The sequence below is a fragment of the Acomys minous genome, assembly GCF_964271855.1.
Source record: "Acomys minous genome assembly, chromosome: 9".
In the NCBI taxonomy this organism is placed as follows: Eukaryota; Metazoa; Chordata; class Mammalia; order Rodentia; family Muridae; genus Acomys; species Acomys minous.
In genome coordinates this window covers 16,869,557-16,925,968 of record NC_140490.1, presented here as the reverse complement: position 1 = coordinate 16,925,968, position 56,412 = coordinate 16,869,557, and the positions used below count along the sequence as shown (strand labels likewise).

The 56,412-nt window shown below is 47.5% G+C and overlaps 1 protein-coding gene across 1 annotated transcript; it reads left to right on the top strand.

Annotated features, from left to right (window-relative positions):
• The first annotated feature begins 7,002 nt into the window (after positions 1 to 7,002).
• Positions 7,003 to 38,569, top strand: DRGX (dorsal root ganglia homeobox). Its single transcript, XM_084795693.1, has 7 exons — positions 7,003 to 7,115; positions 7,524 to 7,642; positions 11,345 to 11,442; positions 12,593 to 12,694; positions 15,525 to 15,703; positions 15,805 to 15,917; positions 36,334 to 38,569. Exons 2-7 carry the CDS (start codon positions 7,609 to 7,611, stop codon positions 36,603 to 36,605), a joined length of 798 nt encoding a protein of 265 aa, XP_084651819.1. The 5' UTR covers positions 7,003 to 7,115; positions 7,524 to 7,608; the 3' UTR covers positions 36,606 to 38,569.
• The last annotated feature ends 17,843 nt before the right edge of the window (positions 38,570 to 56,412 follow it).

Genomic DNA, 56,412 nt, shown 5'->3' with positions numbered 1-56,412 from the left:
AGAGAGAGAGAGAGACGAGAGAGAGAGAGAGAGAGAGAGAGAGAGAGAGAGAGAGACAGAGAGAGAGAGAGACAGAGAGAGAGAGAGAGAGAGAGAGAGAGAGAGACAGAGAGAGAGAGAGAGAGACAGAGAGAGAGAGAGAGAGAGAGAGAGAGTGCAGTGGGGGTGGGGATGTGAGAGAAATGCTGAGTCAGATACAGACCAGCAAGCACTTCCAATAAAGGAGGGTTAAGAAGTCAGACTTGACCCTAAGTCGGCCTGACTGGAAATCTGCCCCCTTCCACCACCACAGTTTACATAATTCAAGCCTCTTAGAAACGGGGAAGGCTTCGTTGTGTTTACTAATCATTCATGTAGTAAACTCACTTCATTTGTTCAATAGTCATTTCAATTAAATGCTGCACATTTACTGAGCACTTTGCATGGGCAATTGACCGCGCTTATGTTTTAGGAGAAACATGTCTTATTTAAGAGGTGTGGCGGGGAGCGTGGGCCTCAGCTCGGGGGAACCCAGCTCCCACCTGCCTAGGTTGCTTTCTAGTTCTGAAAGCCATGGCAGTTCCCACATCTCACCAGGCTGCTCTTCAGGTCTTATGGAGGACAGACTGCTTTGTAACAAGAAGCTGATGGTAACGTTATTGGTTTTAGAAGGTAAGCGGCTTTCTATACCTGGCTGGGATAGATTTGAGGTTTCCCTGGATTGATTTAATTTCCTACTAGCATTTTTGACTATGTTTTAATAACACTTAAGACTGACCAACTACATGCTTATGGAAAGGCAGTGTTCTAAATTCAGTGACTCCAGCAGATCAGGAGTGAAGCCCCAAATGTTTGAACTACCTTTGGCTGTAGTTGAAGTCCCCAGGACATGGCCCAGAAGGAGGCAGGTCCAAACCCCAACCTTCACTGTGGCCAGGAGGTAGGAGACTGACAGATGTCCTATCAAGCGCTCTTGACTTCCCAGAAAGACTGGGTGATCTCCATGAAGAGCGTCAGAGCTGGCTGGAGAGATGGCTCAGAGGTTAAGAGCACTGGCTGCTCTTCCAAAAGTCCTGAGTTCAATTCCTAGCAACCACATGGTGGCTCACAACCATCTATAATGATGTCTGGTGCCCTCATCTGGCATTCAAGTCTGCAGGCAGGCAAAACTCTGTATATATAATAAATAAATAAATATATATTAAAAAAAAGAGTTCCAGGAGCTCATGTGGTGATGGGAGAACCTCCCAGAAGAGGCAGGTTGCTTTCTGAGAGTTGTCCTTTCAGAAGGCCAGCTTGCACAGTGGACAGAAAGCCAAGAGGATCCATTGATTTTCTGGTGATATAAACCCCTTCTTCTCCATTCTTATCTTTTTTCAGAGCCAGAGCCTCCAGGAGAGGGCCCGGAACCAGAGACCAACATGAGATCAGATGTTCCCAGATAGACCTTAAAACACTAGAAGCTGTAGATTTAGTCTCCCTCAACACACTCTGTCCCTATCCTAACACTTGACAAGAGGTGCGGAAAGCATGAGAGTCCCATTGTTTGTAAAGAGGTCATCTGCTAGAGCAAAGACATTCATAATAGTGAACTCTGTAGCCAAGCAGAGGTGCCACACTTAGGTCAAAGGCATAGGACCATACTTCTATTGGCCAAGTAGAATACATTTAACACAATACAAAGGGCCAGGTTTTGATTTTCTAGCCAAACAAATGTGCCAAGTAAAGTTGAACAAATGTAATTAAGTGTGAAAAGTATAAAATATAAGGGAACCAGCATGACAGGGCAAGCAAAGGGCTAGGGTGAAAGCCATAGCAGTGCTCTCCCAGGGAGACTGTTACCCATGGGAAACTTATCTTGGAGATCACAGAAGACTCAGGTGCCATTTTAACCACCCAAAGCCACTCATGTAGCTCTTTCTAGAAATATGGACCCAGGCAAATGCCAGGAAAGCCTGGAAAGTTAGACACCATCATTGTAGTACGGTGGTGGTGGTGGTGGTGGTGGTGCAATTACAGCTGGTGTTCACTGAGTGAGTGCTGGGTGCCGGGCATTACAGATAGTCTGTGCTTTTGAAACTTTAAAAGGGGCTGCAGAGATGGCTCAGTGGTTAAGAGCACTGACTGCTCTTCCAAAGGACCCGGGTTCAATTTCCAGCACCCACATGGAAGCTCACAACTGTCTGTAGTTCCAGGCTCTGACACCCTCACACAGACATGCATGCAGGCAAAACATCAATGCACATGAATTGAAAACATATCAATTATTTTTAAAAATAATCAAAACTTTAAAAATGTCCTAGTGCGGCCTTTTGGTCTTCTCATCAGCACTGGATGTAGGCACTGCTGTCCCACCCACAGATGATGTCAGGAAGTTTATCCAGCTTCTGCAGTCTAGGGATCACTACAGGGAGCTAGCCGTGCACCTGCTTCATTCCATTGGAGGACCTTGGTCCACCCTGTGAGCTCAGCAGCAAGACCAAGGCCAAGAGCTGAAGCTGAGCTGTGAAATTCCTGAGAACCACATAACATCTATGTGGCCCTGTGGCCCTGGACCACGGCAAGTGAGGCTGTGAAAACCTGGTTTGCTTGTGAACAGCTTCTCTCATTCTCATATGACAACTGTGGATTATAGTTAATAAAAAAAAAAGCACAGTTATCCTTCCCTTTACATACACATTCTGTTCACAAGTTAACTGTTCATTCACAATTTCAATTAGCTTCTATTAAAAAAAAAAAGGTATATTCTACATGGGCAACTGACCCAGGTCTTATTATTGGCCATTTCCAAGACTATGAAATGACCCTCTCCTTGCCTATAAGTGGAAAGAGTGTCACATTCACCCTAAACACACAACTAAGCATATCCTGGGCTTTCCGTCCCTTTCGAGAGGAACACACACTCAAGATAGCACTGAAAATGCAGATTCTTAAACCGTCATTCAAACAACAGTACAAATAGCCGAGACTCTCCAAGAATAAGGAGTTAGGAGTTGAATATGTTTTCTCTCCTTCTGATTGTTTAATTGGAGTATTTTATCTGCCCCTGTTGTTATAGATTTAAGTGGTGTTTACAGGAGCTGGTTTTGCTGCAGATAAATTTTAAAAGAGAGGCTGGGAAAAAAAATCCTCTCCTGAGCACAGTTGAGTTATCAAGTCCTGTATATACTTGTGGGTTGGGGTTCACAAGATGTGCACAGAAGTGCTTTCCTGAATTTCCTTAAACAGGGCAAATGGGAGGCAGCCCAGCTGTGCATGGCATTGGAGATCTCAGCCCAGCATCTCAAACTCCTCCATTTTCTAGGGATATAGGATTCTTTCCAGGAATCAATTTAAAATGACTCACAACATAATTGCAAACAATCGAGGGCTTGCATGTAAGATGTTCTTATTTCCAGCTTGTTATTGCTGTTCTCAGTGTTTTTTTTTTTTTTTTTTTTTTTTTTGCCATGACAGTTTTCCCTTCATAGAACCAGTTTAAAATTAGAAAAATCAAACACGCATTAGAGAAAGCAGGTTTACTCTGCTATTAATTGATAGGGAGGTAAAGGTCCCACCACCTGGGTTGGGGCTCAGCACGTTCCCCCCCTCCCCCCCCCCCCGTAAAGCCCAGGTCATAGGCAGCCCCCTCCTCTAATCTGGGAACTGTCTGCTTTTTGGAGTTTAGCCACCTCTGCAACACATCTGCATACAAGTGTGTGTGTGTGTGTGTGTTACTCTCTTCTGCCTCTATTTAAAACCATGAGCAACCTCGAAAGTAAACTCCCCACTCTGTTCTGGCTTCTCTGTGCCCTGCTGGACAAGAGGTAAGTTACCATGCCCTGTGCAATAATCAGAAAATGATTCTTATAGGGAATACAAAGCTTGAAGCTGATGGAGTTAAATATTACGAGGACCGTCCAGGAGCACAGAAGTGTCTCCTTGTAGAGAAGGGAAGCAACCCAGGTAGGTGGGGGTGAGGAAGGCCCCCACCAAAGACAAATGCGAAAATATGACCCTGTGCTTCAACTTTAACTAAGCATTTCTGTCCTAATAGAAGTCCCATCTAATGTCTCCTGCAGCTTTGATTTTGGAACACGTCACATTCCTCATTAAAGCAATCACTGTTAAAACATAAAGCAACACAGGATTTATTTCTTCATTAAACTGATGATCCGTATATGAAGCCAATTAACATTATGAGTCTGGTGAACATCAAGTGTAAAGAGGTTAGAGAAAATTAAAAGCAGTCACCTTGGTCTTTAGATAAAGAAAGTACACTTTTAGGTTGTAAATTATCAGAGTGTCCAAGCGGGACAGATCGGCAAATTTGGTTAATTGGGAAATACATTTTACTGCACAAGAATTAAGGAAAAAAATGAGAGTTTCCTTGCTAACGCCCCCACCCCCTTTTGGTGAGGGGGAGATCATAACGAATATCTGTTAGTCACCTTCTCCGGGTCCCCGAGTATCAGAGACAATTGGGGAAAAGGGGGTTCAACGTCATCAAAGTTTACTGTAGCTTTTCGTTTCTGCGGTTGTTTGGTTCGTTGTTTATTCGCTATTTTGCCATAGGAATGAGCCCAACTTAGTAGCTATGGGGACGGGACATCGGTCGAATTGAGGCTGAGGGTCCTGAGCTGGTTTGGACCCCCTCGCAAGGTGGGTGTTTTCTTAGAGCTGGGCTGGTTGTGCAGCTAAGGAAGTGGCCAAGTTCCCATCCAGCGGTTCTGGGAGGGCCGGGGCGCAAAAGCAAGGGGATGGTGGGTTATTTCTCAGCTGTAGCCGCCGAGTAGGAACTATGCATTTGAGACTGCAGAGTTGGGAGTTCGCTTCTTGCTCCTAGCGCTTAGGACGCATCCCAATTGACTTCCGAAGGTTTGGGCCAGGAGAAGATTAGGATCGCCGGGAATTGGTTGCGCGGGCCTTGATGCAGCGGCGGCGCACTGCAGGACCCCAAAGGGGCCCTTGGGACTAGTGGCTTCTTTGGCCAGCAAAACGCCCTGTAGGGTGAGGACGCTTGCTGCTGTCCAAGGTACTGATCAATCGGTTAGTTCCGGGAGAGACTCAGACTGCGGGGAACAGTCTGCTCAGACTCTGGGACAGATCGGGGCTTCGCAGAAATCCTCCTTGTTCGATATCAGCGACAAGGAAGCTTGGATGTCACTGTTTTCTGGGGCCAACGCGGCAGTTGGCGCTAGGTTGCTGGGGCCGAGGCTCTCGCGGATAACGCAAGTGCGCGCTGAGCGGAACTGGCGGGGAACCCTTTCTCACCTCTCTTCCTGGGCGCTCGACTCCTGGAGCGCATTGGGTCTGGGGGAAGCTGCACGCCAGGGCAGGAGGGCATCCGAGAGGGCTCTCGGCAGACTCTGGGGCACGGGGGGCCCTCGGCTCCTGGAACGGGTTGGAGCCGGACCTTGAGGGAAGCCGGCGCCTGCGGACCAGTTGTGGCCTGGGCCCAAGAAAAGGTCTTCTCCGGGCCTCTAAGCTGCGCACTACCCCGAAGCCGCGCCATCCACCGCCCGGGCCCACCGACTTGCCGGCGCTCTCCACCCGGGCCCGCCGCCTGGACTCACGGAGTCTGTGGCCCTGGAAGAGAACTGGCGCAGCAGGGTCTGTCCGATCGCTTTGAGCAGGAATTTCCAGCTTTTCCTTGCTCCCAGCAGGGTGGATTAGGGCCAGGGGCGGTTGAGTCTAGAAAAGGCCGCCCACTTCAGTGAAGGAGGCCCAGACTTGCGGTGCCGCGGCTCTTCCTGGCTGTTTTCCCAGGGGTGTCCACTCCGGCCAGGGCCTCAGCACTCAGTTCTCCAGCTCAGCTCGGCGCTTCTTGCCTCGGGCGCTTGTCCACGAGTGGGCCCGCCAGGCCTTTTGTTTCCAAAGCTCTGTATCTTTAAGATCAAGGCTGGATCCCAGGCCGGGCAGAGACCCGACCCACCGCTTCGCCAAGGCTCTCAAATGCAGCATTAGAATGTTTATAAAATATTCAATTTATGCAGTCTGTCCAAGAAGCCATCGTCCCAAAATAAAATCGGCAGTCTAGACGGAACACAGACACCAGAACTTATCAACAGTTGTCTGATTCGCATCTTCTGATGCATCTTGAGTGGGTCATAATACCAACTTTATTTTCAGTGGTGCATAAATTAATTACACGCATTTAATAACCAAAATATCATTATATTCCCCCTTTAATATCATAAAGGCTTTCCGCCAGGGAAGCACTTAATAGTGCAGGGGGCCGTAACGGGCTATTATCCTGGTGTAATGCTATTACAGAACCAATTATGCGCCATTAGACTTGCTTTTTTTGCAGTTTATGTGATTTGATCCAATCCCGCGCCCCTGACTTGAAAATTTCAACCCGGTACTTTAGAGTTTAATTTTCACCCAGGCAGAGAGAAGGGCGGTCTCTCTCCGCTGAGTGTCTGCCTCGGATGCATTTTAAAAGTAATTGCGAAGGGTCCCACCGCATCTCACTTGCAGGGAGAAGCGAACATAAATTCAGGGACCCCTTGCTGAGAACAAAATCAAACTTTCCTTTTGTACGATCGCTTGGAAAGAGAAGCCGTGTGCAAAGAGTACCCCCAAAACCCATCCGGCGGCGACAATTAGCAGCGCTTTGGTAATTTTGCAGTCCAGGAGTCGCCAGGCCTCTGACAAGGGCGAGCCCAAATCCAATCTCACTCAGAGAAAGAAGGTTTGAGTCTGAGGGGACCCAAAGGGGTGTGGTCGGGGCAAGTATTTAGGATATAATCTCTTTTGGGCGGGGGATGATATTGGTTTGGTAGCAGTTGTTTCTATCTTCTTTTAAAAGAAAAAAAAGGAAAAAAAAAGATCCCTGATGTTTGCTGAGAAGTGACGGATTTTTTTTTACACCACGTGGGCCATTTGTAAGGCCCAATAGACCTATCCAAGTTACTCGCTGTAGACAGCGCTGGAAATAATCAGATTAAGGCCAATTATGCGTGAGATTATAAAGGCGAGTGCTGAGCGGCGGCGCGCGCTGTAGACAGACAGCAAGACATCTGGCCACTTCCCCAGTCACTTCTCTGGTCCTGCGGGCGCCAGCAGCGCCAAGCCCCGCCCGCCGCCAGCCGAGCCCCGCGTGCGGACTAGAGGCGAGCACACTCCGGCCTTCTCGCCAGCCTCCCGCAGAGGTAGGCAGGGTTCCCGACCGGTTCCCCTAGCTCCCTGCGCTGGGCCTTGGGGCTCCACCGGTTTCCTGGCCGAGCTGCTGCGCGTGCAGATGGCCTTGCGCGATCGCTGGACCCCGCTGCGGTGGCCAAGTGCAGGGCTTACGGCTGGGACCCCTGAGAGCCAGGAGCCAGACTGTGCCCAGCTTAGTGAGAGCGCGGTTGTCCAGCAGCCGGACCTACGCGAAAGGCTGACCATAGGGTCACAGCTTGGGGCTGGAGGTGCAGCCACTTCCCCTGCAACCCCTGCGCGGTGGCCCCAGGGGGCCAAGGGCTTCGGGAAAAGGCTTTGTAGGAGGGCACTCCCCATGCTCCTCGGGGCGTGCGATGTGCGGGCAGGAGACTCAGGCTCTACTACTGTTTGCTTTGCAGCCAGGCCGGAGCCACACACAGGCACAGGTCAGCCAGGCCGCCACCAGCCCTAGTCCAGCCGTCAGGGCCTATTCGACAGTCGGCGATGTTTTATTTCCACTGTCCGCCTCAGCTAGAGGGTGAGTAAGCGCTGCTTTCCGGGGTGTTTGGCCAGGCCAAGCCAACCAAAAGATCCGGGCCTTGGCAGGGCTGATGGGTGTTGGGGTCTTAGCCCCATGAGGTGGCAGCCGCACGGCAGTGCTTATTGGCGCCTTTAACCCCCTCCCTACACCCAGCTCCGTCCTTCTGCCCGGGTGCCACCTGCCTCCCACCTCCCTCTCCGCCTGGGTCGTGCTGCCTGGGGCTATGGGTGCCTCAGGGACGCCTGGTCCTCCCAGCACAGATGCTGGTGTTACGCCTCTAATCGGGCCTCCTCCGCCCAAGGGGGCCCGCATCAATCTTTCACGGTGTTTTGCTAACATCCCAGAAAGCCAAAGCAAGTTGAACTGCCCGCTGAGTCCTGGGCTCCAGGAAGGGCCTGATTGCTGGTCTGCCCCTCACCCTGGGCGTTGACGAGAGTGCTCCGCGATCGCATGCGTTGATTCTGGACAACTTAATGTCAGTTCCTAGTGGCAAAGATGTCCCTGGAGGCAAGCTCCCTGCTAGTTACCTGGCCAGAGTGTCCAGGGATAGCTTCATCTCAGCGATCCACTGAATTTCTGACCACAAATGCCTTCGTTCGCCAGCCCCCAGGACCAGGGTTTGGTTGTTTAAGGTCTTTACAACTTAGGAGGAAAACACCTTTTCCTGTTTCTGGTGTGGTCTCTGGTCCTAGTCGTTGCATGGGGCATCTCTGGGTTTGCATCTCTGGGTGTCCCTAATCAGGGCTTGGGGGACCAGTGATTTGTAGCCATCAGGTGAACATGCTGCCCCACACTCGGGCTTGTGAGCCATGGCCCTGAGTCACTGGGACTTTTATAACCCCGGGACACTTGTCCATCTTGCTGTAGGTTTTCTTGAACACTTCCAGTCTCAGCCAGGATCTGAGAAGGTTTGTTTTCATTTCCCCTATAAAAGTCCTTAAGAGTCCAGCAGAATTTGCTAAAGAAAGCTGGTGGGCTTTCTGTATGCCTACATTTCAACATCAGGAAGACCCGGGCAGGGGAGGCGTTTGGGCAGCCAGAAAGGAGCAATCCGTGACAGCTCTACCCCAGGCCTGGAGGAGACTCTGCTGGTTTGGGTTGGGTAGTTTTTATGCGCTGTGGACTCCAGCCTCAGCGCCAATTGCCAGTCCTTAGCCCAGATTTTTGCCAAGTGGAAAAGAAGGAGATTTGGGCATTTAGCGAGCTGTGCATATTCTGGGTGATCTAAGGGGAAGCCCCTGTTTGTAAGGGTGGGTACAGAAGCGACTTAGAGACTGCCCTATCCCAGGCTCTCTCTGAATTGTTTTACTGCTCTTAGCTTATTTGGAGGGGAGGGGGTGTCACATTTGCTACGCATGTTCTGTGCAAGCCCCACCTTGACTCTGATTTCGGTGACTAGAAAGGGAGGAATGCTTCAAGCACCTTTTGTGCTTTTATAGATACATATCTGTGCCAGTTTTTTTTTTTTAGGAGTGGAATTTACGTCTAGGTCAGTGTTGCTGAGACATGATGCTGCTCTGTAGATGGGAAAGTAGAGAGAACAGCCAAGGACAGACCTCAGACTCTAGGGAGGTACAGAGGGGAAAGCAAAGTGTGGCTGCAACCTTACTTCTCAGATACTTTGTCCAGATTAAATTAGAGAGCACTGGCTATGTGGGTCTCAGAGTTTGTTAGAACAAGAACCTACACTCTGGCTAGCAACACCCTCCTCTCCTCTCTTAAAGTCTCGCACTGCTGTCTGTTTCTTGTGGGGCCGTCGCCCAAGCCTTTTATTCAGGGTCTGTTATTTGTACTGAGACTATGCAATCACCTTGTCTTGGACTTCATTTTTTAAACATCACAATACATCTCTGAGAAATTTTTCTGTGCCTGTGTATGTGGATCTATTTATTTTCTTTTAGACTGCTGTGTAGTATTCCAGTATTTGGTCTGCAGAGTATGTTTGCCAATGGGTGCTTTGCCATTTCCTATTTTATTTCTTAATTACAACATCATCAAGAACACTCTTCTCTTTCAGAGAAGACTATATTCATAGGTTAAAAACCCATGCACTTATATTTTTGATGGCTATGTTCAATTGCCTTCTAATACAGTTTCACTAGTTGATACTCATATGAATAATAAATGAACATGCACAATTTATTACAGTTTTCTGGGTATCATGTGAACTTTTTTTTTTTCAGACAAAGCAATGAACATATTACTTCATTGTCCTTTATGGTCTGTTTAGGGAGCTATGCACAACTATTTCAAGTATTCTATTTATTTTTAAGAAACCCTACTTTTGTCTCTCTCTCTCTCTTTACTCTTGGTAGGTTGTCAGTCTTCTTTTTACTAGCTTGGTGAAGTCAGCTATTGTAGGATTCAGCTGGAGAGCATTGTAGAGATTGTGCAAATGAAGCGTTAAGTGAGAAGGTTTTGGGAGACAGAAAGCTTGCAAGTGGGCACTCCATGCTGACTGGTCACCCTTTACTTCAAAAACAGATGGTGGGACCTTTTTACAAAGTAGTGGAAATAAGGCTGCTTTGAGCCAGTCCCTTTTGGTTTCTACTGAAAAGAAAGAGGCATATTTGTTTCTAGGGTTTTGAGGAAGAATGCACTTTGGGCAGGAAGATGGTGGGAGAAAGCTCTAGTAGAGGCGGGGGGGGGTGGCGGGGAAGCGGGAAGTATAGCGACAAGGCATGTGGTCTTTTAGGGTTACCTTCTGTAGTAGATGTGATGTGGAAAAGCCCGGGACTTGGCCTCCTATGGCTGAGAAGGTGCTGTTGGGATGGTTCTGGCAGCAGTGCCCACGGCAGGTGAAACGCACACTAGTTAATGGAAACTTACTCATTTGTTTTCTTAAGAAGCCATTGTGGACTATCAAGTAAATAGTGCACATTTGGAAAATGATCCAAACGTACATTTGGGGCCAGGCTCTGTTCTGGCTTTATCACAAGCACTGGAGGCTGCTGGTGAGAGCAATGTCTTTCTTTTTCTAGGGAGGTGGGCACAGCGGGGTGTTGTGTAAGGCCTGGCTACCTAGTGGAGTGCCCTTGGAGAGTGGCCTTTGGGATTCTATTGGTGCAGGCCTTTTGTTAATTGGCAGCATCTATATAATAGATCTACTATGGTGCTGATGAGCTGTGACCAGCGGTAATTAATAACCATTTATAAACTTCTTACCTCCTTGCATTTTGCACTTTTAGGAGGTAAAGGGTGTGAAAAGCTCTCAGTGCCTTCTTTCTTTCCCATCCTTTAGTCCTTGATAGCTATAGTAACAAGGGGAATGAACTAACAGGTGCGCAGAAGGACCAGTCAGTCTTCTGTTGGGGGGTCCACGGAAGGGGGTGAGCAAACAGGGGGCAGGCAGACAGTAGGAAGGCAGATGAGAGCCAGAGTTTCTCTCAAGCCACTGACCCCTCCTGACAGAGAGGCCACAATTTCACAGGGAGTAGACTTGACCAGCTTGAGTATGAAGGTCACCATTGCCCTGTGAAATAGGGCGACCTGCTCCTACAGCCAAAGGTTTTGTGGTGACACAGAGTGAGGGATAGAGAAAGAAGGACCTCACTAAGAACACAGAGAAGAACTTTGGAAGGACAAGCTCCTGTGATGGAGCATGCGGGGGGGGGGGGGGTGGAGCTCCTGTGTGTGGGTGAGAGTCTGAATGAAAACCAGGGTCCCTCAGCTCAGACTGATCCCTTCTATTCCATGCAGGCACTGCACCTTTCGGCAACCACTCTTCAGGGGATTTTGATGATGGGTTTCTTAGAAGAAAACAGCGAAGGAACCGGACGACTTTCACCCTTCAGCAGGTAAGGACAGATCTCATGTGAGGACCGGTTTCTTCCTACCTCCCCAAAGTCATGGATGACCCTCTTTCCCTTGGCTTTTAAGACAAGACCAACTGTTGAGTTAACCAAGTCCTTGTTTTCCTGAATAACTTATATGTCTACCTGTAGAAGAAGCAGGTAACTCAGACCCATAGCCTGAATTACATTTTTTTGTAGGTAGAATGCAGGCTGGGCATTCTTTTTTTGTTTTTTTTGTTTTTGAGACAGGTTTCTCTTGTAGTCCGGGCTGTCCTGGACTCCCTTTGTACACCAGGCTGGCCTTGAACTCACAGCGATCAGGCTGCCTCTGCCTCTTCAGTGCTAGGATTAAAGGCGTGCGCCACCATGCCTGGCTAGGTTGGTCATTCCTATCCCCAGAAAGACACATGGGAAAACTGACCCACAGTGTTGTCTCATGAGAAGACAGTGTTGCTGGCCACAGACGCAACTTTTCTACCAGGCTTCCCAGAGCTGAGTGTCCCAGGCTCAGCTTTGGAGGTGCCCCCCACCCCCACTTCTGTAAGGCTGTCTGATCAAGGGTTTCATTGGCGGCAGCCTTTTCTGTTCCCGTAGTGTCACCCTGGGAATGATTCATGAGGCTACCTGCAGACTTTTTAATTCCCATGACAAAATTTAAATGTAAACACACAGCAACATCTATTACTTGTCTATTTTGATGTCTTGGGGGAGGGCACACTGTGGCTGTTAGTAGCTTTGGCTACAAAATCCACCGAGATTTAAACTGTCATTCTGTGGGATTTTTCTTATCTTAAAAAATTTATTTATTTATTTATTGTGTATGTGTACATGCACCTATGTGCACACCCATGCCACTGTATACACGAGGAGGTGAGAGACCATATTGTAGGAGTCAGTTCACTCCTTTTACCATGTGTGTCTCTGGGCTCAGACTCCGTTCATCAGGCCTGGGTGCAAGCGCTTTTACTAGCTGACACTTCTTCCAGGCCTCTGTGGAATCTTTTCAGACAGCTTTTTCTCCATTTCCTTCCTGGATTTGATCTTCAAAACTGCTTCCTCACCACTCCTGGCAACTCTGAAATATGTATCCTTCCTCTTACCTAGCCGCAGCCTCTCACTAGCTTTTTTTTTTCCCTTTTCTCCTTTTAACCAGCTGGAAGCTCTGGAGGCAGTCTTTGCCCAAACACACTACCCAGATGTCTTCACTAGAGAAGAGCTAGCCATGAAAATAAACCTCACAGAAGCCAGAGTGCAGGTAAACCTTCTTTTAAATTATTTAACTCTCTAATATTAAAACTGGCAAACTTTTTTTTTTTTGACATCATGACTGCAGAGTGCACATTTGGCCAAAGAAAGCAAATGAAGACTATCTGTCATTTTCATGATGCACTTTAATAACATCAACATAATGTGGAATATTAGATTAGGTTGATTAATCGGTCATTCATAATTAACTAGTGATAATGTTCTACACTAATTTGTCCGCGTCTCTAAGGTACTAAATTACATCAATGCACATCCATTTCCTTGCTTTGGAAAAAAAAAAAGCTGAGATGCTATTCGCAAAGCAAATCTGACCGCTCTAGGGTGAGGCCGGTCAATTGCAGAGAACCGCGTTTTCAGATGAGAGAGGCAGAGCAGGGTCTGCTTTCCAGAAATTGCATCATGTCCAACTTTTCCCTTGCACGTGGACTCTTTGAGCAAAGTGGACCTAAAAACACGTGCAATTTAAAAATCTTTAAGCAGCAGCAGCAAAAGGGCTGAGCAGATATGGGTTGGCCGGCGTGGCTGCCACTAAACTGCATTGCTTTTCCGGAAGCTGCTTTTAAGTGCCTGAGCCCAGCAGCCTTGCCCGAGCGAGCGAGCACGGGAGGCAGAGACTCGCAGTGCTGCCTCACCAGGCGAGTTATTCTTTGAGCACAATTATATATTCATTTTATTTATGGGGTTCCCTCCATGCTGTTTCTGTTCTGTTCCTTTTTTTTTTTTTAATGTAGGAGCTTGGGGTTAAGACTATGCAAAGATCTAATTGTAGGAAATATAATAGTTTGCTTTCTGTTCCCCTGGGTCATGTTAGTATCTCTTAAAAACCAATGGCTGAAGAGAGATAATGGAATTCTGAGCAGTAAATTGGGGGTTGTAAACAAATTATTTCCCCTATAATCAGATTATGTGATCCTGATTATTAAATCTGAACATGAATCATTGGTCATATGCGGGCAAATTAAACTGATTATTATTTGGGAATGAAAATGTTCTTTGGCCCGGACCCCGTCTATAGTTTCTTTTTTTAATGCCAGCTTGCCAATAGCTGCCTAAAGACTGACCTGCAAATTGAGATAAATGACACAATTATTGAGCATTCAGAAGTAGGAGATCATAACTTCTCCCTGAAAGGTGCAAGGGTAAGATACGGGTGGTGGCAATTAAAGCCGAGAATTGTTGTCCAGGCTGTTGTTGGCTATTATGCAGACAGACAATGGCAGCCAAGCGAATGCTTAGCCAGCTTCCATGTGGGGACAGGAGCCACAGTGGCGGGAAGGGAGATGTGTTTACACTTCTACCACTTGCTCATTCAAATATGATTAATGTTCTATAGAGCAGGGTCTTAATCGAAGCTGATGTTGTCAAACAATAACTAAATAGGGAAATAAACGACTCCATCACGCTCTTTCCTCAGAAGCAGGCGAACTGTCAGTGCAAAGTCATTAAAATATGATAATGAAAAATAGCTCAATTAAATGTTGTTATAGCTGTGACCTTCATTCAATTAAGACACAAGAAAGTGTCTGCATTTTGCTTTGCATTTAACCGCCCTAAATTTAGAATATAGATAAAATCATTATTCAATGCTTGCTGATATGTGCAATTAAAAGCCAACACAATTTTAAAAAAAGAAAGAAAGAAACCCAGTTAAAGGAGAAAGAAAATGAAGAGATAGGGTGGGCTGGCAGAAAGCTCAGCATCAAGGACCCAGGCTTACTCTCTCCCCATCAGTGTGCCACAGCCAGAGGAGGTAGGAGGGTGCCTTGGGGCTCTATCCGAACCTGGCTTTTAGGTGGAAATTATCTCTGAGAAGAGAAGAGGCGAGGAGAGGGCAGGTTTTTCTGGATGATGTAAAGCTCTGTGGGCTTTTGTTGCCTTCTGTAAACAAGACAATCCTTGAGCTGCCAGGACTCTATCAGCTAAATGCAATTTTTTTTTCTTCCCAAGACTTAAGGATTACCTGACACCAGCTTCTAAGGAGGCACCAAGGTCAAGGTCAGACACAAATGTTCTCCTGACCTGATGATGAGGTAGACAAGACAGTGGTCATTCCTCACTCAGTGTCCAGTTGCCCTATGCCAGGCATTTTTGCGTGTATGTCAGTCTTTCTAACAATGCTTCGGGTGGTAACACTGCCCTCTCCCACCCCACCCCTCCCAAAGTGTGGATCTGGGTCCTGAGCCAAGCCACTTTATAGCCTTTAATTTACCATTTGAATGAACCTCAGCAGGTTAGTGAACCTCCCTGTCTATGATATGAGGACAACAGGACTGCTTATTCCTTAGGGTTGCTGAGGACCCTAAGCCACATTTTTAAATCAAGATTCAGAATTTCTAAGCCACACTGACTCGAGAGAGAGAGAGAGAGAGAGAGAGAGAGAGAGAGAGAGAGAGAGAGAGAGAGAGAGAGTCTCCCCTGGGTGCTGTGGGTGGCTGGTCAGGAACAGTCCTTCAGAGCAGAGAACAGGTGTGAGCTTGCTGGAAGGTGGAGTATGTCTTTTTTTTTTTTGACAAGAAGCCCCGACAGCATTTTGCAAATTGTTTTCACCATGATCCCTGTAGAGAAAACTTTTCACATCAAATTTGCATCCTCACAGGCAGCTCAGCATTGCAAAAACGCCTACAGGACCGTGCGTTTCCTTCCTGTGGGCTTTCTGCCTGGCAGCGCAGCCGATCCATGTGTGGCCTGAAGCTCTGGGGCAGCTGGGAACTGAGCGTGGTGTTCGCACGGGCCTCCTGGGGTCCCGCGCTTGGGTCGTGGCTGGCTCCTCCTGTCTGACTCTGTCTCCCTTGGGCGTGTTTCCTATGGGATTCATTCAGGTTTGGTTCCAGAACAGACGAGCCAAGTGGAGAAAGACAGAGAGAGGGACCTCTGACCAAGAGGGAGGGGCCAAAGAACCCATGGCAGAGGTGACACCACCGCCAGTGAGGAACATCAATTCTCCACCCCCGGGGGACCAGGCGAGGAGCAAGAAGGAGGTCCTGGAGGCCCAGCAGAGGTAAGATTAGCTGGCCCTGCATCTAGGGGTGGGGGGGTCCCCTCTGGGGTAGCTCTGAAGACAGCAGGCTGGACCTCAATGGAATGTTCTGTTTTCACCAGCCTGGGACGAACAGTGGGCCCTGCTGGGCCTTTCTTCCCCTCCTGCTTACCAGGGACCCTCCTGAACACAGCCACTTATGCCCAGGCCCTGTCACACGTGGCGTCTCTGAAAGGTAAGATTTGCTGGGCTGGCTGGTGCAGAGGGTGGGGATGATGGTGGAGTGGGTGGAGACTGGCCTCCCTGCTGTCTCTGCTGGGACAGCCTTCTCTTTCTGCCAAGTCACAGGCAGGGTCACAGGCACTACGTGTTTCCACACTTGCTGTCCTGTTTGGCGTGAACAGCCTGAGAATCCAGGATGATGTCACTAAGCTTCACTGTACCTGTGTGAGGGCTTTGCTTAGAGGTGGCCCTTTCAGAAGCCACCACGCAACAGCTTCCTACCTCACCTGGACGGTCACAGTTTAAGGTGCAGCTCACAGGGAGGTCTGGAAGGGGTCGCTATGTCTGCTTCTGACCTTTCATCTGTGCATTTTGCTTATTTGTGCTTCTCAGAGATTTCTGGGGATAGGGATCTGACCCCATAGGACTTTTGATGTCTTGTCAGTGGCTAGTCTTATGGGAGGTAAGAAAATTACTAGAGTTGTTCGGTCAGACTCAGAGGGAAGGCCTTTGCAGGGCTGCTTTCTTTGCGGGGTGGGGGGAGCGGAGGAAGGGGGCTCTGTCCCTAGAGGTAAAGGCTCATCTGGTGTCTTTCAATTCCAGGCCATAGAACAAACCAAACACTACTGGAGATGTTTAGTCATTCCGGCAGCTGTGTTGGCCAAGAATAAGGAAGGGTCCTCAGAGTGGATCTGGGAGACTGCTTTGAGTGTTGTCCCCAAGGCTTGTTTGTCACAGGAAATCTGGGGGATGGAAATGTGGGGGTGGGCTTGTAGGTTTTTCTCTGAGAAGCAAAGGCAATAGGGAAGCCTCCTAGGACACCTACTGCTTGTTCTGTGCTATGGTCATTGGCTTCCAAGGGGTTCCTCTACTGCAGATGTGTTGAAGTAAACACACACACACACACACACACACACACACACACACACACACACACACCCAGACACTCTGAGGAACCTCCAGCCATATTCACAGGACACAACAGGCTGGGATACTACAGAAGATAGAGGTGATGTAACACATGGAAAATTCCATACTGACCTCACATGACAGGAGGTTGTCAAAAGGCAGAGGTGCTGCAGTTATTGTGTAAAATTACCTGCCTGTCTAGTGTGTAAATGTGCATGAAACCTGAACAAACTTTGTGTCTAGACTTCTGGCCCAGCCCCAAGGTGCCTTATGTATATTCAAATAGTTCCCACACTAACGGAAAAAAAAAATCTCATGTCAGAAAACTCTCTGGTCTCAGGCATTTCAGATAAGGGCCATGCAACCTGCACAGAAACGACAGCTTAGCCAGCCTAGGGTCCCAGAGGAGCTTGGCATTATTCCAAGGGGCTGATCCTGACAAAGGATCGAGCCACATCCATCAGTCTGCGAAGTGCTGTCAGCTGCAGTGAGGGTAAAGTCAGCAGCGAACTTCTAATAGACATGTCCCAGTCCTGTAAAGTGGGGGTGATTTGCATGTTTCTCTTTCCTTGCAGTTCTTGGGTGAGAGCTACCCTGTGCCCACCCCAAATTCCTTTGATACTGCATTGCTTTGGGGGGACCTGGGACGGGCAGGGCCCTGCAGAGGCGGCAGGAATCACAGTGTGTTTACTAGACATGGGCGTATCTCTGTGTGTTGCAGAAGCCGGCCTGCCAGTCTACCGTGTCCTTAGGTACCTACACTCTTCCCGGCAGGTCGGGGTTAGGTAGGGAGAGGGGGGACAAGAAGACCTGGTGGGACCCACAGCAGGCTGGGATGCTTCCAGAGCAGTGTTCTCAACCTCCCTAATGCTGCGACCCTTTAATGCAGTTCCTCATGTTATGCTGGTCTCAGCCATAGAATTATTTTTATTTCTACTTCATAAACTAGTTTTGCTATTATTATAAATAGTAATGTGAAGACTTCTGGAGACGGAGGTTTGCTGAAGGAGTCGTGACCCACAGGTTATCCTAGAGGCAGGCTAAAGTGAGAGAACTGGGCTGCATACTCACTCTGTCTCCCTAGGTCCAAGTGATCGCTTGCCCACTTTTCTGGAGGCATGGAGCCCTTTTGACTTGTCCTTTTCCTGCTTCTACACAGGCCTGGCTAAAAGGCAGAATTCTCTATTACTAGAGACAGCGACGGCAGGAATGATGGGGATGAACCTCAGATCTGGATTGGGCAGAGGTGTGGGTGGAGTCAGAAAGATTAGAAGGCTTTGCCCACAAAGGGCCAGTGGCCTATCAAGCCAGCTGATGGTGGCAAGTGGGAGAGTGGACGGTTTTGCTAGAATTTCTGAATTTTCTATAGAAGTTGGAAATGTGTTTTTATTTGGGCTATTCCTGCCTTACTCTATTTTGGGCAATTATAAAGAAGCACACAGACTGTGATGTATGAAGCATTTTATTCTTGTACCTCTAGGAGCTTGGAAGTCAGGGTGCCAGCAGCATGCGCGCCCGCTGAGGTCTGGGTGCCGGCAGCATGGGCGTCCACTGAGGTCTGGCTCTGGGCTGCCTCCACAGGAGAAAGAGCAAGTAAGCTAGTTCTCAGGCCTCCATCAAGGGGGCACCAGTCCCCTCAGGAGGGTTCTGCTCATGTCTTTGTCCCTCCCAGAGGCTCTACCTCCTAACACTGTCAGCTTACGATGTCAACAAATTCATTTGATGGAATATAATCACTCAGTTTACAATAGCTTCAATGTTTCAAAGGTTGCCTCCAAAGTCTTTGGGTCAAGACAGAACATCCGTGAAAAGTACTGGTGCCCTGCCCTGCCCTTTTGTGGTCCCACTGAGCCAAGGAGGATTTTTCTTCTTCTGTGTCTGTGTTCTGAGTTCTTCTCCTTGTGCGTCTGTTCCTCTCACCTCTGCACGTCCCTCTCCAGCAAAGCCCTTTCTTGGGGCCCTTCCTGGCCATCCTCTGTGGCCCTATACCCTTAGGTCTCTCTGAGCGTCTGGCCTTTTCGCCTCCTACAGACTAAGCCACAGGGAAAAGGGAGGGAAATGAACAAATATCGAAAGTCTCCTCTCTGTTGGCCAGGCAGTCTCAGGTCTTAGTCCAGCTGAGCTCTTGTAGTGACACCATCGGTATCCGACAAGGAAGGATTCAGATAGATTACTGGCCTGCAGGTGCTGGGATGCTAAAACATGTAAATTTGTCATTCCCTGTTGTGACAGCTCTTCAGCAAAGGACATGTTCTGAGCTGGAAATCCCTGGGGCTGTACCACAGTGGGCTGTAAATTCAGGTGGGCTTTGTAGCTTCTGAAGTGTGTTCTGAGCCAGGATACAGGGTATAAGTTGGTTTCCGGAACACTCTTGAGATTTAACACTCAGTTGTTAAATGTGGGGAATGTGTTAAATGCTTTGGAGATGGGTCGGATTCCTGACCCTCAAAGACTATCCCCTTTCTTCCCAGGCTCCCCGCAAGTCAACTGAAGTTTCTGCACTCAGGATAGGTGGAGGGAGTCCAATTTGCTAGGGCCTGGTTGCCTTCCAGGAGCCCGGTTCTGTGACTCAGTTTTCATCACTTTCCTTGCACCCCCAGATCTTGGAAATACCTTGCTGGCTCTCCTAATCTTCTCTTGGGCTTGAAATCAGTGCCCAAGAGCCTGACCAGTAAGGGGGCTGCATCAGGCAGTTGGGAAGACCAGTGCATATATGTATGCTCAAAGAACCGGTCCAGGCTTTCTATAAATGAAAAATTGAGGTTCAGGGTAGGAAAGTCATTTGTTCATATCTGGCAGTTTTGGGGCCCCTGTGTTGGGTGCTAGGAGAGGAGGATGGAGGACACTGTTAAGGCAAAGCCATTACCAAGCACCCCTGGGCTGTGAGTGGGGAAGCCAGGCTGATCCCCAGAGGCTTAGTGCCGGTAGTCCTGAGTTCTCCCTTTGATTCTGTGCAAACTTCCAAGGGACCATCTTCCCTTGCTTTCAGAATGTTAAGGTAACTGAGGGAGGGATGATGCAGAAAGTATGCAGGAGAGGGACCCTTGGCCATCCTCTGGCCTACGTAGAGTCTAAGCAGTCAGTAACAGGTTACTCTAGAGGGTGGCTTCCTTAGGAAAGAAGAGGACCAATTTTCCCTCCTTGGAAATTCATGTTCGTGGAAGGGCCTGGGACTCGGCTAGAAGGCAGGAGAAGCCAAGATTGGCCACTGAAAAAATCACTACATCCAGTCATTTCTGAGCATGCCTTGAAAGGCTGGACTTGGATCTGTCTCAGGCCTGGACTGTGAGGGCAGAAACCCATCCCATACCTCCCACTCTGTCCTCTGGTGCTGGCAGCACTGTGCTGTCGCAAGCCAGGCTTGTGGGCTACAGTGCTTACATGGGAGGCTCGGTGTTGAGGCACGGGGGAATGGAAAAGTGTGCACCAGAAGGGGGCAGCTGTGCTGGTCTGCTGGGGGACCCTGGTGATGGAAACAGAAGGCATATGGGGAGTGGGCAGTGGCAGCCGTGATAGGAGGGGGTTGTGGGTCGTCTAGTGTGGCCATTCTGAGCAATGTGCAGAGGGAGGTGCTGAGCGGCTCCCAGGCTCACTGGGGCAGTGGGCTCCGCTGGCTAGGAAACTGCTCACCAGGGGCAGGGTCAAGTAACCGATTCCCGGGCACATACATTCTTCTTTAGTCAGTGTGCACAGGCTAGCACGGGTTCCAAGTAAGGGCTCTGGAATGCACTGCTGCTGTAGCCTGAGTTTCCCCTTTCTCTAGTCTTTTTAAGTCTTAAAATTAAAACACACACACACATGTGCACACACACATGTGCATACACACATACAAGTGTGTGTGTGTGTGTGTGTGTGTGTGTGTGTGTGTTAGTAGAGTAAGGGAGTGTGTGAGAAGGCCTTGTGTGAGGACAGCTGATGGCACATGGGAGCTACTCATTAAATACTGACACAAGTGCTCTGAGTCCTTTGTTCTCATCCTGCGGCAGTGCCTGGTCACCTCTCACGGACCCACAGGAAGTCTGCTCCCCGAGAGACTTCCATCTCCTGGAGCTTTGTCACTCTTGGGATGCCCCTCCCACAGACCCTTTCCTCGTATCTTCCATGATTTGGCAATGTCGAACACCCTCCCCCCCCCCCCCCCCACTTGTAAGATGTCACGGAGCTTCCCAGGTGGAGTGCTTTGCTTGTGGGATGCTTAGCGGGAATTCGCACCGGGCAGATAGGCTGGCCTGGCTCACATTCAGCCTGGTTCGTGATTGACTCCTTTGTGCCAACTGTCATCTTAGAATGTCACAGGACCCTGCTTGGACAGGGAAGTAATGGGCATCCAGAGGACAACACCAAAACCTTTTCCTCTGTTGTCTTAATGGACAGCCCGGCGATCGTGACCCATTAATGTAGAAGAAGTCATTAATGGCCACGGAGAAATATGGGTTTATTCTGGGGCAGAGCTGGCTGCAGGTGAGCAGGGGCTGTTGGGGCCCAGAGAGCCTCAGACAGCTGAGGAAGGTGACCTCTGGAGTGCTGAGTCGCTTCGCTCCCTGCCCCTAACCTGTGATTCACTGAGCTGAGTGTGCCAGGAGGGAGCTTTCACTGTTCTTAGCATCGGCCCATGCTGTCTGAGCCACAGCAAACTTGCTCTGGGCTGGGCCGTGGCATCACAGCAGACCTTCCCAAAGGGAGCACCTCTTTCCCCAGGGCTGGGCTCACGATGGAGACTCTACATGCAGGATGCAGGTGGGCTTGAGGTAGCAGCAAAACAGCATAGTGAGGTCTGGGCCCTTCTTTCCTCTTGTCAACTCTTCCTGGGGAGATGACCTGGGCCTGGCAGACACAGCTGAGGCCTGGCCAGGAAGAATCAAGAGCAGGCAGATCTGCTGCTGATCTAATCCTGGCTACACTTGCCTGAGGCCTTGGGGGCTGTGAAGTCTGAAGAGGATGCTCCATCGATCATCACACTGAGGCACAACGGCCCTCACCTGTCCTAATCCTGCACCAGGCATGCATGAGGCTGCAGGAAGCAGTGGGTGGTGCTGGGAGAGAGCCCTGCCATGCCTCTTCTGAGGCAGGCTCCTCAGTGAGCCACCAAGTGTCCTCTTACATTTGGTATCTAGGCCAAGCCACAACACCTAGTCTCCGAAATGAGTAAGGCTGGGTTAGCCAGTCAGAGTTTGCCCATGGGACTAAACTCAGAGCCAGAGGGGGACCATTTCCTCTTCAGGGCTCCACAAAAGCATTCCCTAGCCCTTCTATGATTATATTTTTCTTTTTTAAAATGGCAGTTTTTACAAGTAAATTTTAAGGCAGTAGTGGTGGACCATGTCCACCAGCCCAGCACCTGAGACACGGAAGCAAGGAAATGTCAAGTCTGATGACAGCCTGCGTTCCACTGTAAGACTGACTGGCTTCAAAACAACCAAACAAATGAAAACGCATTTAAAGAATATTCATTAGAAATATTCATAGCGCACGTAGCTGGGCCTTCAGGAGTGATGTGAGCACAGTGTCGCCATCTTGGTTGTCCCCCGAGAGGCCTGACTCTCTGGGCCCTGTTCTAGCCGCATCACCTTGCTTCACACCAAATGCAATCAGCCTGCTGAGTTTTAGAATGAGATAGCTTTCCCATGGAAGTAGGCATTCTAGAACACTGTAGTCTTGACCAACTGAGCTTGACCAAACACACACACACACACACACACACACACACACACACACACACACACACACACACTACATCACATGACGTTTCAGTCAAAGCCTACTTATGTCTTACAAGATTCTTTTTTTTTTCTTTTTCTTTTTCTTTTTCTTTTTTTTTTTTTCAAGACAGGGTCTCTCTGTGTATCCCTGGCTGTCCTGGACTCGCTTTGTAGACCAGGCTGGCCTCGAACTCACAGGGATCCGCCTGCCTCTGCCTCCTGAGTGCTGGGATTAAAGGCATGCGCCACCACGCCCGGCTGTCTTACAAGATTCTAACCGCCTATTAGTGCCACAGCAACGACATATATCAATGCATTCCGATATTCATTCACACCATGGTGAAATGGTCTGCGTGTTCTTCAAAGTACACTCCCATCTTTAGATGACACATGGCTGAAGATAAAGAGAATCACTCTGCATTTTGGGGAGTCTGGTTTCTCAGGCTCAGCGCTATGACAGTAAGGTTTAGCCATAATTAGGCTCAGCTATAGATTCCCTGTGACAGCTCATATACTCGAGGAGGTCATCTCTAAGTATAGTTTGTCTCTTTTTGCACAACTGTCTGGCTTTGCTGGTTAGAATTCCTGGTGCAGTAATTTCTTTTAAAAAATATTATTTTATTTTTAGATAGAGTCTTGCTATGTTGCCTTCACCATCCTTGAGCTCCTGGGCTGGTGCTCTCCTCCTGCCTCAGCTTCCTGAGTAGTAGTAGTAGTGATGTTATTGGGCAATCCTGGGCTATTCTGACTTTCAAACCAAGTTTTGTTGAGATACAGTTGACATACTACACAACTCACAGTGCTGCCCAGCCTTCATTGTAGCCATCTTCCCAGCTACATTTCTTTAGATGTAGAGTTTTTGAGATTGCTACTGAAGACTTTTAAAATGAACAGACTCATACGACATTACATCTGTTTCTTGAGACACGGTCTCATTATGCAGCCCAGATGACCCGGAACTCATGACCTACCAGTCTACCCTTGAATTCACAGAGCTCCACCTGCATCTGCCTTCCCAGTGTTGGGATTAAAGGTGTTCACGACAACACCCAAGTCCATTTTCCATTCTTTTTGATGTCGCCTGTCTTGTCCTATTCTTGCTTTCCTGGAAAAGCTCTCATGGCCTCACAACTTTATGATCTTTATTATTCAGTTATTTGTGGTGCTTAAGACCGAGCCCAGGGTCTTATACACTAATCACATGATCAGCCACAAAACGATAGTCTCAGTCCTTGAAGTTTTGAGAAAGAGTTTCACACATGCTCTGACTCAGGTTGGCTTCAGACTCAAGATCCTCCTGCCTCAGCACTCCAAACGCCGGAATTATAATAGTGTGCCACCATGCTTGTCTTGTCTTTATTTTTCAAGGTGCCCTTTATCAAAGGGGGGCTACTCCCTTGTTGTCCTAGTTTATTATTTAAAATTCAGCACTGTGAGTGGATGCAGGATGTCATCAGATATTTTCTTTGCAGCTGCGGAAATGGCTTCATGATTTTTCTTTTTCTTTATGTTAATATGCTGAATTATGTTGATTGGATTTTAAAATGTTAAATCAACTGCACACTCCTGAAGTAAACCCAAGTTAGACGTGACATACTATCCTCTTTATAGATTGCTAGACTTGATTTGCTAATGTTTTCTTTAGGCTTTTTGCATTTATTATCAAGAGATTGATCTGTGATTTTGTTTGTTTATAATTAGCTTACAAAGTAGCAGATTTCCTTTAGGCCAGTGGTTCTCAACCTTCCTAATGCTGTGACCAACTCTTTAATGCAGATCCTTTCATGTTGTGGTGACCCCAGCCATAAAATTATATTTGTTGCTAATTCATAACTGTAATTATTCTACAATTATGAATCATGATATAAATATCTGATATGGAGGATATCTGATATTTACCCTGTGAAATGGTCATTGTATCCTCGAAGGGACTGCCACCCGCAAGTTGGCTACCACTACTTTAGGCAATAGTTTTGATTGATCCTCCCATATGAGAGCTCTATTTTCAGCTTCTTCTAGAAACATCTGTACTGACTCCCACCAGCAGGGAGTATTTGTTCCTCTTTTCCCACATCTTCACCAGCATTTGTTAATTTTAAATTCTTAGAATCTGCAATTGAGGCTTTGGTTTAGCTTTACTTAGCTGTGATTACCCAAATCTTAGCCCACTTGCTCTGTGGTTTCTGGTCTACAGATACTAAGTCCCTTATATAAAAGAGTGTAGTGTCTATTATAATTTATATGCCTTCCTGTCCACTTTAAACCACCACTAGGTTACTTATAATCCTTAATACAATTTAAATGCTTGGCAAACTGTTGTGTGTGGTGTGATTAAAAGGAAAAAAATGTCTGTACACATTCAGCAGAAAGTGTGTTTCTTCTGAGGCTTGCTGAATCTGGGAGCAGCTACAGTGAGCCTGTTACATACGAAACCAGCATGTTTTATTCTCTTATAGTTCTGAAGACTGGCTGGGCTCTGCTGGCCAGTTTTTCTGCAACTTCTGCTTAGGATTTCCCAGGAGATTGTACCCGGATGGCAGCTGGGCCTGACACATGGAGGATGGTCTCACTTATGTGTCTGGTGTTCAGGCAGGAAGCCTGGGGAGTGGGGATAATCCTTTCTCTCTGTGGCTTCTCTCTTCCAGGCTGGGCTTTAGCTGGGTGCTTGTGAGGTTCCCAGAGTGCAAAATCAGGAGATGCCGAGGCCCTCCAGGTCATGCCCACGACAGGTACCATCTTTGCTACATTGTAGTGATTAGAGCCAGTCCCAGGGCCTGCCCAGACTTGAGTGAGGTAATTTCCCAGTGGGAGCTGTTACATCGAAAGCTTTCTTTGGAGACCAACAACCACAGACGTGTTGATTTTATGAGATGGACTGGGACGTTGTTTTTTAAACTCAGCTTACTTCCCAGGCCTTTCTATGCACATGTTAAGGGTATTGGGCATATCTGCCTAAACTCCAGATCCTTCCAAGACACTCACTCTGCCCCAGCACAGTCTTTGTAGAGTGGAAGATAAGTAAGTATGGGAAACGGAAGAGAAAAGGCCATAGTCCCCAGGGGTGGTGGGAGGGCTCTTTAGGAAGGTGTAGGGCTATTGACCCCGGTCTTCACTGTCAGCTGTCTGTGATACCCAGAAACCTTGAGCTTTCTTGCTCACCATCCAGTACCAGTGGAGCATCACAGACCCTGCTCTAGATCTAAGCATCCACCAATGGCTTAGGCATGTTCCTATGCTAAGGGGCCGGAAGGCTGAGGACTGGGCATGGGGAAGGAGTCGAATTGGCCATGAATCCTCGAGTCAGGTGGCAGAGTTAAACAAAAGCAGGCAGAGAGAGCCATGCACTCATTTTGCAGAGGAGTAAGGAAAGTTTGAAAGAGGTGTAGAAGATTCTAAGGGGCGAGGGCTTCCTGGGCCGAAAGAAGGCAGGCACAAGACACACGGACTAACAGCACAGGCTCCTTCTTGTTTCTGGGTCACCTGGGAATGGAAGGTCGTCGTGGCCACACATAATGGTGGTATGGTAAGTAGGCAAGCCTCAAAGCCTGGCACAGTACCTCCAGCAAGCAGTAGCAATTGCAGTTAGAGTCAAAATGACAAGGAGCAGACGTGACTTTGCGTCTGATAAGGGCTTGGGTTTAGATATTTAGGGCATAGGACCTTATACCCCACAGGTATTTGATCACCCAAGAAATAGCCTCCAGGATGAAGTGATAGAGGTCCGGGGGGACATGGGCAGTGCCCCAGGAAACCAGCACAGTCCTGCAGGGTTCCAGAAAGCAGGCGTGTAGGGGAGCAGGTGTTTAGGAATGACAGAACATGGCCATTCCTTATGAGGCAAGTAATTGGGTCAGGCCTCGATCCCTCTCGGGGCTGTTGTTCATTGTTTGATAGCACTGCTAGCTTCGTGGGATTGAGATCAGCTATCTGGGATACTAAACTTAGACGGAAGAGAAGTTTACTTCAGCTTGCTGTCTCTGAAGTCTCGGGCTTTTTGCTCGGTTGCGTTGAGCCTTTGACTGCATAGATCCTCACAGCCGGAGCATGCGGTGGTGGAGGAGGCCCTTTTGCCTCATTCATGGCAGCTGAGAAGCAAAGACAAGGAAGAGCAGGCATCAGGTTCCAATATCCCCTTTAAAGATATGCCCCCAGCAGCCTAGCTTTTTTTTTTCAATGTCTCACTCCCTAAAGGCACCACCAACTCAACAGTACCCTCAGGCTGGGAACCAACCTTCAATAAGACATGGACATTGGGGCAGGGCAGCATTGAAACTCCAAATTCCAGAGGGGTGGAGAACCTGGCACTCATGATTTGTAAGGAACCATGCATCAGTGGGAGAAACTGAGGCCACCAGAAGCAGTACTACCGCTCAAGGTCACAAAATACATCTGACAGTGGCTGGCCAAGCCAGCGATCTAAGCGTCCCTCTCTGAGACCCCCCAAACCAGGCTCCCGATTGATTCTATTACTTTGACAGGCACCTGCTGTCATCTTCTAGGTTGAAACCTACAGTTCATTTTCTGGAAGTCATTTCCTATGGGTGCTGATGGGTTTGCCCTTCCTGCTAATCAATGGGGCCCTGGAGTGCAGGGAGCTGAGAGGAAGTTGCTCAGCTGGTGCCAGAGGCTGAGAGAGGCAGCCAGAAAACCAGCCTTTACATGGCCCGGCATTTGCTCAGACGGTTGAGACATTGGGTTTATAAGTGTTAAAGGGCATGAAGGGAGTGTGTGAATCAGGGGTAGTAATGCTAAAAAGAACTTACTAAAATAGTGTGATACTCTTGGCACCAAGCAAATGTGTAACAGCCTTGACCGCAGGGGTTTCCTTCCATGAGGAGGCTTGGAATGTGGGCAGTAGAAAGCTCACGAGACTGACTGACATAGGCCAACTCTCCAGGGAGCACAGATTGTCCCTCCCTTTCTCCGTTCCCCCCCAGACAATCCCTGAGCGGTGCATGAAAATGCGACCGTTTGGTTCTGGGATCAGGAGTTAAGAGAAGGCTGCTCAGGGCAAGCTTGGAGGTGTGGTGCACACACAAGCAAATAGTTCATGGTGCAAAGGCTGGGACCCCACAGCGTAGGATCAGGAGCGAGTACTCAGCGTCTACGGTAGAAGATGGTGTCTGAGTATGAGATGACTTGTGGTGCATCTGGTTGCTACAAGCACATCTAGCCACGGCTGCTTAAACCAGGCTGAAAGTGTCATGGCTATCTATCTATCCACAGTCCCACATGGGTTCACCTTAAGAATTTAAGGCATAAGCAAGGGGGCTTGGAAGTACGGTTCCTCATTTATTTATGCAGTTAAGAAGCAAAGGACTACAGTAGTGGGAAGAAGTGTCTCACAAATCTGTGCACCTCTTTTTCTGCTCAGTGTCTACAGTTATCTGGAATGTTCAACAAGGAAACAGTGGACCAGAACACTACCTGCCACCCACATCAGATCACACGGTTCTTTAGGACGACACTGTGCTATTGGCAGAGGCGAGACAGAGCTAACTTAATTTTTCCTGTCAGTCTCCGTAGTAGATCAATTAAGCTGCCAAGGAGATCAAATGTTTCAGACTGTATTTATTACATTAAGTATTTATGTTCAGGCCAAGCCTTTAAAGTATGATGTCATATAGGGATAGAGGCCGATTGGATCAGTTCAGCAGAATTTGCTGTAACTTAATGGAAATCTAGTTGTACGTTTTAATTTAGTGTCCAGGAGGCAGTATGTTTCCCAAACAAAACAATTCTCAGGCTGTGTTTAAGGATCACATAGTTTTTGCATGACGGCAGAAGTTGGTGGGCTGGTTGGAGGGAGGTGGTGGGGTGTGTTGCAGGCTTCGGGGCTGCTTGGGCCTCATGCGAAGGGACTTACTGATGTCAACTCTCACTGAGTGGGCGATGCATGGAGTGTTCCTGTGTGAATCTCCTGGCGCATCCTGTACTCCAGGTCTGTACTAATAATCCTGTGTGGCCAGAGCCCATTAGCCATTCAGAGGCTTCGTTGGGAGCAGAGGACACAGTCTTTGCAGCTTCAGGGGGATCTGAGCAACATCTGTCCCACTGTCTGCATGGGAGCAGACAGGAAAGCACAGGTCACAGAAGTAGCAGACACACTATTGATGAAAGCAATACCCGGTGAGTTTAGCAAACGTGGGAAATACAATACAGTGTAACTAAAAGATGGTTCATAACCAGCAACCAGAACTAACCACTCTGTTTTGGTATTGGTGCAACCTTTTTCCCCCTCTGTAACTTATTTATAAATTTACATTTATTAAGTTAAAATGTTAGTTTTTAAAAATTTTAAGTCTATCTATGTATGTATATTTTTAATACAAAATCAGCATGATATATATGTACACACACACACACACACATATATATATATATGTATATATATATATATATATTTACAAATACTCTATATGCATGCTGTTGGTTTTCTGTAACCAGGAGTTCACACCCACAGATTCAACCAGGCACAGAGAAAGAAATAGAAAATTGTGTTTATACTAGCATGCATAGACATTTTTCTTGTTACTGTACAGCACAATTATTCTCACAGCACTTCTGTTTTGTTAGCTATTTATTACAAGCCATTTAGCAATGATTTAAAGTTTAAGGAAGGAGTGAGGAAACATTATACCATTTTATTTAAAGGGTATGAGCATCCATAGGTTTTAGTATCTTCAGAGATCCTGGTACCAATTCCCCATAGATACTGTGGACAGCTGTGTGTTCTTTCTCTCTTTTTCTTTCCTTTCTTTCTTTTTCTCTCCCTTCTTTCCTTCCTTTATTTCTTTCACGTATGTATTATCTGTCTGTCTATCTGTCTATCTGTCTATCTGTCATCTATCTATCTATCACATATCTATCATCTATCTACTATATATCATCTATCTGTCAATCAATCATCTACCTATCTATCTGTCTATCTATCTATTGATCTTCCTTCCATCTATCGCATGTCCTTTGTCCTCCCAGGCTCTCTGGGCTCCTATAGGGCACTGAGAACACTTCACTTGTGACCTACTTGCCTTTAAAGGCTCTGCTTCCCTGGACCATCACTGTGAGGACTAGGGTTTCTATATGTGAACTTAGGGGGCTCACACACATGTTAAAGTTGCATCACACTAACTTCCTGTCCCTAAACCTGATTTCATGTTAATAATTACCTTGTGCCCTTTTCATGGCACTAGCCATCCTCCTACAGTGAAATTTTAACATAGCAGCAGTATGCTCTGCATATGATATGACTAGTAGGCCCATTGTCATGTGCCACCCCAGGAAACCTACTTTTGTAGAATTTAGTTTTTGGCCCAATATTGATGGTATATTTTGATAAATTAAAAACATAACCAAGATGGAAAGAAGAAACGAAAGACTGAATACTAATCCCTTCTAGCTCTCCAGGTCTAGAAATCAAGAGCTTTGAATATTTGTTTGTCTTACTTCTTGAAATTTTCTCACCAGTAAACACTCTGTTTCTGGGTCAGATGGCAAGTGTGGTGGAGGGATAAACATGGCTGTGAAAGGGTGCAGGAATTGTCCTCGTGGCAGGGTAGGGAGCATCACTGCAAGGAGCATCTTGATGTCCATCTTCTGTTCTCTGGACCATCCTCTAGGACGCCCAGAAAAAACCAGGCTGATTAGAACAGGAAATTAGAGAAGCTCTGAGCTGCGACTTTGAATTGCTCTCTACATTCTGCAGGATTATGGATATTACAATTGTTTGAGGACAGAGAAGCAGTACTTTCTAGACTGGATCTCCATGGTAACTTATGGAGTTAACATGAGTTCAGATGATGATGGAAGGTCTTGGCATTATGGTGGCTTTGCAGCTTAGATTTGGACCTCTGGTGGTCGGTTGAAAGGCACACTGTACACTCATTTTCATTCTCACCTTCTGCACAGTCCTCACAGAGCTGTCTGAGAGATTAAACACTTTCTTATAGAGTAGGCTGTATGCAGAATGGTCTTGCCCAGCTGTGACTAATGTAAGTGTTCTGGGCATGTGCAGGAAGTCAGCCTGAGCTTGGATGTTGGGTAGGCTGGCTCTATCAGGGGCATTTGCAATTTACAATATTTTCAACTGCATTGGTTCATCAGAGTGTGATCCCATCACAGAGAAACATTTGTGGTTCTGCCTGGACCATTGTGTTGGGGTCATACTTCAAAAATAACCTTCCAGTTTGCCTGGTCAAGGAGACAGCCTTTAATCCTATGAGCGTCTGAACTCACTGATGCCTTGACTTTGCTGCATGCATTTTCCAGATGTCTTCGTCGCCTCCCAGACCCCACTAGAGGAGAGTGCTGAGCTTCTCTTCTGGCTACCTCGATGGCACTGTCCCTAATAGTCACAAACATGTGATTTCAAAGCCTCATACAACCTAATTTTGTGTGGCTTGCCAGTCTCTGGTGTGATAGCTTCAAGCCATCTTTTAAAAATAAAAAAAATTGTTTGTTTATAATTATATATTTATGTTTGTTTATAATTATTTATATATTTTTATATATGTATATATTTATTTATAAGTTTTGTCCATATGCATGTGTGTACTCACTTGTTCAAGAGTGGGTGGAAGCCAGAAGTTATCTTCCTCAATCGTGTCACCTTATTTTTGGGGACAGGTTTGCTAGCTGGCAAATGAGCCCCCCAGAATATTCCTCCCTTTGTCTCCCAACACTGAAGTTATAGGCACGCACCACCGAACTCAGGATTTCTGTTGGTTCTGTGGATCTGAATTTAGCTCCCTAGTCCTACTCAGTAAGCGAGCTCCCTGGCCCTCAGATAACCATTTGCATGGGTTTTCCTAGTACTAAATGGCCCTAGGTTACTATGTGTTTTGAGGATTTTTTTTTCTTTTAAGGCTGTTTACGTGATATTTTTTGTCTCCTCTATATTACACACCAACAAGTTTTCTATCAACAGTTACATTTTTTCTTTTCTTTGCAACAGCCTTCTAAACCAGACTTTTTTTTTCCAACAGGAATGTACCTACAAGAACCCCAAAGCACTTGGTAAAGGCTTTGAATGGCCCTTTCCTGGGCTTGCATGGGTCTTGGGCCTGGATTTTTTTTTCCCACCCTAGCTCTTTGTTAACCAACCACTCTATTGTTATTTGGCTGAGGAGCTGTTTGGGATGCTGGCCCGTGGAGACTTCTGGTGGCCTACCAGCATTGAAAATTAGCTGAGAAATTGAGAGTTAGTATTATAGGGATTCTATATATGTAATTCATTGTTTTCTTTGTTTAAAAATGGCTGTGAGACTTTAGGGAGATATTGGCTGATGGCAAGCTAAATAAGTGCACATGCGCTTGCATGCGTGCATTGTGTGTGTGTGTGTGTGTGTGTGTGACACTCACAGCAATCTGGAGTGTCACCCCTGTTCCATAAAGTGGTAGCAGGAATCTGTTGATGAAACATGGTATAGCTACCATAGGCTGGAGGAAGATTTACATTATGGGGCCACAGTTTCCCAGAAAGTAACATTGACAGTTGCTCACTGACAGGCCAGGTTTCATCTTGGACAATTGGATGTTGGGCACAGGGCACAGATTCTACACAGCTCCCTGTGGGATACCATCCTGTTACCATTGTCTCCAGCTTGCTTTTGATGCTGTTATGTAGACAGTCTCTCTCCTCCTGTCTATTTTATATGCAGCTCCATTCTGGATAGTTACATCTTCTGTGCTCTTGTTCAGAGCAGCGTAGGGAAGGACAAGGGGACGACCCTTTTGATATCCCACTGGGCGTCCTTCGCTCTGCCAAGGCTTCATTCCTCAGCTTTCCTCGATAGGCTGTCCAGACATTTGTGACTTCACCTAGATACTTTGACCATTGATGGATGCCTCAGAGCTTTGTGGTCAGTGTTTGTCTCAGAGCAGCGCCCTGCTTCATGGTCTCATGTACAGGCATGTACCAGCATGACAGATGTTTATAACCCTATAAAGTGGCCTTAGTTAAAGACCTACAAAGCCAGCAGGGTTGAGGGAATCACCCAGTACGTGTGAGGCTGCATGGCTAAGCAAGTGTAGGTTAACCCCAAGGACTTTGAAAGTCTTCACTCTGTAGGTTAACCCCAGGGATTTGAAAAGAGTCTTTAAAAAAAAAAGATTTATTTATTTATGTACACCTGTACACCAGAAGAGGGCATCTGATCACATTATAGATGCATGCATATAGACAGCCATGTGGTGACTGGGAATTGAACTTAACCTCTGAGCCATCTCTCCAGCCCTAACAGTTTGATTTTTAAAAAAAATTATGGTAAAGTGCACTTAACATCTTTTATCATCTTACCTACATTAAAATATTTATTTTAGTTAATTTAATTATATATACATGTATATACATGCATGCATATATACATGTGCACACACATACATGCACACACATATGTATGTATATATGGGGGTATATGCATCTGCGTGCTCTTGGAGGGCAGAGGGTGTCAGATCCCTTTGAGTTGGAGTTGCAGGTAGTTGTTAGCCACCTGATGTGGCTTCTGGGAACTGAACTTGTGTCCTCTGTAAGAACAGTTTGTGCTTGTAACTGCTGAGCCAGCTGTCCAACCCCTTAACCACTTTGAAGTGTGCATTTTAATACTGTTAAGTATACAACCATCCCTGGGTATGCATAAGTTCCACATTCCCCAATTCAGCCAGACACAAGTAAAAATTGTTTGGAAAACCTTGGATCTATGCTGACTCAGGCAGACAATTTTTTCTTGTGATTATTGCCTAAGCAATACAGCAGGACAGCTACTTGCTCAGCACTTGCATCCCAGAGATGAGGGAAAGCTGGTGAGAGATGCCCACAGATTCTGTGCAAGCACTAGCACTTCATTATAAGTGACTTGGGCATCCTTGGAGTTTGGTGTTACAGGTAGTCTTAGGTGAATCCTGATGGATGACTCATCACTTCCTGAGATCTTTGAATTCATTTCCTCTCCTAAAACTAAAGCTGTAGCGATTAAACAGCAGCCTTTTGTACCTGCTTGTCCCGGCCCTTGAGAACTTTCTGTCCCTATAGATTTATCTGTTTTCTTGACTACATCCTGTGACTGGGATCCTGTACTACTGTCTTCCTGATACTAATTTCACTTATCAAGTCCGTAGGGTCATTTCTTGTTGGGACATAGGTCAGTGTCCCCTTTCAAAGAAGAATGTTGTTCCATGGTGTGTGACGCTTACAGTTTTTAAAATCACAGGGTCTTCTAGGACCTTCGATTTCATTTGGTCCTCAGTTTCCCTATGTGTCATGGATGGGGGTGGGGTGAGACCCAGGCCACAAACTGAGTTCAGAGTTATTTTTCTTCACCTCTAAATCTGGGTCTTGAGGACCAGGACTGAAGTTATTGATGACTTTTCTTGGGGCTATTGTTGGTGTCACTTAGGGCATGTGGACTGTGGTCTCAGGAAGAGCTTTTTTACATCTGTATTCTACAAAAGGTAAGTGTCACCTGGGTCACAGAGCACTTAACTCATGTGACACACTGGAACATGTCCTATTCTGTGGAAAAAACTAGCCTTTCTTGGGTAGCCCAACACAGTGGCTGCTTAGGACTGAGCCTGCTTAAGACTGAGCCTGCTTAGCTTGAGGCTGTGGCTCCTTCCATGTCCCCAGTGCCCACTCTTTGGGACTTTTAGCTGTGTGGCCCTGGGATCCTGCCACCTGACACTCTCTCTCTCTCTCTCTCTCTCTCTCTCTCTCTCTCTCTCTCTCATTCCTTAACCCCTCCCTCTCTCTCTCATTTATTAATAAAGAAGGTCTCTAGGTTTAAGTGAAGTTTATGATCATTATAGAAAAGTGTAAACATTACGAACGGAGAAAATCTGCAGATTCTTTACTATCCCTCTTCCCAAAGGGATCATAATTTCTAATATTTTGGTCTCTTCACACCTTTGGGTTTTTTTTTTTTTAGACAAGAAGTGCCTTGTTGGGAAGGGGACCTTGAGGGGAGAAGGCTTCCTAGGGAAGGTTAGCAAATCATGGTGCCGGCACACGCACGCACGCACGCACGCACGCGCACACACACGCGCGCGCACACACACACACACACACACACACACACACACACACACACACACACACTTACTCCTTCCCGGCAAAGCTGAGTGTCTGCCATGGTATCTCACTATGACTAGTGCCAGCACATCACTTTGTCTGTGTGAAGCCACTGGGAACAAGGGACACCAGGACTTGGGGCTTGATCAAATGCACCTCATGTTAGATGCCAGCTAGGCAGCCAGGGTTGGGAAAACAGTTCTCTGAATTCCCTTATGCACTTGGCCTTGGTGACAGGTCTCCTCCTCATCTTGGTAGCTGCTGCCTGGGTTTCAGGTCCTCATTTGAAAACCAAGGCAGGAAGCCGGGCGCATTTCAACCATTTTATTAAGGCAGCAGAATGGGCTGCTCCGGCTTTGTATGTCACGGAGCCTCTGTCTCCTTACCAGGCGACCCCTCTGAGGGTCATACTCGTGATGAGAGGGGATGGTAAGTGGGGGGCCCGAAAGGATTTTCTTGTTGCTTTCAAGCAGGATAAGCCAAGGACAAAAGCCTTGAATATGCTGAAGAGGAGGTGGGTTGCTTGGCCCGGGCACTGAGAGGCAACACTTGTCCTAGGGAAGAGAGGGTGGAGGTGTTCAGTTACCTATATAGCTGACACTGCTACACTCACCCCCAGACGCTGGGCTCTGTGAGACGCGGGTCTGCATGGCTTTGAAGACAAAGTAGGCACTGGCGTACTATCTGGATTGTTGCTCTGAGGTGGCCTGATGAGCAGCCTTTGAGCTATGCTCAGACATAGAAAATCCCCAAGATGGCAGGGGAATTCAGGACACAGGGGACTCTGTTCTTTCTGCGGTTCTCAACTCTGGCTTGGGCCCCTCCAGGAATTCCAGTTCAGCATGTCTCATCTTTGTTAGTCAAGAGGAAACAAGTGAGTAAAAATAATAACCCAGGCCACGGGTCTGTGTTCAATGTTTTTCCAACAACTACCTCAGAGCCCCAGACGTCAGTCCTTTCAGCCCTTGGGCCATAAGCAATAGCCAAGAGTTCTTTCCATAAAATGGCCAGATCCAAATGCTTACCTCAGTAAGCAGTGTACCTTCCCAGCAGTTTCATAGGCATTGGAACAGAATTCTTATAACTGGAAAGACAATCAATTTAAATAGCTAAAACCCCTTTGAAAAGAGCTGGGGTACGTGGTGAGCCTTGCTCAGCTTCTTCAACATTTCAGGCAGACCACACCACCACTGGCATCCTATATCTGCTGTCCTCCCCTCCACCCCACCCCCCGCCCCCGCCGATGCCAGGTGGTCCCTGCAAAGTCATGCTTCGCAAAGATGTGATATTCTTGGAGGGAATATATTGTGGTCTCACAGTAAAGCTGGGTGTGACTTTGAGCTAGTAGCTTGCTTGGCACCTGGCAGAGTGGCTGGGTACCCAGCAGAGCCTCTCAGTGAGTTGGCTGTGGTGTGGGATGACTTTATCAGACCCTCATAACAATCCTGTGATGTTATATGTATCATTCCATTGTACCCAAGTAGAGGTCAAGGTTCAAAGGTCAAGGTTCAGAGGACCCAATATCTTGGATTAAGATAACACAGATGGCTGGTGAGAGGGCCAAGACTCACCAGGTCTCCCACTGGGTTACCAACTTGAGCCTTGAGCCATGCATCTCTGGGGACCTGGGGCTTTGTCCTCTGCCTTGTCTCTGGAACCAAAGGGAATCAATGTCCCTCTTTTGGAGCCAAGCACCTCCCCAGCCTTAAGAAACAGGATATGGACATTGATAGAGCTTCTTGTTTTCCTTCCTCTAGGGGGCCCACTGTGCTCCTGCTGTGTCCCAGACCCAATGGGACTCTCCTTCCTCCCTACTTATGGCTGCCAGAGTAACCGCACAGCCAGCGTGGCTGCCCTGCGCATGAAGGCCCGCGAGCATTCGGAAGCGGTCCTGCAGTCCGCTAACCTTCTGCCATCAAGCAGCAGCAGCAGCAGTCCAAGCCCCGCCTCCAAGCACATGCCTCCAGAAGGTAGCCAGGACAAGACCTCCCCAACAAAGGAACAGAGCGAGGGAGAAAAGAGCGTATGAGGGTCCAGAGTCCCCAGCCTGGAGCCCTGCCCCACCCCTGCTTCTCTCAGCTTCAGCCCTGCATCTCTCTGAACCACAAAGGAGTAGCCACCTCCTCATGGATCTTGCAGGGAAAGCGAGACCTGCAGCCCGGTTGACACCTGAGAGTCCTTCTAGAATTCTGCTGGTAGGCTGTGTTCTGGCTTTTTTGGTGACAATTTCCAATGGCACTTGGACACTGATCTGTGGTGAGGCCCTGGATTTTTTTTTTTGTTCGTTTGTTTTTTGTTTGGTTTTGTTTATTTTCTAGGCCAAGCAGCCTTGGAGCAAAGCAGAACTGTTAATCCTACCACCCTTGTTGTTTGGGAAGGTCTTGTCAATTCCAAGGATTGTGGCAAGAATCATCCCTGAAAGATGCCAAGAAGTGACATCTCATGACAAGAAATGAGACAGTCGCTTTCATACTAAGAACCACAGAACTCATGGAATATCTTACCCCCCCCCCCAACCAAGACTGGCAATAACCCCCTTTCTCTTGTTTTAGCTGAAGGTTTGGTTAGGAAGTGACAAAACACAGGGTGATTACACAGTGGTCCTGAGCCTAAGCAGGTTTCCCTGGACTTGTCAGACAGGCTGTCAGTTCTGTGACCCGGGAACTCTTGATTCTGAGTGGAGCAAATGTAGGTCCCCTGCAATTACAGTGTCCACGTGCAGGCCCCGCCTCGCCTCAGAAGAATGACAGACAGTCAGAGCACCAATCGGAAAGTAGCTTTGTGGCCTATGAAGGACAGGAGGCTCTGATGGTGGAAGAAGTCCCCAGGAAGGCCCTGAGATACCTCTGCACAACATGAACTGCTCTTCTTCATGTCCCCCCTATGTGGTGGGAGATCTGCGGGGGCCACGAGACAGGACTGGTGGATGCGCAGACAGGAAAGCCAGGAAGGTGACTTCCCTGTGTGGAAGAGAACGGATCCCAAAGGGCCACATTTCATAGAGATGTCTGCCTCGGTCTAGCTCGGCTGTGTTCTCTCACGTGAATGCTGACCTCGAAGAGATCAAAGGGGAGATGTGCAATAGCATGAGCCCCGCCCCTCGCCTGGTACTGGAAGGGTTGTGGTCCTCAGCGGCTTTTGCTGAGGATGTTTCCACGCCAACAGTTATTGCTTTCATGAAGGCTGTTTTCATTTCAGTTCTGATAATTGAGAGGCCATGCTCCCAGGCCCTCTGCTTTCCCTGACTCTTCAGGATCCCGCCCCCCCCCCCCGTAATACTCCTAAGTGTATTGTGCCTCACTTACAGTTACTGCAATGCATTTGATAGAACACACTGTCTCCTAAAAAAAAAAAAAGCCAGATCCTTGTTCCCGCTGTATTTTGCTTGTTGAGTACAAAGATGAAGTGATTTGCCAAAAAGCGGCCAAGTTGCTTCCATTTCCCTGTAATTACAAAGGTTTGGTTGAGCAATGTATGCTCCAGCCCTTATGCGCACTAACTCTTCAATCTAATTGTTTGATTAAACTCGTATTTCCTCCAGAAAGGTGCATAAATAAGTGAACTGTTGGGCAAATTAAGAATACTTAACAGCATTGCATCCGAAAAGTAGTTATGCTGATTAAATTTTGTGTCCTTGAGGACTTTCAGGAAATTACTTTTGATCGTCAATAACACAATTAAGTAAACTACACACACATTAGCATGAATAATTGATAAGAAATTATGTATTACCACGAAGCACTGATTTAATAATTCATGACGCGACACTCCAGTGACTGTGCAAAACTGGATAACATTGAAAAGTCTGCCTGACGTTCTGGAAAGAAAGGAAGAAAGAAAGAAAGAAAGAAAGAAAGGAAAAAAAAAGCGAGCGCCAAACCTCTGCAGAGATTATCTGAGCACTTAGTTTTGTTGTACAAAGGGAAACAGTAACCGATGCATGACTTTGTTTCTGTTCGTTTAAACACCTGAATAAATTTAGACTTTAAAGACCTCCCTTGACTTCTCTTTTTCCCTTTCTGGTCCCTGATCCCTATGCTTCTGGGCTGAGTGGAGTCTGTGCTCTCTAATACTCCATCTAGGCCAGCTTGCAGATGGAAACACTCTGGAAGCTTGCAGGAGGAGAACTTGGAAGCCTCCGGCACAGGAACCTTTTAGCAGATGCTGGGGCAGCTTGGAGGCCCCTGTGCTAGCTAGAGTTCTCCCTAGCTTCAGGACTTCGGGACTCAGGCCACCTGCCCCACCTTGCCCTCATTAGGGCCATCACTGGTGAAGTGCTCTTTGGGATGTTATAGCTGGAGCCCCTGTGGGCTGCCCTGTCTGCATAAATTCAGAACGTGACTATAAAAAGATAGCCAGCTTTGGTCTGGGAAGGGAGGTTCAGGCCCCAGGGATTGATTGATGATTGATTAATAACTATTATTAATTTATTAGTTGAAACATTCCAAAGAGCGTGCCTTAATGCACTGCTGGTTATGGTGATGGAGTTTAGAAGCCAGTGCAGCCACGATAGGGCCAGTGGCCAGTGTGGGCCAGGGTGATGGTCCTGGGAAGAGGAGCAACAGAGAGGCCAAAGGGAATCACAGTGGGTGGCCTAGAACCAGGACGCTGGGCCATTGCAAGGATTCATTCTCCATCCTTCAGTTTTCATTTTATCTAGGAATATCCAGTGCAGGGGCCTCTTATCTGGGTAGAGAGAGTTTTGGTAGACACCATGTCCCACTGGCTGGGAATGCAGCTGGGGTTAGGGCACTACACCCCCAACTCTCCACCCAAAAGTAAGTATTGCCTGAGTGCATCTCTATCTGGAAATCCTAAGTCCAGAATGTTCCAAAACCCAAAAGCTCTTGAAAGCTGATATTAGAGAAGTAGAACATTCCATTCCCTACTTCACACATGGAATCTTTGAAACAATGGTGTAAAGGCCACGTAACGTGTTTATGAAATACAAACTCTGTTTGGGTTTTGTTTGGATCCTTTCCCCAAAGCATGTCATTGTGCTTATGAAAAAACATTTTCCAATATCTGAAAATGTCCCAAATCTTAAACACTTCTGGCCACAAGCATCTGAGAGAGTCTATTCTTATTCCCACTTAATGGATATGAAAACGGAGGGCATAAAGGTTGGACAGTTTCTCTCAGGTGACATTGCCTGGTGACACTCAGCAGGAGGAGGACTCATTGCTGAGCACACAGCAGTGTTTAATGGCCCTGCGCCTAGCATAGGGCACAGGTGGCTTGAGAGAGCAGGCGAGTGGCAGAAGTTTGACAGATGGTAAGTAGGGCAAAGTGTTGTTTTGCTTGCTTTCTATGGACTCTGGCCTGAAGGCTTGCGGGAAGGGAGGAGGCATCCCTGGGTTCAGCCTAGCAGAGCAGAGGCCAGCCTCTTCCCTCTTGGTCTGCCTCTGAGCCAGTGCACTGGGTTTCTGGTGTGTGCAAGTCTGTCTGGGGACAGACTTAGCCACCCTAATGGCATGAGAACTCCTGGCTATTCAGATGATTTTTCTCGGGAGTTTACCACAAAACAGCCTGGGGCTCAACCAATATACACCACGAAAGCTTCTGGCTTCACTAGAAAAGGTAAAATATCTGTCGGTTCAGAGCCTTGCCAAGGTATACATTTTATATGTTTGAAATCCCAGATCTTTTGGCTGTGTGACTCTGGCCAGTCATCTAACCTCTCTGTGCTTTAAGTCTTATGTAACCATGGCAACAGGCTCTTGGGGCTCTTTGAAGGCGATAGTTGAATCTATTTCTGCATGATGCCTGGTATAGAGGACACACAGTATGGAGGCTGGTTCTCTTCCCCTAACGCCTTGCAGGTATTGGGGATGGAAGATGTTTCTTGGACGGAAGCCTGGTGCTCTCAAGAAGAGCGCCAGGGGATGAAAGAGTCCACCAGACCCCACTTCCAGCAGAATTCATGGAAGGACAGGAGGCATATACTCAGGCTCTCACCTGCCCCTCAGCACCGAGGAGGTGTGAACAGGGTTCCAGGAAGACTGAGGATGCTTGAGTACAGGCTCTCAGTTTTGCAGTAAGTTGAAACCAGTAAGTCAAAAGGATACAAAATGACGCCATATAGCTCAGACTCCTCCTGGACTTCAGGGGGTAGGTATCAAGCGAATCAGGCGTGTGTGTGTGTGTGTGTGTGTGTGTGTGTGTGTGTGTGTGTGTGTGTGTGTGTGTGTGTGTGTTCTCTCCTCTGCTTTTTGCTGCTCTTTGCAGAGGCCTCTGACCCTCCCCACCGGGCAGCACAGTCCTTCTGCTTCATCCCTCAGCACCCTCGTTCACCAAGGCATTGATCGGTTCAGGGTGGTTTTGAAAGCTCATTCAGACCCTTGGGCAGTGGCACTGATCCATTTAGCCAAGGCCCAGCAGATACATCTGGTTCGAAGGAACGTGGCCAATCAGGGCTGCCCAGGCTCCACCCTACCTGAGGGGCAGGCAGTTCCTAGGGACTTAGATAGAGGCAGGGAGTGTGCCTCTCAGGGCATGCTGCATTCAAGGCAGGGAAAGGCACAGATGTGGTGGAACTAGCTGCCACAAGGATACTTAGAGACTTGAAAGATCGACTTACAACATGGCAGTTAGGGCTGTGGATGAAGTTCAGAGTGCTTGCCTGGTATGCATGAAGCCCAGGGTTTGATTCCCAGTATCCCAGTAGGCACTGTGGTGCATGCCTGGTTAGCTCTCAAGAGTTGCCAGCAAAGGATTAGGACTTAAAAAGTTGTCCTCTACACAGCAAGTTCAAGGCTAGCCTGGCCTATTTGGCCCACCCTCTACTTGAAAAAGGAAGAACACATCCTCCTGCCACAGAATTCAGCACTTGGTACATTTCATGGGAGGAGCAGGGCACTGCTGCAAATCCACACAGAAGCATGAAATGCGTGCTGTGCCTGCCCAGACCCGGGAGGTTCATGGTCCTTGCAGCCACGAAACACCGTGCCACTCCTATGAGCTGTTCTCAGCTGTCCACCTGTGTCTAGATGACCCTTCCAGTGACAACAAAGCTCTCGAGTGGGAGGGTGGACCTATGGAGCCACAGTACCAGCAACAGTTGTTCAAAAGAAATAAGGTGTGACATCCTCAGCCTGCATTTTTTTTTCCATCCTGAGCAGCGGCCCCCTTCTTTTTCCCAGTATGAGCTGCTCTCACTGCAGAACAAGACCTACCAGCTCGTTTCATCTTCTTGACTCGGAGAAATGGCCCTCGCCCTAGCTTGGGACTCCCCCACTGAAGTCCCCACAGGCATTAGCATCCCTACAGGATTATGGCAGCTTGTGGCTGGGGAAGTAGGACAGGCCTGAGAATTTGAAGTTTGACATTACTACCTGGGTGACTTTGAGCAAGTCAACTTCCCTGCTCCCCTCCTCCACCTGTGGAGCGACCACTAGAAGCCTCATTTCCAGCATATATGGTTGAGAAGGTGCAGGGCAGCTTTGGACTGGGTCTCAGGAGGACAAGGTCATTGGCAGTTTGCTACACCATCTGAAGCTGCCTCCTCCTGAAGCTTCAGTACGGCCTGGTGAAATGCAGCCTAGGATTGGGGAGGAGGCAGCAGCGCCAGGAAGTGAATGGCCCGGGCTGTCCCCAGGGCTTTGCCTGACTTGAGCATCCCACCCTCCCCAAGGTCGGGAGGGGCAGGGAGCGGGGCTAAGTGATCCTGTAATGGCCGCATCTGTCAGCAAGGGCCAAATGGTTTTTCCAGGAGTCAGTGAGCTAATGACTGCAGCAGGAGAGCGCGAGATCGCTTCTCCTAAGTGGGGCACTTTATCTACGAGAACGAGACCGAGACCGGCACAGCAGCGTGGCCCCAGGCTGCTGTGAACAGCTGCTCTGCCCACAGCCGGCCTTGAATTAGCTCCCTGTTCCTATTGGCTTGTCTCACACCTGCTGCCAGAGGCCAGCCTGCAGGTGGCAGTCAAGGTGGCTAATAGGGACAGAGTAGGAGCCAAGCTGTGAAGGCCTGAGCCATGGAATCAAGGATCAGCATCATTCCTTGGCTGTGTGTCTGTGACCAGTCCCTTTACCTTTCCATGCCTCAGTCTTCCCATCTGTGAGATGGGATGTGCTGAATGTTCTCCTGCAGTGTGTCTGGAGCTGTGCAAACCCTGTGCAAGGAAGCAGTGTGTGTGTGTGTGTGTGTGTGTGTGTGTGTGTGTGTGTGCGTGTGCGCGTGTGCGTGTGCGCGTGCGCGTGCGCGTGCACGTGCACAGAGGACAACTTACAGGAGTTCTAGGGACTGGACTCAGGTCGTCAGGCTTGTCAGCACATACCTTTACCAGATGAGCTAGCTCACTAGCCCGCTATTTAATAGGGTTTTTAAAGTTAGCATATAAAGAAACTGGTTTTATTATGCATGTCCATATGTATGCATCATTAGACTTTTCCTTAACCATCTGCACCCCTACTGTTGCCCTCTATACCTCCTCCCCAAAGCTGCTGGTTCCCTCCCTCTTCCCTGACAGTGCCTCCTACTTTCTCCTCAGATGTGATGTGTTCCATCACCCTCTCAACTTTCCACTCCCTTAGCATCACTTCCTCTCTTCTCATGACCCACGCGCCCCTTCTAGCTTTAGGACCTACCCACATAAACATGCATGCGTGTGCATGTGCGCTTTTACGTCTGTGTTCCATATATGAGAGACAATATCCTATTTGTTCTTAATTTATGTGTTATGTAATTTAACCCAATGATTTTCAGTTACCGGGACATCTGTTTTCCTGCAAATGTCATGATTTCATTTTTCTTTTTAAAATTGACTTTTTAGGTTAGCATACACATGATGATCGCTGTCACAGCATCTTCCTACACAGGCCGTTCATTATACCTGCTCTCGTTCTTTCTCCTCCTCACTGCCCTTCTCCACGCACCCTCTCCCCTCTGGCTGGCTCCGTCCCCCCCTCTGTCCTCCCTTTGTGTTCTCACCACCCCTAAGATCTCTTCCCTTCTCCACACTCCCCTTTCTGGTTCCATGATCTACACACTCACTTACACACGCTCACTCGGTCACACACATGTACTTTTACTATTTTATTTTTAATCCCGTGTACATGTGTGTATGCATGCGCACGTGCATGCAGTTTTCTTGGAGGTCAGAGCCATTAGGTTCCCCTGGCATTGGAATTCCAAGCAGCCGTGAGCTGTCCAGCGTGGGTGATGGGAGCTGAACTTGGGTCCTCTGTAAGGGCATGCTGTTTAACCTCTGTGCCATCTCTCCTGCCCAGTGATGTGAAATCAAGCTTCTTCCAACCGACCAATCGAACAGCCCCCCAACCAACAAACAGAACGTGGCATTTGTCCTCCCCAGCCAGCCTTATTTGCTTTGACCTAGCGCTTTTCTGTTGCATCCTTGTGGCTGCATTGGGTACGCAAGCCACACTTTCTGTGTCCCCTGTTCTGTTGATGGACATGCAGGCTAGTCCCAGCTCCTGACTATTGTGAGGAGTACAGCAGTAAACATGGATGGACGGGAGTGTGGCATCTTGACGTAGAGTCACTTCAGCTAGCTACCGAAGAATGGCACTCTGGGTCATATGTTTGTTGGTTTATTTTTAACCTCTCGAACTTTCATTGTGGCCACACAAGTTGGCACTCCTACCAGCAGTGAGGAGGGGTTCCCTTCCCCACATCTTCACTAGCATTTGCTGTCATTTTCGTTGCGCACTTTAGCCTGTAACGGCCAAGCCATCTGTCTCTTCAATCCTGTCACTTGTTTCTTGACTGAGGTGAAAGAGACTCTCGAGTCATTTTACTTGGCGTTCCCCTGGTAATGAAGGTCAGTGAGCACTTTTCACACATTTATCGGCCATTTCCATTTCTTCTGTTGAGAGCCTTCTAGTCAGTTCATTAACCCAAATATTGAATGGGTGAGGTATGTTTTCTTCCTTCTGTGTACGTGTTTAGTTTTCTCAAAACAGCTCATCCTGTCTGCTACGTACTTTTCTTGTTCTTTGGGCTGTCTCTTCAATGTAGTGATAATTTATCTTGCTGCGCAGAAGCTTTTAATTTAATAAAATCTTGGGATTATCTCCTGTGTTATTTTTTAAAAAATAGAGCTAAGGTGGCAAAACCAGCATAGCAGCCACACAAAAACAGACACATAGGCCACTGAAATAGAGTGGAGGGCAGCCTTGAGCATGCCTGATCCTTTAAGACGAGAGGCTACCCAGCTATAGGTAGCTGATTTTTTTCTTTAGTGATTTCTTTATTTTTATGTGCATTGGTATCCTACCTGCATGTGTGTCTGGGTGAGGGTATCAGGTTCCCTGGAACAGGACTTATAGACAGTTGTGAGTTGTCATGTGGGTTCCGGGAATTGAACCCAGGTCTACTAGAAAAGCCTGGTTCCAGCCCCCTCCCTCTTCTTCTCCCAGTTCCACCCTCACATCCCTACCCCCTTCTCCTCCCTCTCCTCAGAGAAGGGGAGGCCGCTAAGGGGTACCAATCCACCCTGGCACCTCAAGTGCCAGCAGGGCTAAGCACATTGCCTCCCACTGAGGCAGACCGGGCCCCCATGCAGTCAGGACACGTAAGCACTGAGCCATCTCACCAGCACTTGGCTAGCTGATTTTGATAAAACTGTCAAAAACATGTTGATACATTTCTAATAGTGTTGGGAAAACTAATTTCACAAGACCCATATCTTTCACCATTCACAAACATCAATTCAAAAGGAACCACAAACCTTCATGTAAGACCTGAGACTCCGAGACAATAGAGGAAAAACATAAAGTACCTCAAGACATAGGATCCGTCAGGCAAGGAATTCCTGAAAAGAAATTCAATTAAAGAAGGCTTTTTATTTGGAAATAACTTTAGACTCATATACAATTTGCAGAGCAGTACAGTGCCTTTTGTTCTTTGTATCCATTTCCTCAAAGCCGAGTGCATAGGCTTCAACAGGAAGCTGACACTGGCACAGGTGATCTGTGTATCTCTTGGATTTTACCAGTTTTTACTTAGGCTTCTTCCATAGTTGGGACAACAGCTGAATGAAGCACCTTGCACATCCAGGAACATGGTCACCATCCCTTAGTTGGGGTGTAGAACTGTTCCATACCAGCCCCACCCCTAGCAACTACCGGTCTGTTCCTCACCAATCGGTTTCATTTTGAGAGTGATTTGTACAAGGGCTTCTGAAGTGGCTATCAGCTCGTTTTTAAATGTAAGCATGAATTGTTACCCATTGGTGAATTAAGACATCAAAGACAGCAAGTTAGCACCAACCATACCGGGCACTCCTTAGCTCAGGCTGCCATCATGCAACACCACAAGCTGGGTGGTTTCAGCAACAGAAATTGATGTTATCAGTACAGATATGGAAGGGTCTATCAGTGTACCTGGAGACGGATCCCTCTGCAGCTGGTAGATGATCTTCCTATGTCTCCATCTGACCTGTCCTCCTTGTGTATGCATGAAGATGAATGAGGTGAGAGAGAGAGAGAGAGAGAGAGAGAGAGAGAGAGAGAGAGAGAGAGAGAGAGAGAGAGAGAGAGAAGAGTACTATCCTCTATTTTTTAAGGCAAGACATTATTTCTATCAGATCTGTGCTCTATTTGATCCTAATTGTTATCTTAGAGCCCTTTTCTCTCAATGCAGGTAGACCTGGGGCTTCAAAATGCATTTTTGGAAGAAATAAGCACTCGAGAATATGTTACTATAGATGTGTGTGAGATCTAGGTTAGGCATTCACCAGATGTTGGGCACTGGGTTGCCTCTGCCTTTGTGTATAGCACCGTTAGGACCACAGTTGTGCAAATCCTGTTCAGGTCCTTGCTTTCATGTCTTTTGGATGCATATCCACAGGTGGCATTGCCAAGTCCACGCGGCAGCTCAAGCGACGGGCCACCATCCCACATTCCGCTCTGGTTGCTTCATCCTCCATCCCTCCCAGGAGTGTATAAGGCTCCAGTTTCTGAGCATGCCCATCACATTTGGAATTTGTTTTCCTTTTAAAGTGGCCATGCTCATGGGCATGTGGCGACACCTCATTGTGGCTGTGGCCTGTATTCCCATAATGGTTACTGATGTTGATCGGAGGAAATTATCCTCGGCGTGGAAAAAAAAAAAAAACAACCAAAACAACTAATGGGGATCCTGGAAGTGTGAAGGCAAAGAATGCACAGTTCACCGTGGCGATGTCTTATTAACGTTTTGGAGCAATTCATCAAGAGAGATGGAATGCCAGTCTTGGCGTTGCAGTCTGTAGCATGTCGGAAGCTTAGCATAAGGTCTTGTGAACTTACTTACTTGCACAGCAATAAAGGACATTGCCAGGCTCCTCCTCGCTGCGCCTCTTCCTCAGAATCTGTGTGCTGGCAGAGATGTACAGGCTGGCATACTTTCCTTTCACGCAAAACTTAGCATGCTACCCATACTGTTTGGTCTTTGCTTCTTTTCCTCTGAAGTATATAACTTGCGAAGAGTTCCCTGTTCTCATGTGTGGCCATTTGGCAGCTCGTTCATAATGAATGTGACTCCATTTTCTCCATTGGTACATTCTAGAAACTTCCCCTAAGTTGCGATGTGGGCCCTTCCACTGTTGGTTCCTCACTGATGAGCCCAGTGTTCTCTGTCCAGTGAGCCCCTGGTGGGGCGGGGGGGAGGGACAGCATTTTGTAACAGCGGTATGCACAGTGACTTCCATCTGTTCTCTCTGTGTGCGTGTGTGTGTGTGTGTGTGTGTGTGTGTGTGTGTGTGTGTGTGTGTACAGGGGTGGGGGGAGAGAGAGAGAGGAGAGAGAGAGAGAGAGAGAGAGAGAGAGAGAGAGAGAGAGAGAGAGACTAAGACGCGGTTTTATTTAAAATGCTCATTCATTGACCACGAAAATAAACCTCTTTACTTTCTCAGCAGCCTGTGCCAGGTAATTTCTTTGGAGTCATGTACAGTTGGCTACTAACACACAGTAGGATGCTCCTTTTTCATACTTTGCCCTCCTCCCCACTTCTCTCTTCCTTCCCCTCCCTTCTCTTCATCTCTTCCCTTGATTTATTTCACTTTCTTGGGCTCTGGCTTCCTTTGAATTGGGTGCTCCACTTGCTGCATCGTATCACCCTGTCTCTCCAGAACGTATAGGGATGTGGCAGACAGCCTCTAAAGCGACCCCAGCGATCCCAGCCTCCTGCGTACTGCCTTCCTCTTGAGTATGCAACTGGATTGAGTGATCAAAATTCTGGGACACTGCTTCCAACACGGGCTGTAAGATGACGGCTGCTCCCCCATGGGGTACAGGCTCTCGCCTCTTCTTGGACAGCTCCGTAGGGCTAGATAGGAGGAGCAGCTCCATGCTCCATGCAGGAACCGAGGGGCCTCAGGCCCACAGTCCTAGAAGAATGGAAGCCCATTTAGGTTACCTTGGAATGTGTTCCCTTTTCTAGTGGTCTTTAGGCAACACAGCAGACTAAGCTCCTGAGCTTTAGGTGGGGGAGGGCACTCCAGCCCACCCTCCGTCTCTTAGCCTTGGCACAGGTGATAACTGAAAGTGGCTGCTGGTGATACCCTGCCATGGAGAGGCGCTAGCTCCTGTCCAGTGTCTGGAAGTCACAGCCAGAGCTTCTCTCCCCGGCTCTCCCTAGCACATCTACTGACCTCATATTCTCAGAGCAGAGGAGCTGAACCTGGGAATGAACAAGTGAGATCATCAAGGACCGGGCATGGGGCAGGGGTCGCTCTAGTGCCTCATTGTGGCAGACGCTGCCCAGCGCCCACCTTTCAGATACAGCTGCGTGCCAGGGTTAAGAGATTTTGATGGTTTCTTTGGGGTGGAGAGCCTGGAGTTCCCTTTCCTTTGCTACGGACCTGGGCTCACTGTCTGTTTTATTAATAATACATGCCTGCCTTTGCAGCCCGTGAGCACGGGTTCATCTCTCAAGTCTAATTGTTCTGTCGGCGTGCCCTCCCGTAGATGCGTCATTTCGTCTCTGTTCTTTATTTAGCAGTTTTATTGCCAGCAATTAGTAATGGCATCGGTCGGAGTCCCTCTTTATGGGAAGATTCATCTCTGTTTACTCAGTGGGATGCTTTTGGAGTGAGGGAGCTTGCTGGGGTAGACTTGGTCCCTCACTGGCTTCCCTTACCCAGATGTGCCACGTACCCCAATGCTTCCCAAACTAGAGAGTTTTTCGAGACAGGGTCTCTCTGTATAGCCTTGACTGTCCTGGACTCACTTTGTAGACCAGGCTGGCCTTGAACTCACAGCAATCCGCCTGCCTCTGCCTCCCAAGTGCTGAGATTAAAGGCATGCGCCACCACCGACTGGGCTTCTGTGTGGGTTTCTTAAAGCTTGCTTTGAAACAGGCTGTCTCCCATCTGATCCCGGTCCATTGCCGCCCCATCACTGCTGCTGCCCAGCCTCTTTTCTCCTCGACTCCTCCCTCCCTGTCTCCTTTCTTCTCTTCCTCCTCTCTACACTCCAGATAGACAGAGCAGAACTGTTCGGAATGTGTGTGCTCTGAAGGATCACAGACAGCTTAGAGAACGTGAAGGACATCAAGCAGGTTTTTTTGTTTACTTTATTTTTACTTTTTACTTTATTCTTTGAGAAATTCGTAGCAATTTTTTTCATATTCTTTCTTGTCCTCTGATTCCTCCCAGATCCTCCTCCCTGCCCTTTCAACTTTATGCTCTTTCTTTTTCTTCAAAAGAGAAATTGAAAAAAGCCACTAAAAATACCAGAATCCAATTTGTGTGGGCCAACTACTCCTTACCCTGAAGTGTGGCTGATGTACTCAGTGTCACTCCATTGGAAAAAAAAAACACAAAAATTTTCCCCCTCTCCCAGCAGCTATTAATTGAGGATAGCTTCTTAGCTAGGGATGAGACTTTGTGTTGACTTCCGTTACTTCATTTCAAGATTTTTGTCTGTTCTGAGCTTGTACAGGTCTTCTTCATCTCTCTGAGTTCATGCGTGGCCTGTTTTGTCAGGAAAAGGCTGTTTCCTTAAAACCCTCCACAACCTCGTTTCCTTTCAATCTTCCTGCCCCCTCTTCCACATATGCCCCGGAACCCTGATGGGGGTGTATGTGTGAAAAGACATCCCACTCAGGACTATGCACTCGTGAGTCTCTCACTGTGCACATTGTTGACTTGTTTTTCAAACCTACTTTATTTGGGGGCTCCTTAATGCTTATACCTTCCTTCCAACCCACTTAGCCTAGATAGGACAGAAAAGAGGTTGATGGAAAAAGGAGAGTTAGTTGACCTTTTTAGACTCAATTCCTTGCAGCGATTCCATTGGCGTAGTCGGCCAGATTCCAGCAGACCTGTTAAACAGCAAACCAGAAATTCAACAGAGGTTAAGGCAACCACAGCTGCTGGAACCCAGAGCAGCAACTTGGACATGGAACCTTGAAGTGTTCTGTGGAGCGGTTCTCTCTAGGAGCATCTCAAAGTGGGGAGATGAACAGCCCAGACCAAAATCCCCGCTTCTTGTTTTGGGCTCATATATATGGCTCCTCTCAGAATCCATACTAGGATGTTTATCAGTTGATAACGGTGTTCATTTTCTATGGTTGTTACGATTTTCCTTTTTACACTTGTTGACAAGAGTTTTATTTAGATTTATTTTACTTAGATTTTGCTGAGCTTCTTGGATCTTTAAATTTATAGTTATTGTTAAATTTCCCATTTCTCATTATCCCATCTCTAATTTTCCCCTCCTTTATTTGTGGCTCAGTCAAATGTATATTACATCAGATCACAGGCAACTGTTGCTGTTAGTTGAGTCCCCCCCCCACCCATGTATCCCATTGTATATGATGCCCGTTGCCCAATCTCCTGATTTCTAATTCTCTAATAAAATATTGATCTCGTTCAATGTGGTTTTCATTTCAGATGCATTATTTCCCATCTCTTGATGTTGCATGTCAGTTATTTTTTTTACATCATACGCATGCTGTCGTCTACATTTTGGAGTACACAGGGAAGAAAGTGAAAGGCTTCTAAACGTCCTTGCCTGCTGCCCATCATTGCCTTCATCTAAGGATCTGTCCTCACTGTGCGTTTTGTCTCTTGGTTATGAATTTTACTTTTCTGATTCTTTCGTAGCCTGAGAAGAGGTGATTGTACTGTGAACACTGTGATTTTTGTATTCTTGGTTGCTAAACAGACTTTTATTTTTATTTTTTATTTTTGTCTTCTGAATAGCCAAGCTGTGTGAAGCCAACTAGATCCTTTAGAGCTAACTTTGCTATTATTTGTGCGTGTGTATTCATGTGTGTGGGTACACTGAACCACATGTCCGTAGGTGGAGGCTAAAGGTAGATGCCTTCCTCAACTGTTTCCCCACTTCAATTTTTTGAGATAGGGTCTCTTACGGAGTCTGCCGCACACCCTTTTCTTTGGCCAGAGACCCTCTGGGGTCTTTCTGTCTCTGTCCCTTGGCACTGTGGTTGAAGACATGTGCTGCCATGCATGGCTTTTGTGTGAGTGCAGCGATCTGAGGTCAGGCTCTTATGCTTACACAGGGAACACTTTACTTCTGAGCCACGCCCCTACCCCTTAGGGCTGACTCTGTAACAAAACAGTCTATCATCTGTGTGGTCTAAGCAGTGAACACGTCTCGTATGGAGTGAGCACTTATTGGGTTAGTTAACGGAAGGGCTAACCTTTCTAAATGGCTGCATACGCTTTGTGTCCAGACAGGTAACACTGTGGCTTCATAGAACATTGCTTTAGAGATTTTTAAGGGTGGATCCAATGAAACCTTATTCTTATTGCATTTGCAGTGACTCTTTTCCCGGTATTGGTGGATTCCCATCATATATGTATGTGTATACCACAGCTTAGTCAAGACTGGAGGGAACTGCTCTGCAGATGTCTAGTGCTTTCTTTCTGTAAAGTTCCCTCTGTCCAGTATGTGACTCTTGGCCTCTTTCTGATCTTTATGGCCACTAATCCAGATTTCCAGTTTTCCTCGGCTCTTCTGTCTGGAAACTGTTTCATGGCAGTGAATTGGTTCCTTCTCTTCAGGACCTCAGTGCTGCATGTTGTTGGTGGGGACTGGAAGCTATAGCTTCATGCAGAATGCGGACTGCTGAGATGAAGGCTGTAGGAAGGCCGTTTCCATAATGTGGAGTTTAGCTGGTGATGGCAACTAATTTAAATTCCTGGAAAACTCAATTAAGGGTTTGCTCATGGGCTATAGTAAAATTGTTTCCAAGCATTTTTCTTTTGTTACTGAGTTTTCTCTAGAGGCCCAGAAAGCATTGGTTTACATAGAAGGGAGTGAATGGATGGACTTTCAGTGCCATTTAGATAGTCACGTTTCATTTGCTTTGTTGGGATCCTTGCCTGGGTGACAGAAAGGAAGAGTCCCAGTCAGCCCCTCTGGACCTGATAATTCTTCTCCAGGCCATCAGTGCAGCACTCAGATCTACCTAGAAGACACACAGTTAGCGTGTTCTGTCAGCAGCCTCCAGGAATTAGATTAAAATGCAAAGATTCCTTCCTCCCTCTCTCCTCCCCCCTTTTATTCTTCCATTACTCCTACCTTGTCTCTTTCCCTTTCTTTCTCTGCTTTTGGTGGCTTTTACCCTACCTTCTTATGGGAAGAATGTAAGGGGCAAAGGTCTTCCCTGGAGCTATCAGGAAAGTTAATATGCTGTAGGGTGTCAGCACGGCCAGGGCCCCTTAACGAATGTGCTCAGCTGTGTCAAGTGGTTTCAAATTGTTGGAACCCTGAGAACAGGTTCTAGGTATTTCGGGACACATGTGTAACCTAGTCCTTACAATGCTCAAATACTCCTCCAGATTTAAATCTGGACCCATGGGGACAGTGTGACTTACCTTTTAGAGTCATTTACATCTGTGAGAGCCTCCCCCTACCTGCTATGGAACTAAAACTAGACAGACTTATCAGATGGGTTGGGAGAACATGAGGAGGAATGCCTCATCTTCCTGAATCTGTCGGATGGCACCTTGGATCTTCCTAGGTGACATCAAAGTTGAAACTCACCTGCACTTGCTTGGCCTCTCCACTTGGCAACTGAATATAAAAAAAAATACTTCAGAAAACTGGATTCTGATGCCGAGGTCTCCCATGGTAGTAAACACAACACTCAGGCACATTTAATACTTTCACATAATACAATTTGCCTAATGTCCTCATCAGTCCACCATCATCAAGCCAAACAATTACTTGGTTCTAATTTGGGTTTTGGATATCATCTGGGTGCTGGGCAGGCTTTTTGGCCTCCTCTTGTTGGCAGGCATAGATTTCTCATCAAAGATCATTAGTAAAGTGTGTGTACTTACAGGTTACATTGTGGGACATCTGTCCATAGGTTTTGGGTCACTGAGATCCCATGTGTGGGGTCCAGGATGCATGGTTATCCAACACAGGGATCAGAGCAGCGGAGTGCTTGCTTTGTTCTGGGCCTAGAGCTTATCGACATGATGCCCCGCGGCATTTCTTCACAGATGCTAGTAGACCTCTTTATAGACGAGTGGTCTAAGACTGTGGACCATCTTTTTCTCAGCTGAGAAGTTACTGAGGGCCATGGAAGTGGCATGGTGTTTCCTTCTTCTAACAGAGAGGGAAATGTGGGGACATATTTTAACACTTCAACAAGAAGGATTCTGCATGGGCAGTGTACGGTCAGTCCAAAGAGGCTCAGGGAAGCTGGGGTCTTGGAGAGCTGCAGGGACAGAGAGGTGTCAAGGAGTCCCAATCTTTCTTGAGGTAAGCATGATTGTTTTGGCCCTTTGTAGATCAGAGTATTGTGCTAGTTGCGACCTTGGGCTACTCTGTGGGACCTTTTAGAAGGGAGCAAATTGCAAGTAAGAGCAGCGAGGAGTCCTAGCAGTTGGAGTAAGGAGCAATGGTAAAGTGCAGATGAATGAAGATGTCTTTAGGCAGAACAGATAGATTTGGGGCTGGATTGAGTTGAGAGTGGTGGGAAGAGCATCTGGAGGAAGCTGGACCACCAGGAAGTACAGTTGCTGCCCATGGGGGCCAGGAAGAAGAAGGAGTAGGAGGAGGAGAAGGAGGAGGAGGAGGAGGAGGAGGAGGAGGAGGAGGAGGAGACCTGGTGCGGAAGGAAGCAAGCTTCCTCCTGCATTTGCTCTGTGGAGTCAGGCCAGTCGCCTCTCCTCCCTGCCGCTGTCGTGGAGGGTGGTACTGAGCAGGCTTTTCCACCTTATTTTTGGCTCAGAAACCTGAATCTAGGACTACTCTGGTAACTTGCACCTTTGTCTGGGCAAGGGGAGGGGGAGAAGTGGAGAAAAACCGGGAAAGGGAGGGTTGTTTCCTTAAGGGTCTAGCCTGTGCTGTCATGTTTCACATGAGTGAATGGAAACATCACAATGGGCAAAGGACTCTCTCTCTCTCTCTCTTTCTCTCCCTCTCTCTCTTTGTGTGTTGTTATTGCTCTTAAATTATGTTAAATATATTCAAACTAAGATTTACTATTTTGTCATATTTTGGTGCAAATTAGATACTGTTAAATACACCTACCCTTCCCACACCTTTCTCATCTTCCCTAATGAAATTATTACCCATTAACTACTCTCTCTCTCCTGGTCCCTGGTGAACATCATTCTGTTTTCTCTGTCTCTGAATCTCACTGTATTAGGTGTCTCATGTGAGTGGGATCACACACACACACACACACACACACACACACACACACACACACACACGTGTCCCTTTATTTCACAACCATAGATTCTTGAGGTTGATCTGTGGTATAGAGTGTTTCAGAACTCCTTCCACTTTGCAGCTTTAATACCATCCCACTACATGGGCATCTCATATTTTTGTGTCTCTCCACTGGTCAGTGGACACTTGAGTGGCTATTGTCAACAGTACTGCAATGGACATGAGTGGTCAAACTACCCAGTGGGGCCAGATGTATACAAGTGAGAGCAGCCATGGTTTCTCCTTGAGCAACCTCGGCTGAAGTCCTGTGGGAGTCTCTCTTGGGTTATGGAAAGCTATAAATCAGGTCCCTTGTGATAGCCATTCTTGTTCCAGCAGAGAGGTTCTGTTGTCCAGCCACCTGGAATGAACCAGTGAGCGCAGCTGCCCATGTTAAGTCGAGGCAGCTCAGGTTGTTAGAGATGGTTTTCTCCCATCAAGTGTAAACCTGCATCACTGCCTGCTCTCTCACCAGCAGGTAAACTGCTCTTCTGTGCACCAGGAAATGCAGCAGACAGGAGGGCAGACCCCCCCCACCCCGCCCCCACCCCGCCTCTGTCCATGATCAGGATGGGTAGTGGCACTTCTCAGAACTCACTGTGCGATAAGCCATTGTCTCCTAGTCAAGGGATGATGCAGAATTCTAGGGTTCAAGTCAGCTCCCTGGTGAGGTAGTGCTTGTGAATATGGGGACTGCATTTACTGAAGCACCTCTTAGGTGATGTTCACCTAGAGATGAGAGAGGTTCAAGCCCTTGGTGCAGACCCTCCTGAGACTGTTTCCATTGTGGTAAAGGCCAAAAGAGGTATCTCTTGGCGGGGGGCCTGAGATCAGGCTCAGAGGGGAGAACACACTCCACATGTAACATATAAGCTCTTCTTGGCCATTGTAGCGAAGCAGCCCCCGGATTTTCAGAGGTGCCCTTGAGAGGTGCTCTTCATTAGGTCCCTTCTCAGGAGACACTTAGAGGGGCCCCAGCTCATAGAAGAGGGCCAGCCTTCTAAGCAGGAGATGTAGGCAACATCTGTGGTCTCCAGAAACAACTGCCATAGGCATTTCTTGCTACTCTCTTATTAGACATGGTGGCAAAAGGAGAGATACTTTTGGGCAGCCAAATAAGAGAAACATGAGTTCAAAAGCCGAAGGGTATATCAATAAGTCTATTTCGAGAGGCTATTGTTTCAGTGCTTGCTCTGATTAGAAATAATAATGAATAATTAGCTAAGCAAGTGTACTTTGATATGGTATGACAAATCGCTTGGTATTTGATCAATGTCAACAAACCCTGGGAGAGGCCTTCTGTCTTCATGGGGCCAATGCAATACCTTGGGTGTCTTGACTTGGCTCAGATGCCATCTGCCCAAGGAAGCCCCTTTTCCTTCTGGGCTGACTTACTCCTCAGAGCTCCCTCTAAATTACTGAACATACGGGGTGGTAATTGTCTTTTTTTTTTTTTTTTTTTTTTTTTTTTTTTTTTTTTTGTCTATTATACTAAAACTCTAAGCGTACAGAGACCAGCTCTTACCACAGTAATTTAGGTGCCCAAGTGAAGTATCTGTCATAGTGCAAAGGTTTGCGAAAAGGAAGGAGGGAAGGCAGGAGGAGAGGAAGGAGAGAAGAAGGAAAGAGAGGCAACCCCTGCTCCCCCAAACCCCAGGGAGTAGAGAAGAATAGGTAAGTTTTGCCATTTCCCCTTCCCAGGGAGAAACTGAGGGAGTTGGTCCCTCTGAGTGGGAACTTACCCTTTGTTCTGAGCTCTCCTCTGAATGCAGGACCACAGATGCTTCGCTGTGGGTGAGGAATAGCCAGTTCTGGGGTCCTGGGACCCATGACACTGCCTGCTTCCCAGTGTGAGTAGACACTGCCATCTGCCCGAGCTCTGCTCTGATTCTCCATCCCAGGGCAGTTGAGCCTGCCCTCCAACCATCCTCCTAGTGAGCTTTTGTGTCTATTTATTGCCCTTCTAATACTGCCTCCAAGACTGCTTTCCCCAAACAAATGCCCCAGGAATTTTTCCTTGTGGGGACACAGTCTTTTTTCTAACTATAGTGACTGTTGAGCCTCAGGATTCGTCTTTGGTTAGGTAATTCTTTTCTAGGGGCCTTAAGACTTTGAAGATGAGGCCATTCTTTATACTCTAGTCAGGTGAGAATGCAGTAGAGAGGACCCTGGAGGTAATTTGGTGGCATCAC

Excerpts from the sequence above, each read along its gene's own strand:
- DRGX (XM_084795693.1), top strand. The coding sequence starts at position 7,609 with ATGTTTTATTTCCACTGTCCGCCTCAGCTAGAGG. Across the intron at positions 15,704-15,804 it reads GTCCTGGAGGCCCAGCAGAG|CCTGGGACGAACAGTGGGCC; the intron begins GTAAGATTAGCT and ends TGTTTTCACCAG. Across the intron at positions 15,918-36,333 it reads ACACGTGGCGTCTCTGAAAG|GGGGCCCACTGTGCTCCTGC; the intron begins GTAAGATTTGCT and ends TCCTTCCTCTAG.